Source organism: Coenobita brevimanus, chromosome 23, assembly GCF_032717465.1.
Source record: "Coenobita brevimanus isolate Jiangsu-jjx chromosome 23, ASM3271746v2, whole genome shotgun sequence".
In the NCBI taxonomy this organism is placed as follows: domain Eukaryota; kingdom Metazoa; phylum Arthropoda; class Malacostraca; order Decapoda; family Coenobitidae; genus Coenobita; species Coenobita brevimanus.
Genome location: NC_136976.1, coordinates 57,741,679 through 57,807,285, shown reverse-complemented (window position 1 = coordinate 57,807,285; position 65,607 = coordinate 57,741,679). Strand labels below are relative to the sequence as shown.

The 65,607-nt window shown below is 42.8% G+C and overlaps 8 non-coding genes across 8 annotated transcripts; 6 read left to right on the top strand and 2 right to left on the bottom strand.

Annotated features, from left to right (window-relative positions):
* Positions 1-7,796: 7,796 nt before the first annotated feature.
* Positions 7,797-7,869, bottom strand: TRNAA-AGC (transfer RNA alanine (anticodon AGC)). Its single transcript has one exon. It is a non-coding gene; the product is annotated as a tRNA-Ala (tRNA).
* Positions 7,870-9,949: 2,080 nt separating this feature from the next.
* Positions 9,950-10,022, bottom strand: TRNAA-AGC (transfer RNA alanine (anticodon AGC)). Its single transcript has one exon. It is a non-coding gene; the product is annotated as a tRNA-Ala (tRNA).
* A 2,647-nt stretch (positions 10,023-12,669) lies between these two features.
* On the top strand, positions 12,670-12,742 carry TRNAA-AGC (transfer RNA alanine (anticodon AGC)). The gene has a single exon. It is a non-coding gene; the product is annotated as a tRNA-Ala (tRNA).
* Positions 12,743-21,340: 8,598 nt separating this feature from the next.
* On the top strand, positions 21,341-21,413 carry TRNAA-AGC (transfer RNA alanine (anticodon AGC)). Its single transcript has one exon. It is a non-coding gene; the product is annotated as a tRNA-Ala (tRNA).
* A 17,095-nt stretch (positions 21,414-38,508) lies between these two features.
* On the top strand, positions 38,509-38,581 carry TRNAA-AGC (transfer RNA alanine (anticodon AGC)). The gene has a single exon. It is a non-coding gene; the product is annotated as a tRNA-Ala (tRNA).
* Positions 38,582-39,857: 1,276 nt separating this feature from the next.
* Positions 39,858-39,930, top strand: TRNAA-AGC (transfer RNA alanine (anticodon AGC)). The gene has a single exon. It is a non-coding gene; the product is annotated as a tRNA-Ala (tRNA).
* Positions 39,931-43,543: 3,613 nt separating this feature from the next.
* On the top strand, positions 43,544-43,616 carry TRNAA-AGC (transfer RNA alanine (anticodon AGC)). The gene has a single exon. It is a non-coding gene; the product is annotated as a tRNA-Ala (tRNA).
* A 19,150-nt stretch (positions 43,617-62,766) lies between these two features.
* TRNAA-AGC (transfer RNA alanine (anticodon AGC)) lies at positions 62,767-62,839 on the top strand. Its single transcript has one exon. It is a non-coding gene; the product is annotated as a tRNA-Ala (tRNA).
* Positions 62,840-65,607: the final 2,768 nt, after the last annotated feature.

Here is a 65,607-nt window from a genome sequence, read left to right as displayed (position 1 = left end):
TGGTTCATACCAGTATTTATTCTCTCCAAATACAACTATTAACCAATACTTCCATGCAAAAACACTCAGCCATATAATGTCTCATATAAATGCACAGAGAAGTAAGCAAACTCTACAAACACAGCAATAATCAGTCACTCACAGAAAATAAGACACCTATATACAGATGAACAAAAAACACACCATAACCAGTCACACTCATACACGGAACACCGTACACACACACACACACACACACACACACACACACACACACACACACACACACACACACACAGGTGCACACGAGGGAAAGTCAATCAAAAAAGTATCTGTCCACATTTTTGGAAAATACCCGCAGATTTTACCACGCATTGGAAAATTCGCTTTCATGAGGGTGCCATGTATGGTAGGCTATTCCCATGATATCTCCTAGTCAGTACTGTTGTTGTCTACATATTCAGATGACAGTAGAACAGTCTTTTGGGTACTTCACATGATGTACTGATCATTTCAGATAGCCTATCATCGGGCCCCTCTTACTCGATAATTTTTTAATTGACTGTACAGCAGCGTTCACAAGTAAGGACACACGCCTACAAGTGTTGCCTACGGTATACCCACGCTGATGGATGTGGATATATCCACCTAAATGCCTGGTGCTCTGAGCATTAGTGCACCAGGCAGTAAAGTGAAATAATTCCATATCCCATCAGCAGTGGACACCCCATTAGACAGCCCCGGCAGATGGTATACCCCTGCTTATGAATGCGGTTGTACTGTGCATATGTCCACTGTAGTTGTGTGTGTGTGTGTGTGTGTGTGTGTGTGTGTGTGTGGTCTCCACATTTATCTCTTAGTTTCACATTAAGGCCTTCATACATCCAGCCACTTTCCATCCCACAGTCAGTCACTGTTTTACGTTCTGATTACATCATTACTTCTTTTCTGTCACAGCACATTCCTATTTACGGTCGCATTCGAAGTGACTTTAGCGATTTAGTGACGCCTCTTTCTTTGCAGTTTTCTCTGAACATTACATCTTAATATCCTCTGGTATGTTAATGATGCAAACTACTATATTGTTAAAACTATGTACAGCACTGTAATTAGCATACAGCTTTACAAGACAATGTTAAGATGAAATATGCGAGATAAATCGCTTAGAAAGATATACTACGAAGCCTACAACGCCATTAAAATGCCACTTTTAAACTCCCTTACCGTGTCACTTCTCTCCATTCACCAGCACGTCACACTGAATGTCACCTTCCTTCTCAAAGCCATCATTTACTCTTATCTACATGTACTCTCAAAACATGGCCCCCACAGACATCCATCAAACGTTATATGAGCGGGAGTGGAGCCGCTTGGCTATATCGGTGCCACCACTTGAAGGCCTCTCTCTCCAGCTCCATTTATCAGACTGAACGGATTAAGCACTTCGCTCCGATGATACTATTTTTTCATCTTCAGACAATTCATTTCAACTTCAGAGATACCTAGAAGTGGAGGGGTCAGATGTAGCCTTAACCAATGTCTTCCATAACAGAATTTAACAAGAAGCGGTACCAAGGCACAGCAAACCCGTCTCCGGCAGTCATTTTAGTGCTGACGTGTAAACACAACATGATATCTAGTCAAAGATATCACATACCAAATATGGAGTAAATCGGGCGGAAATTGACGATTTTATGCCCATTTGAAATTTTAGGCCCGATCCACCTGACACTGACCCCCCCTACCGCTAACTGGGTGGTGACCCCCCTGATGTAATGAGTCATGTTATAGGATGCAGATTTGAAAGATGCACCTCTAGGTTTTGGTTTCATGTCGGAATGACGAATTTGAAAGGAGTTATGGACAGAAAACGATTGTTACCCGTCTGTGTTCTGTTACATCTGGGGGGCCTACAGCCTGGACCTTGGCCCAGTTTGGCCCAAAATTTAAACAGGTGATCAGAAAGTCATAGCCCATCATCCCTCTAATTCTAGTCAAAATCGCACTAGTAGTTTTCGGGTAACGTTGTTAATAGACAGTCAGAGAGACAAACAAACATACAAACAAACAGACAAACCGAGTGAAAATAATAAGGACGGGCATTGTGTAGACGGGTATTAAGTGGATATATACATATTTTTTTTTTAAATAATGATCGGCCGTTGTGCCTCTTACCGTACCATGTATGCTAAACACGAAATAAAGTGGATTTATTGTTTGATTGGAATAATAATAATAACTAATAATAATAATAATAATAATAATAATAATAATAATATTAATAATAACAATAATAGAAGTAGTAGTAGTAGTAGTAGTAGTAATAATAATAATAATAATAATAATAATAATTAATAATAATAATAATAATAATATAATAATATATTATAATAATAATAACTATTGCAGCATGAAAGTATTGTGACTAAAGTTTTTTCTGTATTCAGCTTACTTCCGACCTACCAGTTTATCTATCTACCTTTCTACTTACCAATCACCAGTTATCCCCCTACTGCCTACCGATCAACCTACCGATCGTCCTACTTATGTATATACCTTTCTACCTACTTGCCTGTGTAACTACCTATACCAGTCTGTCTACCTACTTATGTACACACGGTTAAAAAAAAAAAAAAAGTATCGCGTAGGCGGGGTAAGATGATATCCGACATGATCAACATAGCATGTGTTGTAAATGGAAATTAATTGATTATCATCTGAATATGCATCCAGTAACAATATCAACCATAAATTGTCGTACGGAACATCTCAATGACATACTTCTGTAAGCATGTTTGACAACAAGGGGGAAAAATCATCAAACACTTCTAGACTCCATCGTCCGTGGCGTCATATTGTTCGGGCCAACTGTGCATCGATACTTTTTTTATTGTGTGTACCTACCTACCTGCCTACCTACCTACCTACCTACCTACCTACCTACCTGTCTAAATATATCAGCCAGCCTCTCTACCCGTATAACTAGTTACTTACCTATCTATCTACTTATCTACTCGTATCTAACTACTTATCTAGACTTCATATTTACCTATCTTCTACCTATAAAACTATCCCTTTACAAATGCATCTAATTATCAAGTTACCTTGCAATTATCCCTATCTACAAACCTATTTATATATCCATGTCTCTCTACCTTCCTATAACATCTGTACGTGTCAACCCATCTATACCTGGGGGCATACTTACCTGAATATTTCGGAATAGATCTGTCAATTTGCCTACCTACCTACCTTTCTACCTATCTGTTTACCTATATACCTACCTAACTTCCTATCTAGCCACAGGCATATCTTTTTGGCCAGCTCCATGCTGCTTTTATTGTTAGCTGTGGTTTCTGTCTTGTACTCTTGTAGTCCTGTATTCTTATACCCTTCAGAATTAACCGATTCCGACCAAACCCGGACTCAATGACCAGCCTATAATCTAGTTGTGTTTGCAAGGGTTTGGTTGCTAGGCAACCACTCGTTGCCTGGCAACGGCAGAAAAGCCGCTTCTTCGTACTTTCCACGTTTTTAGCCGCAGACACATTATTAATGAGCGTAGAAAGCTCTGACTTCTCTAGGCGTAATTTTGACGTCCTTCACTATCGGAAGTGTTTCATCCATTTTTCCCCTCTCTCATCTAGTTTTCCAGTGGCAATCCTTCGAAGATTGGCCTCAATGTCTCTAATAGTCTTATTTGATTGTGGCAGGCACTTCTACCCTTCAGAATTAACCGATTTCGACTAAACTTTGACACAATGACCAGCCTATGACCTAGTTGTGTCTACAAGGCTTTGGTTGTTAAGCATCTACTAGTTGCCTGACAACAGCCCGCTTAGCCCTTTTGTGGCCGTGGGTCCAGAAATTGTCGGGACCCAGTGGCCTGCCCTGGCATCATTTTTTCAGATATCGAATATCAACTTTTTTTTTCTTACCAAATTGAAGTGAAACATCTGGCACACCTGGCAAAGTAATTTTAGTTTCCTAAACCCATTCTGCTTCACAATGAAACGCGAAATTTTTCTCAAAATGACCGGGTACACGCCATGAAAACATACATAGAAGAAAAAAAAAAATCACACTAAGAAATATCCATATTTCTACCTCCAAAAAAATTTCAGTGGTGCTGAAATGGTTTGAAATTACTAGATATGTGTATGACGAACAAAATCAGTACATAATATGGGAGGTTTCTATTAAAAATAGTATTTTTTTGCATTATTTGATGTTTATTGTGTTCCTGCAAGTATCGAGTTGTTTCTGTTGTCTGGGTGGTTTAGCTGTGTCCAAAGAGAGGCGAGAGATGGTATTTTTAGACTCTAACCAGATAAGGGTCCTCCTTTGTGAGTTCAGGCTGAACAGCAACAGCTCACTTAGAGCTGGCCATTGTCGCCTACCGGCTTGTCGTTCTACTTATCAACCTATTAACCTGTTTACCTTCTTTCCTAGCTACCTACCTATCTGTCTACCCACCCTCCAAACTTCATTCCCACCTATCTCTACCTACAAAGGAAATTACCTTCTTAAGTAACTGTATACCTACAATTCTACTTTCTACACACCTACCTTCCTGTGTACTTGTCTACCTACTAATCTACCTTCCTATCTACCTGCCTATCAACCTTCCTACCTACCTATCTGCATATAATCTATTTGCTTATCTACCTATCTGTCTTTCCAACTATCAGCCAAACTACATAACCACCTATCACCTGTCTCCTTATTAACCTGTTATTACCTATTTTACCTGTTTATCCATCTGCATATTTTCTCCATATCACTCTGTCTATTAATCTTCCACTTTATCTGGGGGGCGCGGTAGCACAGTGGTATATATATATATATATATATATATATATATATATATATATATATATCACAGTTCCATACACTCTAGTCCCCTTCCCCAGTACACATCCCAGTCCCCCTGTTCAAAAACAAGGCTCATATTTAAAGATTGCATATGAGGCTTCTTGCACCTCTTCCTTTCCTATTCTTATTGCATATCACATCTTAACATTGTCTTATATATATATATATATATATATATATATATATATATATATATATATATATATATATATATATATATATCACAGTTCCATATACTCTAGTCCCCTTCCCCAGTACACATCCCAGTCCACCTGTACAAAAACAAGGCTCATAGTTAAGGATGGCATAGGAGGCTTCTTGCACCTCTTCCTTTCCTATTCTTATCGCATATCACATCTTAACATTGTCTTATACTAGTACGTTATTCACATTGCTTTAACCCGCCGCATCCCAGTAACGTATGGGTACGTTGCAACTTTTTGTCACGCTTAGTCCCCACAACTTACCCATACGTTTTGCAATTGTGAGGTCCGTCATTTGCACATTTTTCAAATTTCACGCATGATTTTTGGTACGTATACGCGGGACACCTTCCTCTACCCGCCGCCTGGTGGGGAAACTGCCTTACCGGCATGACCCCTCCCCCCTCGGCAGACCATTGTCTCGGCAACTCACCTGTCAGCAGTGACCTGGCCAGTAAAAATATGTCGCGCCACGGTATGAAATTCAAGGCGAGAGTGATTCCCCAATCAATGATGATGTGAAGGACAAAGATTACATGGCACCAGAGGAGGAAATGAGCAGAAGTGATGAGGAGGTAACATCGCCAAGGAAGATGCAGTATGTTGATGTGTTCAGTGAGTGAAACAACGCTTATATTGCCTATATCATTGTGTGAAAACCAGTATATCCTTGTACTACATATAAATTCGTACCAAATGAACAAATATCTACCTAGTCTGAGTGGTTTACAACAGTTTCCGCTACCATAGAAAACGCGACACCTGCAGCACGGCTTCAGAGAACACGGTACCAGGTGTTTAAAGGGTCACCCTCATAGCCCAGTTCTAAGCTCAGGTGAGCACTTTTTCTGTGGTTTGCCATTGTTGCTCACAGTCTCACAAAAAGTGGAGGTTTGAGCCCCCCAAAAAAACCCAAAATCGGTCGGGATGGGGGGGATCATTGGTGAAAAATCGGTCAGGACGCGATGGGCATCGACGTAACATGCATCAGTGGAACAAACGGGGACACTGAGGTGCTGAATAAACTGCTATGAAAGAGGTATTACAACCTCTCCAAAGCCACTAACGGAACTACGCTCTTTACTTTGTTTGGCTTGAGTGGCACCTTGTACTGAAGGGGATTGAAATGATCTCTAATCCTGTCAGTGCGATGGAAATGTTATTCAGTCTGATCCTTTCCACAAGAGCACACCGTCTGTATTTACCCATACCTACCTCTGGACGATATGCTGTAGGTTAGTATTTAAAGTGACTTTGGGGAATTCGTAACACGCCTTTCTTAGCGATTTCCTGTGGACACTACACACCAATATATTACTGGATGTTACTGATGCAGACTACGTCGATATTAAAACAATGCAATCAAACACAAAAAACAATTGTTCCGGTTAATAATACACACTAATAGCCAAGAAGGCGCTACGTTGTCTTCCGTGCCACCTATCAATGCTTTCAGTCACGTCAGAATGAACCTCTCAGACTGAAGGCCCGAACAACCTCCACCACTTACCGTCTTCTCAGCAATGATTTTTTTCCCTGTGCATGCTACTACCAGACGATTTTATCAAGCTCAGGAAGGGCCTCATGTAATGAAGGGCTTGAGAGACACTGCTAATGGTAAGGGTGTTCAGGGAAACGTCTGGTAGTGAGGTAAAGGGACACCTCTGATGGAGAGATAGTTAACGTCTGGTAATGAGGTAGTTAAAGAGAGGCTTCTAATAGTAAGGTAGCTAAGGGAGACGTCTGGTGGTGAGATACTGTAGGTGAAGGAGACGGCTGGTAGTGAGGGAGTTAAGGGAGACTTCTGGTAGTGGGGGAATTAAAGGAAACCTATAATAGTAAGGGAACTATGGGAGTCCTCTGGTAGTGAAGGGGGTCAGCCTCTTCAGTCCGGGAACGTATTTTGCATTTTATTCTTGCCATCTACAGGAGATATTTTTTTTCCAAGTTTGTGGAGATTTTTCAAAATGCATGGGTTACTTATGCCCTTCATTAACCCTCCAGTGCAAGATGTCTTTTCTATGCTGAATAAAATTATCTGGAGATAAGAAAAGGATATAAAAAAGTATGCCATCGTGGTGAAGGGGACATCGCCAACTCCCTGCTGCCAGCAGATTTGCCCCTAAGTTTTGTAAACCCTAGCCACACGTGTGGTGTGATAGTTTGCATTAGTACCGACAATACAAACTGGTGTGCACGTACGTGCGTGTGTGTGTGAGTGTGTGTGTGTGTGTGTGTGTGTGTGTGTGTGTGTGTGTGTGTGTGTGTGTTTTACTTTCCTTTGCCAATGAGTGGTGTGTTACTGCTAGGTCCTTACAATGCAAGCTATTTCTCAGTAACCTGGACAAGTACCAAGGAATGCACTCTGAGCGTCACAGAGTTAATTATAAACAAGGCCGAATACTAAATACTGAATCAGTAATACATCTTTGGCGCATAATATATCAGAAATGACGAGGTGAAGATATTAGAGAACTAAATGGGCCAAAGAAATCCTATTACATTTCATGCTGGGATGGAACACGCTAGCAACAATGTTACCGGTGTGGAGATGGCTACAAGAGGCTTTCTAGCTGAATGTCTTTTAATTATTTCTGCGTCTGAAACACCTTGGCGTTAAATTCTACTGTCATGTTAATGTTTACTTTCAAACGTCCATCGCCAGAGGTCATGCAGGATTGCTGCAACAAAAATGCCTTCAAAATTGTATGCTACATCCCACATCTTCAACTAAACGTTTGGAGATGCGGGGTATCGATCCCCGTACCTCTCGCATGCTAAGCGAGCGCTCTACCATTTGAGCTACATCCCCGTGTTCATTAATTACACTGTAAGTGAAAGTGACCCCGAGGTTCACTACCACAGATCCGTTTTCTACCAGGCGGAGTGGAACTGTTGTAGATAGTGCAAGTATGCTTATGTGCTATGTATGTCTGTGCTATTTTTTTTTTTTTCCAGGTCGTGTCTTGCTTGCTAACTGCATAACTGTACCCAGCATGATAACTCTTGCCCCGTGTGTGCGTCAGTTTACTTTGCTCTCATGTTTAGTATACCCTTCCTGGTTGGCCTTCAGCTACAACTTTCCCCAGTGTTGGGGCTTGTACTGAATGGTAAATAAAGAATCTGCATGAAAAGAACATGGTCTATGAGACATTTTCACCCTCCTTCCCTATTCCTCAGCTCTCTCTCTCTCTCTCTCTCTCTCTCTCTCTCTCTCTCTCTCTCTCTCTCTCTCTCACACACACACACACACACACACACACACACACACACACACACACTTTACTGTATTCATGCTCCCTATGTAAGGCCTAGTCCTGTTGTTATTCTGTTTTGTTCACTGTTTTTGGTGAAACTGCAGGAGAACTCCCATGCATAAAACTTACAATTGTACAGTTTTCTCAATAAACCATATCGTAATTATCATTGTCTTAGCTTTAAGAAGTTGCAGAAATAGGCCTGGTCCCCTACCCACGGCACCTGTCTTATGCACAGGTAAGATATATTCACCTCTTACTGTGTGTGTGTGTGTGTGTGTGTGTGTGTGTGTGTGTGTGTGTGTGTGTGTGTGTGTGTTTCGGGCAGGTAGGGATGAAGGACAGGTGTAGCTTTGTTATCATCATCATCATCATCATTATTACCATCATAAGTATCGTCATTTTTTTTCATTAAACATTAACATCGCCTTCAGAATCATCATCATCATCATCATCATTACCATCTTTATCACCATATTTCCCACTAATAAATGAGATGGATAAGATCCTGAAATACGATAAGTAAATCAGAGAAGCAGGAGAATTATCAATAGTGTCTCGTGAAGGGAACCATTCATCCATTTCACTCAAAATACTCCAGCAGGTCAAAGTAGAGGTATAACTGCAAATAATAATAGTAATAATAATATGATGATGATGATCTACCTTGGCGTCACCCCTCCACATCTATCCCTCGCCGCTTCCCCATTGGCGGTATTCTTGTGTCCTTAGGAGGTCTGTGGTATCAGTCTTAGCGATTTTATTTTTACGGTTACTTAAACACTTTTAGTAAGGTGTAGTATTTTTCATTTTAATCTATCTCCAGACGATTTTATTCATTTCAGGAAACACCACATTTATATAAGGAGTTAATTAATGCTATATCTAGCCCCTCAGATTCGGAAACTCTCCCCTAAAGTCGGTGAATATGCCTAAAGGTAGCTGGCATTATGAATAAAATTTGTCGTAGCATTGATGGGGTTATGATCAACTGGATGTTATATATTTCCTTCCATTTCAATGCGATGACGTTTTTTACAGGTTCTTGATGCCACCATAAGACGGGTTTATTCAGCTGTACAGAGACGTATTGTAGTTTTTAAAAAAATGGATCTTGTTTCTAACTCATTCACTAACACACACACACGTCTTGTGGCCAGAACAAGGTAAGAGGCATCGTCCTGTTGAAAGGATCTGTATCGGCACAGCATGAATATAGAGTACGGTATTAGTGTACCATATTCAGACACAAACTTGTAAGGATGATGTATGTGGCAGAAGGGTCTACATTTCATAATATCGTGAACAGTTCAAATGGTATTAACTGCACTAACATACCGAAATCGTGTTTATTGCTAGGATACAACAGTTTCGGCCCAACTTAGACCCTCTTCGGTGATGATGTCGGGCTGAAACTGCTGCATCCTCACAATAAAACATAAAACACAACCTTTGTATTAGGGTATAATGCCTACCCTGCGGAAGAACACCAGGGTATACGGACATCATTAGATCTCCCTTCCCTCCCCCCCCCCCATTCTGTGCTTTGTTGGGTCTGTAACCGCTGCTACAGCAGGCTACATATTCTACACTAAAACGAGACACTTCCTGTTTCCAGGTAAACATCTGGAGATGTGGAGATGCGGGGTATCGATCCCCGTACCTCTCGCATGCTAAGCGAGCGCTCTACCATTTGAGCTACATCCCCTCCACAGAAAGGTGCCCACGCTGGTGAAAGTCTACCCACGGCAAGATTCACGTCGAAGCTAGATAAGCTTAAAACGTATCCATATTGATTAAGAATATGTCTCAAACCGTTTTGTTTTTCGTGTATTACACATCAGTATATTCACTGTAGCTTGGCTGTGAAGTGCACGAGTGAAGAGAAAAATATAAACAATCACTCTTATATACAGCTTAAGTTCAAGACACGTTGTAAATACAGAACCTGAATCCTACCTTTTCTGTGACCGGTTCAGTATCACACACACACACACACACACACACACACACACACACACAAAATCAGTTAACGCTCATTTTGCACAAAGTAAATCTTTCTCGGTTGTCAAGTTATTTTAGGATAGTCTGTGGCAGTTCACGCCCTGCTAGATTCATTTGAGTCCATGTACAGTAGGTTCAATCAGCTCATACTGATCGATTAAGCCCCTGTACTTCAACTTTCCATCTGGGCAGTGTCAGTTCAGGGCCATTCAGATTCCCTTAGGTCCATTCGGGTCCAGTAAGGATTATTCAAAACTTTCACATCCTGTTGGCCAGTCACCTCAGTTACGAGCCAGACTCATCCATTAAGGTTGGTTTTAATTTACTCTATGCATTTAATTCATTACAGCTCTATTCAGATTTAGGGAGATGCAAACACTGAATGCACGCACGCACGCATGAGCACACACGCACAGAGAGAGAGAGAGAGAGAGAGAGAGAGAGAGAGAGAAATGATAGCCAGGGACCATCTACCATCTAGACAGGAGGGGAACGCAGATTACTTAACAACACACAGTAACACCATACACACTTGTCATCATAAATTCAATTAACCATTCCCACCCAGACCAGCAAAAACCAGGATACTGCAACATCAACTTTCCACAACTTGCACATTCCAGCAGATACAAACAACAGATCAACACCTGCATCACCAGCCATGGCAAGACTCCAAAGGTCAGACAGGGTGAATATACTCTTTGTTAAGACTACTCTGTTGAAACCACCCATCTCTACCGGTAAGCAAGATAACGCAGACTAAGTAACTCTACAAACGATCCACATATAAAGAATGTTGCTGCAGCCCGCACTACACAACACAATGTCTCACCGTCCAACACTCAGACAGCTAAGGCAACAGTACAACCTCTCAAGCGCGCTGCAGCTGTGTTTCGTCCCGCTGGAGTGTAGTCAGTGGATTTCCTCCGTGAATAATGTATATACGCAGCCAGACAGGATCATGAAGTTATTCAGCAACAACCTCCTCCTCGTCAGTGAAACTTTTTTTTGTTTTCCTATTCTTTCTGCAGTAGACGTGCTTTGCTTAGGGTAAACCTGATGTGCGAGGTGGTTAAGTCGTGCAGTATGATGGTCTTTTTTTCTGCTTGCTACCGCCGGACAATTTTATTCAAGTTTGGACAGCCAATTAAAACTTGAAGGATTATATTCAGCCTTCACGAACCATTTCTGTACTATGGGGTTTCCTTGAGCTGAATAAAAGCGTTTGGTGATGGCAGCAGTGATCTAATAAAGACGTCATCGACCTCGGAGGTACAAGAATATACTCTTATCACAATGAATACCCGCCTCCTCGCCTTGGATCTCTCTCCCTCTCTTGTCACCCTTAATTAGCCGAAACCTTTATCAGCTCCCGGACTCGTTCTAATTAACAGTTTTAATCCTGCGCCATGAAGCCCCTGACGAGCCGCTATTAATGCATGCAAATTGGGTATCATAAAGGAGAGGATGAGGTTACGTTGTGGAGGAGGCGGGAGATAAAGCAGGGTCATGTAAGGGAGAAGTGGCCAAGTGTACATGGGTGGGGGACTGGGGACTGTTCGGAGCACTGACGCGGGAGTGGGGTGCGTATGGGGGATAAGGTGTGTACGGGAGACTGGAGAGTGTACGGGGGAAGTGGGGTGTGTACCGGGGACAGGGGTGTGTACCGGGAACAGGGGTGTGTACAGGAATGTGTAAAGGGGGACCGAGATGTGTACGGAGGTACTGGGATGTGTATGTGGGGACTGGAGTGTGTACCGGGAAGCTGGAATGTGTAACCAAAGGGGGGAATAGGAAAATGGGACAGTTTCTTGGGGACTGAGGCTTGTAATCAATGGGGGAACTGGAGTTTAAACGGGGGACTGAGGGGAGTCTAGCCAATGAGGGCTCAGACAGTATTGAGTGGTCGATGTAGCTTAAGAGACTTTAAAAACATTTATTTTCATTACGCAGCATTCATTTCAACCCCTAACACTCTGGGAACGATGCTGCTGAAGGTCATTCACAGAACGGTACAAAACCATGGAAAGGAGAAATACCGTTGGTCGAATGTCATTATGAGTAACAAGCAGTAAGTGGCTGATATCCAGGTGAGAACATCCTCAAAATAAGTGAATGAATTATAAAATATTGATAATGTGTAAACTATCATGTAAGAGGCTATGAGCTGGCAATAAACGACGACCGGGTAGAAAAGTGGGTGACAGGTAGGACGCGTAGGCGTGTGACTGAACTTTCAAATCGTGGAGGGTCTTTCTGATCTACTGCAGTCATCCTTCCTCCCGGTAGAGAACGGGACTCTGATGGTGAGCCTCAAATAAACATTGACCAGCATGGTTCCATTAGACTATGGGGATGTAGCTCAAATGGTAGAGCGCTCGCTTAGCATGCGAGAGGTACGGGGATCGATACCCCGCATCTCCAAATGTTTAGTCGAAATGGAAGTTGTGACACAGTACAAACGAAAGTAAACAGCAATAGCCCTGTTGTTCCTTTCCTGGCTGTTTGGTGATCCTTTTGCAAACGTTTTTGTTGCAGCTACCCTGGGTGAACTCGAGTATGACGTCGGACAATAAACAGACAAAACACAGCAGAGGCGGGCGTCAAAGTAGTTCAGAGGTAGAAGCTTTTAACAGTACGGGGTACTGGCTTTCTCCACACTGACTTTCTAATTGTTAACATAATTCAGTCGGAGGAAAATATTCGAATATCTTTTCCATTTAGTTCTCAAATAACGCTCATACTACACTGTTTCATTCTAGTCTTTTACTTTGATACGTTACTCTTCCACTTTTATGTGCTCTGCGAAAAACGTGGCCTACCAACACCATTTCTATCATTACTGGGGTATGATATGTGTCTTCCAATAAATACACCTGTCATTTACCGCACCCACGACACACATGTAAGGGAGTTATCGTTAATCCTTGCGTTCCTTAAATTGGTGCGTCAACACACTGCGAATGCTAACGCTAGATTATCCTTTTCGCAGACAGTTAGGAACTGACAGACAGAAAACTGTTGCGTTACATCCCGCACCCTCCAGAGCAGGATGGTATCATTGTCGGCACATCGTCCGATACCGTTGAGCGAGAGTCAACCTGTCAGTGTGTGTGTGTGTGTGTGTGTGTGTGTGTGTCCTGGTGAAATGGTCTGGTCATAGGGTCTTCCACTATAATCAATTTTCCAACCATGATTTTTGGGGAAATCAGTCCCTCTCACCAAATTAAAATATTTCAGAAGTAGTAAAAGGCAGGCAAATATGGCTTTGATATCTTAGTACAAGTTGTACAATGGACTCTCATCCGTAATGCGATATTTGGCGAGGGTCATCTCCTAAATGATTTTGGGGGGTCACGCCCACCCAAAAATGAAAATGATCAGAAACAGGAGACAGATTTGAATGAAACTTCCCAGGTTAATCAGTCTGGTTATTCCGAAGATCTTCCACTACAGACAATTTTCTAATTATGATTTTTTAGGGAAAGTCAACCCTTCCTCACCAAAAAAATAAATAAATAAATAAAAATAATTAATTTAAAAAATTAAAAAAAGTCTCAGAAACAATGACAGGAGGGCAGATATCGTAGTACATGTGATAGAAAGGACTCTCATTCGTAATGCGATGTTCGAGTAGCGAGGAACGTGACCCCCGAAGTGATTCTTGGAGGGGATCAGCCTCCCTCGCAAATAAATACTAACGGAAATAAGGGAAAGTAAGCACATGGTTTTCAAAGAAGTCGGCATACATATCGCAGGATTGGGTATGCAGTTTCACTGTTTTCTCTAAATGCACAGGAAGAAACTATATTATTAAATACAGTTGGCTTAAAGAGCGAGAGTTTAGTATCGTATACACATTCGTTACGCCAGTAATGTTAGAACTGTGTCGTTATCAACTAATAGAGAGGTAACAAAGTAGTAAAAGCACCCAACAAAATGTTGTAATACTTGCCACCAAGTCGAAAGGAAGGGAGGGAGAGAGAGGAAAGAATGAATGGTTGGAGGTGAATTCAGGAGAAGGAACAAGTGTCCAGATTTAACTGTGGTCGGTAAATATTTCGTGTGTATAAGACAATCACCAGCAAATAAAACCGTAACGAGCAAAGAAAATACACATGACACAATTCCTCAGACTACAACACACCATTCCAGCTGCGAACAAGCTGGGGTAAAGATGCGCCGCCTAAAGACGTATAGGTTAATATGCCCTTATGAATGCTTACACTGCACAGCTGTCCTGAAAAATAGTTTCGAGTGTGAGGACAAACAGAGATGCACATAAAATTATAAAAATGCAAGCGTGCGTTGATGTATAGACGTCAAAAAAAAAAAAAAAACATAACTGCACACTTGAATAGTTCAGAAACAAGGACAGAGACCATTAATTGTAAGTACCGTAAGTTACACATGCACCACTCACTCATCAAGCCATGCAAATTTAACTCAGACACAAGGGAATCTTAACCCCTGACGTTGTTAATATTTCTACATACACACACACATACACACACACACACACACACACACACACACAGAACAGTGGTCACGTACGCACACAAGTTTGTTTTGCTGGCACGAATCCACAACTATCACAATGCACGTGTGACTCGGGTTTAAAAAACGTTCGGGGAGAATTCGTTGGCGGAACAGCCTTAGCGATTAGCCCTGTAAAGCACACCTTGAACGAGAGTAGACCAAAGCCGCCCGACCTTGTTACGCGAATACTGGCTGGCCGATGTAGATTTTTCATTCATTACAGCTTACTGTTGTTGCTTCAGCCATATATTTTTTTCCAATTTTGGAGAGTTATCGCGGTAAAAAGGTTAAAATCAATTGCTATAATATAAATCACGGCCATTATTCACACTAAATTCTGTCTGGGTAAGGTGGGGGAACTGGAGTGTGTATGGGTTGATTGGGGTGTGTATTGGAGGGACTTGGGTGTGTATGGGGGACTTGGGTGTGTACGGGGGACTAGGGTGTGTATGGGAAACCGGGATGTGTACAAGACACTAGGGTGTGTACGAGGCACCTGGGTGTGAACGAGGCACCTGGGTGTGAACGAGGCACCTGGGTGTGTACAAGGCACTGGGGTGTGCACGGGGGACTGATTGATTGATTGACTGAAAGTAATTAAAATCTGACGGCGCAACTGCCAGGGTCATATGCCGCCGTGCACGGGGTACTGGGATGTGTGTTGAAGACTGGGATGTGTAAGGGGTTACTGGGGTGTGCATAAGGCACTGGGGTGTGTACAAGGCACCTGGGTGTGTACGAGGCACCTGGGTGTGTACAGGGGACTGGGATGTGTATGGGGGGACCCGGGACTCGTGTGTGTACAGGGGGACTGGGGTTTGCACCGGAGGGGGGGATGCGTACCGGGGGACTTGGGTGTCTAAGGAGGGAGGGGATCTGAATTATGTACGGAATATGGGTGTGTACGGGGGGGACATGTATGTTTACCGCGGTCTGGGAGTGTGTAAGGAGAGGCAGGTACAGAGATGGATGTGTACGGAGAGACTGAGATGTGTACAGAGAATGGATGTGTACGGGGGACTGGGATGTGTACAAAAGACGGACGTGTACTGGAAGACTAAGATGTGTACGGGAGACGGGTGTGTACGGGGAGAGTGAGATGTGCACGGGAGACGGGTGTGTACTGAGATGTGTACAGGAGACGGGTGTGTACTGAAAGACTGAGATGTGTACAGGAGACGGGTGTGTACTGGAAGACTGAGATGTGTACAGGAGACGGGTGTGTACTAGACTGAGATGTGTACAGGAGACGGGTGTGTACTGGAAGTCTGAGATGCGTACACGAGACGGGTGTGTACTGGAAGACTGAGATGCGTACAGGAGACGGGTGTGTATTGGAAGACTGAGATGTGTACAGGAGACGGGTGTGTACTGGAAGACTGAGATGTGTACAGGAGACGGGTGTGTACTGGAAGACTGAGATGCGTACAGGAGACGGGTGTGTACTGGAAGACTGAGATGTGTACAGAAGACTGGTGAATACGGGGAGACTGAGATGTGTACAAGAGACGGGTACGTACGGGAGGACTGGAGTGCGTATGAGCGTACTGGGGTGTTTCCTGGGGGATTGGGGTGTGTACTGCGAACTGAGGTGTGCACGGGGGGACTGGGGCGTGTACAGGGGACTGAGATGATTGGGATGTGTACTGGGAGACTGGGAAGTATACGGGGGAACAAAAAGATACCTAGTGAGCGTCGAGCAGAGTGTTATGGAGTGGACGACGGCAGCATAGGGGGATACACTGGTCTTTTAGTTACTACCGTGATCAGGCTCCAGCATTCTAGGGACAATGGTGCTGAAGGATATTCACGACTCACAACATGCGGATTAATCTATGAATGAAAACAAAAAGCTAGCCATAGGGATTTACATAGTCCACGACTTAGAAAATTGTTGAAGAGTGAATACATCCCTAAACAAGTGTAAGAATGATATGGTATTGGTACAGTCTTATTATATAATAACCAGAGAGCCCAGAGTGAGCGATAACAGAGCTGATAAGGATAAGGTTGAAGAGTGGGTAAGAGGTAAGGGTATGACAGAGCAAGTAAGGCGTGGAAGGTCTTTCTCCTCCGCTTGGTAATGAACGGGGTGCTGAACCCCAAACGAATTTTTACCAGCATGATTTCCTGTACCGCGAGGATGTAGCTCAAATGGTAGAGCGCTCGCTTGGCATGCCAAAGGTACGGGGATCGATACCCAGCATCTCCAAATATTTGGACGAAAGAGGCTTGAAGTCGTTCCTCTCGCAACATATATAAATTCTCTCGTCAGGCATTCTGGTGAAGTTTGCAACATGACGCCTGACAATAATTGAATGCTTATAGTGTCGTTTTTTTTTTTCCCCGAACATTTTGGCCGAACCTTTGTATGAGATTCGGACGCTTGAAAACTGTTCTGGCAGTGGAAGCCCCTGGGCCCTGCATGTGTGCATTGTGTAGTCGTAGTCGTGGATGGAATGTGGACAGTTCTGCTGGGTGTGGCAAAGGATACGACGCTGTCACACAGTTGCTTTTATGCATCAGTTCAAGGTAAGTGATGCATTAATTTGAATATACACGCGTTGAGAAGGATCGCAGAGCTTCTCATTCTCACTGTTGATGCCAGGTGTGGTTGCATGACTTAAACCCGTGATGTTATTCGCACACAGTGAAGTAGATGCAGTGCCTATGTATTTAAGTTCGTCTCATCTATACGCAGTCATAATGGGTAAAATGGAATATGAAAAGCAAATTAAATTGTTATATGTACTAAATCGGGAAACCAGGTGTGGTAAGGCTTTTCTCCAAGTGCAAGTTGTGTTGGTAATGTAATTTAAGAGTCTCCAAAACATGCATCAAGACATGTGGCAGACCGTGTGGGCGTGAGTAGATTTATTGTGAAAATGTTCGTAATGTCTCATAAATTAGGTATACCACAATGACTAAATAATTGCTAGAGAAAATGTGTGAATTTGAGCTTTGAACGTGACACTTTTATAAACTAAAACACTTCCTTTGTAGAAACGAAACAGGACTGACATACTGTCTATTGATCATACATGATCAGTATGATAGTCGCTGGAACACAGTCTCTGCTGGCATTTCATTAAAGTTAAGACATCCAGCTTCATCGTTTGCATTATATTCTTAACGACGTCGGTCGTAGATAAAACTGTACAGCAAATTGTAGTAAACTAAGATATCCGATATCTTTAAATGATCCAAGCAAAGCAAAACCCAGCTGAAAAGGTTACCCTTACTAAATTCATTATAACTGATAAAAATGCAAAACACGAACTGAGAAACCTGATGCAAATTTCAAAGCACCGGATACAGAGCCAGTAAGTCAGGAAAAAATTAACATCAAATCCCATATTACCTCCTTGAAGGTGCAGGAGCCAGAGGTAAGGCTACCACAGTCTGCACATTAAGGATAGATGATCAAATAACCCTTGATGGTTCTTCATGACTGATAATCGTTCAGTCACCTCTTAAGAATAGCTGTGTTGCATCAGTAAGACATTAATACCATTTCAGGTTTACGTACTAAAGTTTAACGTAGGGTAAGTGGTATAAGTTTCCTTTTGTCGTTTTTCGCTAATCCCTGCTAGTTATTAACCGTTGCTCTGGCAATACCCCATTTCGGAAGGGAAGCATCTCATAAATGAAGCATTGAAAAGTCTCAGATACCTTGTTTGTTGGTAACTAAGTTAAGTTAGTTATTCTGAACACAGTTGTCAGCGCTTGCCAGGAATCATGGAAACAGGATAAAAAATATGTTTCAGATTGCTTTTGTCAGTGTCAGTGACCATGTATCTATCACCTACACTACAGTATAATAACCATATATTCATCGTGTAAACTATCACACAATGACCATGTATCCATCGAGTACACTGCAGTACTGGAACCAAATATTCATTATATAGAGTTAGACTATCACGCAGTGGCGATGTATCCATCGTATACAGTACACTATTACACAGCGACCATATATTCATGGTATACACTGTTAGCCTACTACAAATCACTAACATTCTGGTATCCATTCTTAGGTCTGTGCACTGCATCATCTCACACCACTTCCCATAACGCGAATCACTTCCATAACCCCTGATTTTCACTCACTCGTCCCAACCACTGAACTCTCTCCTCGCTTTGAATCACATACTCGCATTCAAAAACTTTCGCACGCTTAATTTCTCATGATCCTATTCCGACTCACTCTGACATCCCTACACAGATTACTCTCAGACACATTCACATAAAAGTCAGTGTCATCCTCACACTCATTCGCTCTATTCTTCAGGCAACAGGGCCCCGTGGTTTAATGGTTGCTTCGTTCAGATTCATCTCCCCAGCCTCCAGGTGTATTTCAGTTTACTGTGTCTATATATGCCTTTTGCATCTATCAGTTTATCTACATCAAATATATATACCGTACATACTGAGGTGCGTGTATGTATGGGTGTCTGATACACACAGTACACCAAATGAAAAATGTTATGACGGCCAGTGCACCCTTTAAACGGATCTCCCAGCACCACACACTTCTGCACTTAACCCCATCTTTTATTCTCTCTCTCTCTCTCTCTCTCTCTCTCTCTCTCTCTCTCTCTCTCTCTCTCTCTCCAGCTTATCTTTCCCTTTGCTTACCTGCGTTTTTTGTTTGATGTATAGGTAGCCCTTCACTGACCACAAAATGCGTTAACTGGGGATCTGACTAAAATATTGAACGTTCTGACCGCACGTACTGTACCTTTATAACGTTGTAAAAGCTCACGCGCGCGCGCGCGCGTGTGCGTGTGTGTGTGTGTGTGTGTGTGTGTGTGTGTGTGTGTGTGTGTGTGTGTGTGTGTGTGTGTGTGTGTGTGTGTGTGTGTGTATACAAAGCAACGCAAAGAGTTTTGAACCGATTTTATCCCAGTCTTGGTAGAAGAAGTGAGGGTCAGCCCAATTTTAGAAGGCCTTGGTCAGCCTCAGCCTATTGTTTTTTTATGACATTGGGTCAAAGTCACATAGCTAAGTCAAAGTTTGACCCAGTAAGGTCATCTTTAGCAGTTTTCATCCAGTTCAGACTAAACCTGGTGGAAGAGTTGAGGGAACCGAGTTTGGAGACAATGGGGGAAAGGTCAAAATCACACAAGATCAAATTTTGACCCTTGTGTTGGGGGGGTGAACAAAATACCTTAAACAGATATGATCTAATGAACTTAACTTAGCGGAATGGCCGAGGATCAATCCAGGGCTTGACCTTTTGTTTTTTAGAATAGGTCATAGGTCAATGTCACATGGCAAGGTCAACTTAAACAATTTTTATCCGGCTTAAACCGAACTTGATGGATGTATTCAGGGTTAGGCAAGGAGGAAGGGACTAGATTTTAAGAGCATTCAAAGGTCGAGGTCACAGGGCTAGGACAAAAGTCAGCATCACATGGCAATGTGAACTTGAACATTTTTTATCCGGTTTGGACCAAGAGTGGTGGAAGGACTGATGGTAATGGAACTGGAATAATTCAACTTTGAGATCAGTCGGTGGAATACGTGGAAGATCAAGGTCACGGGGCAAAGTTAATGTTCAAATGTTGGGCCATTTGGCTGGTTGTTGGTCGTTGGTGTTGCACTCCATGATTGCACCTGCTTGTATTGTTATTTGTCCTTGTTTGAGACCCAACACACTGAGAAATTTTGTCAGTGAAGGTCATTTAATGATGGATAATAATACAAGTAAACAGAATAGTCAGAGATATAACGATGTGCAAGGCACAGTCTGTAATGAAGAACGTATTATTGATGAAAATAAATGAATACAAGGAAATCGGGATATATGGCATGCGAGGAACAAACATGTAATATGCAGTAAGAAGGAAATAATTATGAGCAAAGAAAGAAAGTGCTTACATCCAGCGCCTGCCTCCAACTGCAAGCATAAAATGTCACCAGGACCAAACAAAGGTGTGAGATGGCAGAGCCCAGTGTATATAGCATGCGAATATAAAATAACCAGAACCTGTCTATTACTACTACTACTACTTCTACTACTACTACTACTGAAGTATGTCCCCAACACACACACCACAAAGCCAGCCAGGAGACATGACGTGTGTGCAGGGCAATCGCCAGGCGCTGTCTTCCCCCCTTACTGTTTTTGTGTGTGTGTGTGTGTGTGTGTGTGTGTGTGTGTGTAATCAGCCCATACCTCACTGACCGGGCTAATGTATGGCCCGGCCTGCACTATTGGTGCAGGGAATCTTCAAACGAACGAACACACACACACACACACACACACACACACACACACACACAGATTAACCATTAAACCATTACAGTACTCTGAACACTAACAATATATTTCGTGAGAGAGAGAGAGAGAGAGAGAGAGAGAGAGAGAGAGAGAGAGAGATGTACGAGTACAGTAGTTTCCCCTCCACTTAGTAGAGAACGGACCTCTATTGGCTGGATTCCTAAGAAACTTTCACCAACATGGACCTCAGAAGCCGTGGGGATGTAGCTCAAATGGTAGAGCGCTCGCTTAGCATGCGAGAGGTACGGGGATCGATACCCCGCATCTCCATGATAGTTACGTTTTCGAACAGAGATGAGTTTCATTAAAGTTCCATCAAACAATACAATTTATACATGCAAGTACGTGACTGTGCTGACGTATGGTACCATGTTTAAATGCGAGGCTGTGGTTATGTTGCTCTGCTTAAGTAAAGTATTAAATCTGTAGGATATTTTTTTTTACCTAAGAATCAGACGACCACGGCCACTGGCATCAAAGACACTCGCACCAGTATCGCCAGGGGGCCATCTGGTACGTTTCTTACACCTATTAAGTAACCCTTACGATCTTATTCTCCTCATTCAGCACTTGCTCCTGTGACCCACCCTCTGGTAACAATACTGTCGCGCGACAGCTAATAAGAAGATACTAGAGCTGTCCCGATCACGAGAGAGTTAACGGTGACAATATTAACTCGGTATCGTGTGACTCGTTCTCAGCTAAATCAATTCGCCTGGTGCTAGCAAAAATAAAGTATCCAAGTTGTTACGACCATGAGTGATAAAGAGGCTTCCTGTCACCCCTAACAAGCATAAATCTTGACACGTAAGGTGCCGCTGTAATCCTTTCACGTAAACTTGGCCTAAATTTTCGTCTTTTTGTAGCTACCCGTCGCTTAGTGGCAGAACATGGCAATACTTAGGCTGGACTTCCTTTCCATAGCAGTTCTTCGTGACTAGCACCATCTTCTGGTGTTAAGATACTGTCACAGCTGAATTCGAGATGACGAGATGGCAGTTTTAACATAGAGAAAATATAATAACACGGTATTTGGAAGTGGTATACATCCTTCACTAAGATTATATTAATTACTTCACCCATGCTACCCCGGACGAGTTTATTCCGTTCTAGACACACTTCGTGTTTTGAAGGGTTAATGAAGGCTACATCAAACCCCTCCAATTCGATAATTCTCCTAAGCTGAATGAATCGTCTGGAGGTACAGTACTTACTCCTGATTAGGTCATTGTTATCTTACCATCACGTAGCCTTATCAATCTTATATCTGCAAGGCACTCTGCTTCCTGTGCTATTAACCCCTTCAGCTCCAGGACATAATCATCTTCTTTAATTTTATTCATGCTACTTACTGTCACTTACAGACAGCTTTTTAGAGGAAACGTCTGGGAGGGAAGGCGTTAATGAAGCCTGTATTTCATGCCCCCAGCTCGGAAAGTCTGTCCCAAGCTGAACAAAATGGAATGGAAATAACAAGAATACAGTATGTAATACCCACCGTCTTGAAGTACAGTAGTTAATCCATTTACCACGAGAGGAAAATCGTCAGGTAGCAGCAAAAAAAAAAAAACACACTAATAAATAGGTTTGTGCATGGAGATTTTCTCCTCTCTCTCCCTCTCTCTCTCTCTCTCTCTCTCTCTCTCTCTCTGTCATGAAAATAAATCGTATGGCGAGGATGTAACCAAAAATTCAATGATAAATCATTGAATGATTAAGCCTGTCATGCGTTATATCATCATTAGCATCGTCAACATTATTCCCTACACATAACTGCTAAGCACTACATCATCATCATCATCATCATCATTCACCACACCTAATTGTTGAGCCCCGTACATAATCATCATCATCATCATTCCCCACACAATTGTTGAGAACCAACAATCATCATCATCATCATCATCATTACCCCCACATTCAAGCAACAAACAGAACAGACAATTGACACAGTGCTGATGATCGAAATTTTAACCCTTTCAGTCCTTCCAGCTTATATTTGCTACCTTTGGACTATTTCATTCAGATTAGGGAGACATCAGGCTGTGGAGGGATAGATGGAGACTGTTTCTAATCTCGTCACTGCAAACAAATGATCTCACTAAAGCCTAACAAAACCGTCTGTATGTGGGATAAATGTACAGATGATTCCTGAGCTTAACCCCATCAGGCCTATGTACAGTATTTCGTTCTTGCTACACTCAGGCGATTTTGTTTAGTTCCTGACACATACCGACTAAAAAGGGGGATCAGATATGCCTTACACTGCCCCTTCACTGTAAAAGGCCTCCATTAACATGAAGTAAATCGTGTGTAAGAAAGAGTAAACAGATGCTGTGCGTCAGTCCATCCAACGAGTTAAGCAATCAACTGCCGTGACACTTTTACCCATTCACTACAATGAAGTTTATCCCTGCTAATTCTTGCTACCATCAGACAAATGCATTATGTTTGGAATGCATATAGTTACAAATTTACAATAAAAGTAAGTTGGCTTTGGTGAGGTTAGATTTGTTTAGTCTAGAATCAGTCATGTTAGTTTAAGTTAGTTCATTGCCTACTAACGTCGAGCTATGGTGGACGTACTAACAAACTTTTTCTTTTTTTGGGGGGTGGGGGCTCATTACGTGGGGGCTCATTACGAAGTGAGTATGTTTTGCACCTCAGTTTAGAGACAGAAGCCCTAGTCAGCAACTGGAAACATCAGCGGGTAGTAGTTACATCATATCTGATTTTATATGCTGCTAGTTGTCTCATGGTAGTGAATAGACTTCGCCCTTAAACATTAGCTTAACCTAGATTTATTGTATATACTCTTACATCTATGCTAGGTTAGTTTTGTAATATAATTCAAAATATTATCATAGAATACTTTTATTATTTATATTTACACTGATAGTAATAGAAAAGTAAATATATGACAACTATTAAAAATGTTCTTAATTCTATATGCCGCGAGAGAGAGAGAGAGAGAGAGAGAGAGAGAGAGAGAGAGAGAGAGGGAGAGAGAGAGAGAGATTAAAAGAAATGTATGCAGTATATATATGAATACACATATACATATACATGTACATATGCATATTCACACATGTACAAACATGTGCATATACATAAACACACCTACATATACATACTGTACGTCACCTACTTGTACACATATACAATATTGTAGTGCTACTATTTAAGTAAAGAAATGGTTAGTGCATATGTAGAATGGTAGGGCTTGACTAGATATATTTGAAAGTTGACTACCCCATGTCCTTTATATATATATATATATATATATATATATATATATATATATATATATATATATATATATATATATACCGCAGTTCTGAGTGTGCACTCAAGCCATCCCCAGCATCCTTGTGTACCTCAGTCTATCTGTTAGTGTACTCAGGTATATATATGTAAGTGAAGACAGAACCCACAGAGTCAGCATGTTCACAGTGATGTTTCTGATATGCTCTACATACTTGCATAGGAATACACATATTCCCGCGTACACACACCCATCCACTTAGTTGCGGCAGCGACCAAAAACGGTGGAGATGTATAGATATTTTATTACCCACAACCCACAAGCCATCGTAGATAACAAAGCCAAGGAAATCATGTAAAACATCCTCAGTTATTCCCATTTCCACAGCTTCTGCATATATCGTAGAAGCTAAATTAACCTTCCATTTATGCCTCCACCATGTACCGTACTTCTGAAGCTTCACAGACTTCAGTACTTAACATGATAGACTGCGTCTCATAGGGAGTATACATACCTTACACTCAGGGATGGCCAGACCAGGGGGGGGAGGGGGTACCCCAATGTTTGTTTCTGAATTGATCAAATGGAGAGTACAGTTTTTTTTTTTTTTACATAAAATTTTAGGAGAGATCTCCGAGAGGACAAAATATTATTTTACATAAATTTATCTTTTTATATATATATTCAGAAGACAAAATATAAAATACCCTAGTTTTCCTCCTGTCAGGAGAATAGTCTCAGCCCAAATCAAGTACTATATTAATTAAGGTGCCTTGACCTGGACCCCCTTCACGCACGGAATGGCGACAAGCGTGTGATGGGGTGGGGGGGTCGGGGCAAATTTGTATGCACTCCTGCTACTGGTCTGGTCATAAATAACTCCAAATTTCATGACTGGGTGAATTAGTTTAATCAGACTACTGAATAATTTACACGGTGTCTATTTTTTGTCAACAATAATTCAGGCTTGGGTCCAAGTTCAGGTGGCTTTAAGTACAAGTACAAGCAGGGATGGCCGGACCAGGGGGGGGGGAGTCACCCCCCTAGTACTTGGCTTAGAGTTGGTCAGACGTTCACAAAGTTAAGAAAAAAAAAAAGAAAAAAAAAGACAGGCCGCTTTTCCAACAAATGGAGTAGAGTATATTGTAAAGTGCAATGAATATTCACAATTATATCATCAGGGTGTATATATATATATATATATATTGTGTGTGTGTGTGTGTGTGTGTGTTCCTAGGGCTATTTTTTAATTCTTAAAATAGTAGAAGTGCAATATCTAATTTTTCGGTCAATATGTTCGAGTTTGTCAAATATGGGGGGAGTTGGTCAAGTAAGGGGTGTGTTGGGCAAATAAGTTGGGAGTTGGTCAAATAAGGGGCGAGTTGATGAAATAATCGGCGAGTTGGCCATAACTAAGGTTACCCCCCCAACACAAACTCTTCGGGCCATTCCTGCTTAAAATGAATTGCTTCACGTGAGAGGCGTACACCCTCTAGTGCAGTCTAACAAATATACCTGGATCCAAGGCGAATACGTGCTGTTACAAGATCAAAGTCTTGTTTAAAATGTGTACTTTCCGCAGTGTACTTTATTCACAGCCACAATGGCATAGTACAGAACTGACTGACTACTGTACGAACCGGAGAACCCCAGCCCCCTCCTGACGAAGTGCTAAGCGAGGCATTTCCCCTATAAAAGTAATTGAGACGACCCCTGAATTTGGTAAGACAATGTAAAAAGGGCAAAGGAAAAAGAAAGAAAGGAGAAAGAGAGTATGTGTTCAAGACTGCAAATTTACCGGGTACCATTTTTCCTTTTTTTTTTTTCTTTTTTACCCATAGATGACACTCGTGTTTTGAAAATGTAAATTATTAATTTACAACATGTGCATTAAGTATTTTACACCCAGTGTGCACTCCATCAACAGCCATTTTTTCGTGATCAGTGTCAAACAAGCATCGTTGTTATCATTAATTCTGTATTCTTGTCCGTCAACACCATCATCGACGTCATCACCATCAGCAGCGAGAGCGGTAGCAGCATTGCTTTCATCATCGTCACCCTGGACCTTTGCTACTTATAAGGGGGTGACGTATGATCTTGAAACAAAAACAGAAACCATGAAGGTGGGAGAACCATTAACAGCATGCAAGGAAAAAAAAAAAAGTAATATATGGAAATGGTTGGTCAGGAATCTCAAACCCCACGCCCTGGATCCACCGTTGCTACAAAATACAGGGAAATATAAGAATGGAGACAGGCGAACGGCGCCGGATATTGGTTGTGAGAATTGACTCTTCCACACCAATTATAGTATATCTTTTATTCTGCATTCTTGTTGCTGCCAGACAGTTTTAGGCAACTCATCTTAGAAGCGCACCCTTGGAGTGAAGGAGTTCATGAAGACTATAACTCTATATTTGAAAGTCCCCCCTGAGCTGATTACATTCGTCCAAAGATAGCAGAAATATAATGAGATGTCATTGTATCGAAGGGGTTCAGTAAGTTCGGCCGCGGACACACGTGCTTCAAACGAGTGTTCGTAACATCGAGAAATTGTTGGGAACATATTCACTTACATATCAGTATACCATTGTCTCGAATATGCGTGTAAATATTACTACTAACTTTTTCGTAGCACTCGCTGGTGTGGACGTTCTTCTGCAGCGAATGTAAATCTCTTGAAGCTGCTCAGGTTAATTTTTCGCTTCAGACCATACTCAACGTGGAGATAAATCTACGATTTTTTCCATGTTTAAATGTCATTCCTTCAGTTCTACCGACGGAAATGACCAATTTTTGATACATGCCCTGCCCCCAAAATGGATGGATTACAAGCCACTGTAGGCCTTAGTCTAGGCCTACTCTCGCTCCTCAAACTAACTTAGATCCCTATCAGTTCAGTCAAAAAGTTTTTGAAAGCAGCCGATGATTCCGGAAAATATAGTGCCATGGTCCATTCTGCAGCTTCCGGATGCAAAAAAAAGGCACAGGAATTCATTGAAGTGAGATGACATTACATTTCGCAAGTAAGAAATATAGCTTGTTACTAATTCTGTAAGATTACCGCCCGCTGGGGAGGGGCGGTAAGATTCTTCCCCAGTATCCCTGCATGAATGAGGCGACTAAAAGGGGCCCATTTATCTCCAGTCTTTCTCTCCATGTCTTCGTCTCTTATGTTCATACTCTCTTGTAGATATTTCCATGCTTCTTCCGACCTTTATCATTTTGACATTCGGTTTCATGGTGTGGATAGTCTAAGGACTTCCCACACCATTTCAACATCATTACTTCGACGTAAACAGCTTCAACATCACTTTCCTTTCTGTCAATACTTTTCTCTGCCAAAGTGCCCCAGTGGTAAGCTGCACTGCACCAACCTATGGCGTTGTTTCATACTCATTGGCTAAATATACCCCATATAATTCGTTGAACTAGGCAGATAAAAAAAAGTAATCCGTATATATTTTTGCATTATAAGCCACGAGTGCGAGTGTTTCAATATGGTGACCATAGTCACACGCTGGCCACTTCATACTATAGAGTTCAGTGGTGTGAGCGATAAATGCGTGCCTCTTAGATATACCTGTCGCAAGTTAGAAACGGAAGATTTAATCGCAAAACGATGTTCTAAGTGCTTTTTAAACCCCCAAACTGGCTTTGTTGGTTGATAGTCGCTTGTAAATACCATAAAATAAAATAATACTGCGTCTGACGTCACAATTGTAAATAAAATGTATATAATTTGTTTAAAATGGGATGAATAATGATGGTAATGTATCAAGTAAAAATCCATGCGTTAAAATTCACGAGTTAGTGTCTGAGGACGTGGCACTTTCCAGTGGGAAAAAGGGAAGAGGTCCAAGAACGGTGAAAATGGTAGTAATATTCACAAAAAACTAAAGTAATCTCGTGAAGCTTTGTGTATGTTTTTAATTTCATGAATCAATTAATCATGGATATGAATCAGTAAATGATTAAAATAGTAAGTGGCAACTCTGACGACTGTGATCCGCCGCCATTTCTATTCACTGTCTGTGGTAAGCATATTGTACCAACTCGTAACGCCGGACGGTATTCAGCCAAACGTGATCCTTCTTGGCACGATCCCGAGTTAGCCAATCGTCGTTCTAGGGACCCACTTCCTAGAGGTACGTCATTTCTTTATTTATTGCCCGGTATATAGCAGTGAACTAGAATCGGGAGTGGCTGAGAAAGGTAGGATCAACCTGTCAAAAATTACTGCATCCATATGAAATAACAGGTTATGTTAAGAATCGCCAAACTTCAGGTACTGAAAAGTTATTGCCCCGGTCGGTCCACACGTGATAGTTCGCTTCACCAATAGCTGGTCCGATTTTGTAAGTAAAGCCTCGCAGCAAGTCCCAGACATCCTTCCACACACATCTACTCATATGCAGGCGAAAGTCCAGCATCATCATTACCTTGATCTCTCTCTCTCTCTCTGCCCGGTTTTTGTTGATCAACCCCCGTCTGTCTGTCCGAGCAGACCCATCGACCTCCGGTAAGCAACCGCCATTGCAGGGCCGTCCCGTGCAGTGGACCTATGTTCCCTTACGGCTGGCAGCGCTGCGCTGTAAGTAGGCGCAGGGATTAATGTGAAGGTTTGGTTCAAGCCAGTTAACAAGAGCGCCATAGCAGGCATTACCTCACCCCGTGAAGTGGTGCTTGCAACACATTTTTTCCTACTCATCTTCTTTTCGGCACAACGCAGTACCCGAGTGCTCAATATAAATAATCTTTAACTGCTGCAGTGTTGGTATCATGTCATCCTCTTGCGGCTTAACAGTAACTGGCACGCGCTGCCCACTGTACTTGTTTGAACATCACCGGCCTCAGCAACACTGAGTTGGTCAACATGACGTGCAGTGCGTGCAGCACGAGACCTAGTGTGGACGGGCTTTATTCAGGTAATACCACTGTATTAGTTTTAATTTGCTACCATAATGTCACTTATGGTGGCAGCAGAAACAAGTACGGTGACACTCTACCCCTGTGCCAGAGGCCTTGTACCTTGCGGCATTCTGGTGCACCTGACGTCAGGGATGGGGGTTGAAGACTCGCTTCGGGGGGATGGAGGGCCTGATCTGCACAAAACTGCTCCAGCCTCCTTCCCCCCTCCCCCCACACACACACTCCTTCAAATCTTGGTTCACCACGGTTGCATTTTTTTTTTTTTCATTTAGTAAGTTAATAACGTTAGAATGAATATTGTGGGTAAGCTTGATTACATATTAAATAATAAGGTATAATGGTAGGTGGGGGCTTCCATCATCCACCCACTTAGTGTAACGGTATTCTCATATTCTGTTTACGATACCTCTGCACTGAGTGCCGAGCCAAATGATTTCCTGTAAACCAGGAAATCATTTACAACGCTTGGTGGTAACCATATAACCAATCAGCACTTGCTCCCTACGTGACAGCAAGTGGGTTGGTGGTGTGTTAGTGCCCCTTCCCGGAAAACAGCTGACTAAAAATACGAACACGAAGTCTCAGACCAGGACTGACCAACAGGTGATGACTAAGGGCCGAACAAAGAAAAAGGTACGGATTGCTACAGAGAATGTAAGGGCTGTGAATGATGAGGTGAAAGAGAGAAATTGTCCAGGCGTGTGAGGGTGCAAAAGTGGATGTACAGTATGTGTAAGGTGACCAGATTTTATTAGAGCTAAAAGCGGGACATTGTCACGTGTGTGTGTGTGTGTGTGTGTGTGTGTGTGTGTGTGTCTATATATATATATATATATATATATATATATATATATATATATATATATATATATATATATATATATATATATATATATATTAGTGACTTATGCGAGTGACAGCGACTGCTGCTGCGCATCACCTCACCCTGAGGCTGCTAATCAAACACTAACGTCTCAATTAAACTAATTCCAAATTTCCAGTATACAGTACGGTACGGTGAATGGGTTGACTAAAGTTACCAGTTAGTATTACAGATCATTATATTAACAAGTCTTTATTTCATTTGGTTTGGATTATGCATAATTTTACTAATCATCATTTCATAAAAGAAGGTCATGTTATAGTTAATGTAATAGTATTTTTCTAAAAGCGGGACATTTTAGATAATTTGCTCATAAAGGGGGACATTTCAGCCACAATTAAAAAAGCGGGACAGATGTCAAAAAAGCGGGACTCTGGTCACCTTATGTATGTGGAATAACAGAGACAAAAGAACAAAGTACGGATAGCTACAGAGAATGTAAGGGGTGTGAATGATGAGGTGAAAGACAGAGAAATTGTCCAGGTGTATGAAGGTGCAAAAGTGGATGTATGTGGAATAACAGACAAAATGGAGAGGTGAGACTAGAGAATGGGAGTATGGATGGGGTATATATGCGGGAGTAGGTGAGAATGAGAAGGCAGATGAAGGAGTTTGTAATGTATGCAAGAGATGTAGGGAGAACATAAGAGAGTATGGATCTATTGTCCCAAGGACTGTGTGGGTAAGATTGAAAGTTGGACTACAAGTGTGGATGATTGTATGTGTATGCACCAACGCAAGATCGTGCAAGTAGAGTGAAAGAAGAGTTCTGGATAAATGTGGAAACATGGAAAAGTTTGAAAGGAATGAGAGAGAGTTTTTGATTGGAGATATGAATGGAAAAGAAGGGAATGTGAAGGTGGATGGAGTAGTTGGAGATTGGGATGTGCCTGCGGAAATGGATGAGAATGGCAGTGCTCTAGTAGACATTTGTGCAGGGAAGGGGTTAGTGGTTGCCAGTACCCTCTTTAGACACAAAATGATCCACAGGTATACGTGACGAGTGTGGTGATTGGTGAACTGAATGAACAGAAGGCAGTGATTGATTATGTGTGTGTGGATGATAGAATGGGAAGGCATGTAATGGATGCAAGAGCATACAGAGTTCGGGGGAGTGGACTGTCTGATCACCACATGGTGGTGGTGAAAATCAAGGTTCAAATGAAATGGAGGAGTAGGAGAAGGGAAGGACAGGAGGAAGCAGTCCACACAAAGAGGGTAGAAAGGTTGCAAGAGGATGGAAAAAAGGTAGAATATAAGCAAGAAATAGAGGAGCAGTTGGGTAAATATGATTTGGAGGAGGTGGGGGACGTCGAAGGTGTGTGCAAGATACTCACAAAAGAAATCTGTGCAGCATGTGAGGTGGTGTGTGGGGTGAAGGGAAGACAAAAAGGGGTGCAAGGAACAGCTTGGTGGAATGAAGAGGTGAGACAGGCTGTGATGCAAAAGAAGAAAGCATATAGTGAGTGGATGAGAAACGGGCGTGGAGGAAGTTGCGAGACGAAAGAGTTATATATACAGAGGAAGAGAGAGGTGAAAAGATTAGTGCGAGAGTAAGAAGTGAGTGGATGAGGGATTTGGAAGGAATTTGAGTGTAAAGTGGAGGGATTGTAAGAATATATTCTGGAAAGAGGTAAAGAGAGACAGGGAAGAAATTGGGAGTGAAAATTTAGAATGTTAGATTGCTAGTGGAGAAGGGAGAAAAAGTGAGCAGATGGAGAGAATACTTTAAGGAATTGTTGAACATAGAGAATGAATGTAATGCAAGTATAAGTGACTGGGGAATGGCTGGGAGAAGGAGGGTGGTGAGAAGAGAGGAAGAAACCAGTAGGATGGAAGTAGTGGAAGTAATGAAGAAAGTCAAAATGGGGAAAGCCCCACGAAGTGATGGAGTGTGGTGAAATGTTGAAGCATGGGGAAGAGATAGTAGTAGAATGGATGTGCAAGATGTGCAGATTAGCCTGGGAGAAAGGCAGAGTCCCAGAGGATTGGAAGTCAGGTATAATTATTCCCCTGTACAAAGGAAAAAGGGAAAAAGAAGTGTGTGGTAATCATAGGGGCATTTCTTAATGTAACTGGAAAAGTATATGGTAGGATACTTATTTGCAGACTGAGTAAATAGTTCGAGAAGAACAGGAAGGTTTTATGAAGTGAAGAGGTTGTGTAGATCAGATATTCATTCTTAGGTCTTTAGTGGAAAAGTTTCCGGAGAAGAGAAAGAAGTTGTATATGGCCTTTATGGATCTGGAGAAAGCATATGACAGGGTGGATAGACAAGAAATGAAAGTATTAAGAATATATGGAATAAATAGGAAGTTGTGGAATGCAGTGAAGAGTATGTATGAGGGGGCTAAGGCTGCAGTGCATGTGGATAGTGAACAGAGTGATTTTTTTTCTATCTGAATGTTGGATTGAAACAGGGATGTGTCATGTCCCCTTGGTTGTTGAATCTGTATGTGGATGGGGTTATAAAAGAGATACGTACAAGGTAGGGCAGTGGATGTTCGAGCAACCCTAATGAGAGAGGGCAATGTTTGAAAACTCCCTGTACTGTTGTTTGCAGATGATACTGTATTGTCAAGTGATGATGAAGGGGAACTGCAAGGCTTGGTGAATGAGTTTCGGAGAGTGTGCAAGAAACGGAATCTAAAGGTTAATGTAGGGAAGAGTAAAGTTATGGTCTTCGAGAGAGATGAAACCCCTTGATGATGGGGAAATGGGATATGTGAGTGCATTTAAGTGCTTGGGTAGTGTGATGAGTAAGGATGGAAGTTTAGAGAGTGAAGTGCTTGAAAGGGTACAGCAGGAAAGATAGGTTGCTGGTTCTTTGACAGCAGTGATAAGGAACAGGAAAGTGGGCATGGATGTAAAAAAGTTGCTGCATGACAGTTTTGTGTTACTGACCCTAATGTATGGAAGTGAAGCTTGGACCTTGTTGGAAGGGCACAAGTCAAGAGTGAGAGCAGAAGAAATGGGTTATAACGCAGTGTGTCCAGGCATCTCGAAATGAATGGATCTATAATTTGGGTCTCTCTTGTCTTTGTTTTTCTCTTGGAGGAAACAGTATTGCGGGCTCATTGCCTTTGGTTCCTTCTTCCTTACATAAAAAAAAAAAAAAAAGAAGAAGAGCATGGGGAGTTACGTGGAGAGACAGACTGGCAAATGAAGAAGTGAAGGAGCATTGTGGTGTGGATGCGTATGTGATAAAAAGCGTTAGGAGATATAAATTGAGGTGGTTTGGCCATGTGGGGAGGATGGAGAGCGAGAGACTAACGAGGAGAGTATGCGAATGAGGTGGAGAGGGGAAGAGGGAGGGAGAGGCCGAGGATGAGATGGAGGGATGGAGTGGAGAGCTTTATGAGAGAGGGTGTGTGTAAGCTGGGAGCAGGGCAGTGAAATGGCATTGGACAGAGCGACATGGAGGCGATTGGTTCGTGGCCATCCCTTGCGGGTTTGAGGCATCTGACAATAGATAGAGGTTATAATTGAATATCGTTATATTCCAGCTTATGTCAGACGATTTTACTTAGCTAATAAAATCATCTTACGTGGTTAATACGAGTACAATCTTCTTGTGGTAGCTGGAATGAAAGGTGATTGTAAGAGGCTAATGGTCCTTGACGCTTGACACGCAGTCATTCGCTAACCAACATTTTCCTTTTCCCGCGTGTTGTCGCGTGGTTCACGGCTTTAATTATTAAACCCCGACACTGCGTGACGGCACACATGGTTTACATTAGCCCACGACGCTTTGCACAGACAGTTTAGCTTTGAGGATGCGCTGGAAGTGTGTAGTATACAGTGCTCGAAATTGGCTGTAGTAGCAGTAGTAGCAGTTGTTGTTGTTGTTCCCTAGTCAGTCTGGCAGAACAGCTCAAAGTCCCTAAGGAAGGCCACGGCCGAGACTGGGCTTTCCCACAGGCGATTGTGTGCAATGCATTCTTCCATAATGCGCTTAATAGTATGGGGTTCTGTATTGCATCTTGGACAGCCATCAGCGACGGAGTCATCCAGCCTTTTCTGATAACTCAAGAGAGCTGGGTGATGCCCACATCTCAGCCTGGCCAGGTGGACTCTGTCCTTACGAGGGAGATAGGATTCAGAAGGGTGGACATCAGGAGGCCGTGCATTTAGCTGTGTGTTGTCTGTGAGTGACTGAATTGAGCGGCGAGTGATTTGAGCATGGTTATGCTTCTGGAAGCTGGTTTGAGGCGGGCGAGGGGGGAGACACGACAATATTTGTGTATAATATCGTGTCCTGGGTGTTGTTTTGATGTTCCTTGGTGTGTGTGGATGTGCTGCCATGTATTGTAGTGGATGGTGTGGGTTTGTGGAGGCTGTGGCAAGAATTTGTGTGACTCTCATGCCTAGATGATCCTTGAATTTGAGGACTTTGGTTTCTTGGTGGAGGTGGTCTGTAGGTGTAGTAGCCGCGCAGTCTGTGATTATTTTTAGGGCCTTGTTCTGTATGGTCTGTAGACTGTTGTAGCGTGTTTTAGTGAGGTTAGAAGCCCAATTAGGGCTTGCATATTTCAACACTGAACGTATATATTGTTTGTATACTGTGGTGGTGGTTTCTTTGTTGTGTCCGTATGTTGTATGGGCAAGTGACCTTAGGTCGTTGAGTCTTGGTGTTAGTTTATTTTTAATGTTTGTGATGTGATGTTTAAATGATATTGATGTATCTTACACCAAAGATTGTGTGTGTGTGTGTGTGTGTGTGTGTGTGTGTGTGTGTGTGTGTGTGTGTGTGTGTGTGTGTGTGTGTGTGTGTGTGTGTGTGTTAGGAGGGTGTTGTGACTATGTTCTGTTGCCCAGGTTGTGAAACGAGTCACTGTAGATTTGGCTGGGGCAATTTTGAGTCCGTTTGTGGTGAACCATTCATGCAGTGTGTTGAGGTAAGGTTGGAGAATGTGTGCGGGTGTGTTTTTGCGTTTTGGTGTGTACATGTTAGTGTTGTCATCTGCACAGGAAGCTATGTGTATTTGTGATGTGTTGGGTGTGGATATGTCATGCATGTATAGGTTAAAGAGTGTAGGGGACAAAACAGATCCTTGAGGGACGCCGTTTGTGAAGTTTCTGATGTTTGATGACTGACGGCAAATGTAACATGTGCACATCTGCCTGCTAAATAGTTTACCAGCCATCTTTTTGTGTTATTGTGCATGCTTATGTTGAATATTTTGTTTGTGATTTTGTGGCAGGGGATGGCATCAAAAGCTTTGCTAATGTCTAGTGTGACTGGGAGTGTTCTGTGTGGTGGCCTAGCTGAATAGATGCCATCAAAAACTCCTTGTGTAAGGTCTGCAAGCAGAGTGCTTGTGGAGTGTAGCGTACTAAAACCATGTTGTGATGGGGCTAGGGGGATGTGAGGTGTCACTAAATGTAATACTAGTTGTTCAGCGACTTTGGACGGGGTGCAGAGGAGCTTGATGGGGTGGTGTGAGGAAGGTAACGTGGGGTCATTGTTGGGTTTGGGGATAATGATGATAGTGCCATGCTTCCAGACGTTGGGTATTATGTTGTGTGAGTAGCTGTAGTTTGATACGGTGGTGAGTGCTTGTATGCCTTGTGGTCCAAGATGTTTGAGGTCTATGTTGCTTAGGCTGTGTTGTCTGGGCCACTGGCAGATGTATGCTTAAGATTGCTAATGATGTGCTTCATCTGGTTGTAAGTGAAGGGTGTGAAGTCTGGGTCTGTGGGGAACTGTTTCTTGTGTTGTATGACACGTCGGTCGTCGCGAAGGGGGTTTAGATGGTTGACGTGTGAAAAGTGATTGATGAGAGTGTTTGCTTGTTTGTTTGAGGGTACGGTGTCTGTTGTTGTGATGGTAGCGTGTGATTGTGTAGTGTTGCTGTTGGAGAGTGTGATGCTGTTTAGTGTTTTCTACAGTTTGCTGGTGTTTGTTTTTTGATCAGGTGTTTGAAGATAATTATTCCAATTTAGTTTTTGCTGCTCTGATGTTTTATTGTTTATTTGAGTGTTGATTCCTTGTATTTGTTGTACAGTTCCTTGTGTATGGGGAGTCTTGTAGTGTCTCACATTGACTGATGAGGCCTTGAATTTCTGGTGTGAAGTTGGGATTTTCTCTTTCTGTTGCCTCAAGGGATGTGTCTTTTGTCTGCATTTTGAATAATTGTATTGAAAGTGTGCACAGAAGTGTTGATGTTTGTGATAGGTGTACTGTTTAGTGTTTCAGTGTGTTGTTCTGTTTCATTTGTGAAGGCCTCCCGGTTGGCTCTCTTATAATTAGTGTATGCGTGTCTGTGGCCAGCTGGGGTGATTCTGGTTTTTGTATTGATGATGATCGGGAGGTGGCCAGAACCAAGGGTTTTGACCACTCTCCAGGATGTTGTGGGGGCGAGGTTTGGGGAGCACAAGGTGATGTCTGTGAATGATGGGAGGAAGAGGGATCGGTGTGGGATATGGGTATGTTGATGGAGATTGTTGAGGATGAAAAGATGATCTGTTTGGGATTGTAGTACCAGCCCTCTGTCTGTGTCAGGGTTGTTGACATGCCAGGCCAACACCTTGGTGTTGGAATCACCACCCAGGATGATGTTGGGTATGTTAGTGATGTGGTGTATTTGTGGAGAGTAATCGTGTGGTACTGCGGGGGATGATTGGGGGGGGGGAGAATGTATGTATTTGGCGATTGCTATGTGTGATTTGTTGCCAGTGCGTATTTTAATTGACTGTATTTCTGTTGTGGCGTCATGCGGGGGGTGAAGTGATTTAGTGTGTGCACTAGTGTCTGGAAAATTGATGGACTGGTGTACCAGGGTGATGAGTCCACCACCGCCGCTGCCGTTGGCCCCGTCTTGTGTGATGGTGGTGAAATTATGAAAGGTGTTTTTTGTGTTCTGCGTAGTTTTCTTTCTTGTACGATGACAGTGTGTGTGTTTTGTTGTTTGATGAATTGTGAGTTCTTGTTTTTTGGTGTTTATGCCATCTGTGTTTATTTAAAGAATGTTAATGTTGTGTGTATGATGTGTGTTGGGTGCTGCAGCACGGGGGGGGGGGAGGTGTGGGGGGGGAGGGGAAGGGGTAGGAGAAAGTTGTGATAAGGATAATGGTTGGGGTGGATTAGATTGGGGTGGAATGGGAGGGGTTGGGGGATTGGATGGTGTGGGAAGGATCGATGGCTTAGGCTGAGGAGGTGTGGAGGAAGTAGGAGAGGGGCTGGTGGGGGGGTTAGAGAGTGGGTGGAAGGAGCATAAGGAGCAGGTTCAGGTGTTTGTGTAATGTTCTCTGAATGCAAGTGTTGTGGAGGTGAAATGGGTCCAATTCCTGCAGGAATTGCGCTGAACTGAACCCTTTTTCTGTCGACTCGAAGTGATGTACTTTGAGCATGTTGGACATAATTATGTATTTGTTGATGGGTCCTGGATTGCTTTCAGTGTCACTGGTTAGAAGAAGTCTTCGAGAGGTGACCGCCAGAGAATCATTTCTCGGTGTAGAAAAAAGTGTGGGTGTGTGTGTTGTGTTGCGAGATGTGGTACTTGCCCGGGCGACCGAAGCCACTCCCAGGTCACGGGGCCGGGGGAGTTTGCGGTGGTTTCGCCCCCTTGCTGTCCTCCTCCTCTTCCTCCTCGACAGCCTCTGGGGGTGGACCCACGGCGAAGACGACGCCACTCAAGGTTCAGCTGGCTGTAGTTCGTTCGTCCGGTACCGCCAGAAATTATATTCGACTAAGGAATTTTCCACACGGCTTGTCCGATGTACTGTCAAAACAATATAAGACCTTTAACCCACAGTAATTTATACAGTACCATTTGTGTGTTTGACCTTATATCCTAGTTTATGTTCGAAAAAACACTGTGTAGGGTAAATGGTATTTGATATTATGGTTGTAATATTTAGGTTCTGTATAAATTCAATGTATAAATATCTGGGCTACCTGAAATCACAACGGGCTATTCAATTCCTAATCTGGTAGTTCAGGGGACTAACTTAACTAATTTCAAACCCTGGCATAAGAGAAATATATCCAGGATTAAAAATACGTTAAGTGATGAGTGAATTTGGTAACAAAGTAAAGCTCATGGCCAAGCAGTCATGAATATAATAAAGCAAGGTGAGAGACATTGGCACATACATGATACAAAGTATCTTGTTATTTGGCAATACTGTCATGACGGAAAGTAGAAGATTAGGATAAAAAATTAAGTGCCATCGGTCGTCAGTTTCTTAGTCATCCCTGACCAGCCTAAGGCAGAAAACGGGCCAGGTAGTAGGGAACCATGACTCTCTTTCTTCCGCGCAGTGTTACTCATTGTTGTGGGGATGTAGCTCAAATGGTAGAGCGCTCGCTTAGCATGTGAGAGGTACGGGGATCGATACCCCGCATCTCCAGTAGTGGTTTTGTATTCTGCAGTAATGTGATTGGTTATACTTCAGTTGCTTGGCGAGTGAAAAAACTACCGTACCTCTACCAAATGAGTGAGATGTGAAGGGTAAATTTCATAAATGTTATCTTACTCGTGATTTTGTCTTTCATTTCTCGTGTGTGTTTTGCTCTCTCTCTCTCTTTCTCTCTTTCTCTCTGTGTACAACCTGAAGTTGGAAGATATGATCGGCCTTCATCCCCCCAGTCACACGGTGCGCATTGACAGCAACGATACAGTAAAATAAAAACATAGTCTTTCATCATCACATGCTTGGGAAAATGTAGATAAAAACCCTGGCCTTATCGATACCTTCCATCCCTCAGTTGTTAGTGTTGTTCATTTTCCTGGTGTGTTTTCCTCATATGTGTCCGTCACATTTAACAGCCTTTTATTCATCTGTCTCCCGTCACTCTTCACATAGGCTCATCGATTATTAGCTTCTGTGTGTGTGTGTGTGTGTATGTGTGTGTGTGTGTGTGTGTGTGTGTGTGTGTGCGCTCGCGCGGTTTCCATTCCAGACAGGCAAATTTACACCTTTTGTCTCTCTAGTTAGCATAGCCGGTATTCTGTCCTGTTTGTCCTTAGTATTCTCTGCCTACCTCACCCGTTCACTCCATCCATGCCTACCTCATCCTTTCACTCCATCCATGCCTGCATCACCCCTTCACTCCATCCATGCCTGCATCACCCCTTCACTCCATCCCTGCCTACCTCACCCCTTCACTCCATCCATGCCTACCTCACCCCTTCACTCCATCCATGCCTACCTCACCCCTTAATTCACTTCATCCATGCCTACCTCACCCCTTAATTCACTTCATCCATGCCTACCTCACCCCTTCACTCTTTCTTAGCCTACCTCACCCCTTCACTCCATTCCTGCCTCCCTCACCCCGTCACACCATCCCTGCCTCCCTCATGCCTTCACTCACTCTCTGCCACGATCCTCACCCTGTCACACCACCCCTGCCTCTCTCACCTTATATGTTTATTATTTACCATTCAGTACAAGTCCCAACACTCTGGGGAACGATGTTGTTGAACACTGAGCAGGAATGGGTAAATAAAACAAGTAAACATAAACTGAAGAATACGGAATGAAGTAACTAGAACGCCCTACATAGTGAACAAGAGGGGGATACTGCTCACTAGAGCAGTCTTCCTTCACCGTCCAACAGAGAACGGAACCTAACAGATGGGAAGCACCACAAGTACACTCAAATGCCAGTTCCAATACCCATGGGGATGTAGCTCAAATGGTAGAGCGCTCGCTTAGCATGCGAGAGGTACGGGGATCGATGCCCCGCATCTCCAAGGTAGTATTTTATTTTCGGTACGCCTGGTGATACGTTTAGCCACAGCGAAGTCAAGTAATGGAGTGAGTTAACTATTGGGTACAGCAGTCACTGGAGGTGCTACTACTTTAGTGTGTCTCTTGCATCTTTTCATCCATCATAAGCCTATATCCATCAGTTTTATATGGGGCGAGCAAGAGCCACGAATAGTAAGAGGAAAACACAGTGTACATTGATCAGCTGAGTCCGGTGCCTAGTAAAAACAGGCATGGATCTCCATTCATTCATTCATGAAACGTGTGTTATAAATTTTCATTTCTACAATACATGTAAACCCATTCACTCTAACCTGCTCCACTTCATCAAATGTCTCGTAGATCATTTGTGGAGTAAAAGAGCTCTGCCCGTTTCAGGAAAAAAAAAAAAAATGTTTACCCCCATTGTCAAGTGCATTTCCAAGTATCATCATCCATTCAGTCTTAACTTTCGTCACATGCGTTGCTGCCTTACCCTCCACACATCACCTTTTCACAGTCACGTACCGGTTATGAAGCCTTGGTTTTGCCCTGCCATCCATATTTTTGTCTTCAAACACACACCATACTTTGTCCACCCTCCTTAACCATATCCATTTTCTCGCCCTCCAAGTGTGGCCTTACCGTTTAAGCACACTCAGCGTACGTACCAACAGACATCCTTGATCTTTATCTCTCATATATCTATTTTTTTATCTTGTCCTTTCTAAGTAACCCACATTCACTCCATAAACCCGTTTTCACAGCTCCCATTGTAAACTTTGCACCTCCATTCCATACCAATGTGTTCCACACAGTATGTTGATGTGATCACTGATATACCTTGTTGCCGCCGTTCTTTGTAGACTCGTGTTCTGTATCAATGTACAGTATTCATATCGCCAGCCACCTTCCTTCTCGCTAACTTATATTTCACTTCCCAGGCACATTCTCCTCTTCTCTTTCACGGCAGTAAGAACTTAAAACCTTCCTTCACTTCAAATCTCCGTGCACCAGCATATGACGTTGTGAATCGCTTCAGATCTCGCCTCTCACAAATATTCCGACAAACTTTGTGCCATTCTGGAAAGAGCCAAGAACAGTTAGCAGGCAGCACAGCGTCAGATGCAAGCATCGGACATGAAATATATGAACTCCATTTTTCGTCAGTGCTCATCGTCTTCACCCCAGTTACCCCTATTCTTGTTTGAACACCACTAATAACCCCATCCACCTGTACAGTGAACGTACTCTGAGATATCACACACCCTTGTCTTACTCCAGCATCAAAACTGAACCGCTCACTACGCATTCAAATATTGGTAATTTGTTTATGGGTCTTTCAGGTAGATTCAAGCCCATTAATTCAGTCAGATGATTTTAGACGTGGTCATATCTATGAGCCATGTATAAGGAGTGCCTAGTCTTTTTTTTTTCCTCCGAACGGGGGAGGGGTTGAATGTAGGAGTGATGAGAATGGGTACATTAGGATGGTGTGGGAGCAGAAGAATGGGCAGAACAAACTTGGATGGTGGTAGATGGTGGGGCGAGGCAGAGGAAGTTCGCCCTGTGAATGTTAGCATAGTATGGTGGGTGGTACCGGGTATGAGTAGGATGATGAGTAGGGGAATGCGGTGATGGTTCAGACGGTGGGATGGCCTTAGACAATGGCGTTCTTGGAAGGCGAATGGGTACTATGCTTATGATGTTTTGCGCCAACGTGCAAGAGTTGCACTCCATAGAGCTGACAGAACTGGACGGCAGTGACGGTAATACTTACTGATGGAGCTCAGAATTTTTTTTTTTCCATGTAATTTTTCAGCCGATTATCGTAAAGTATTCAATCATGAATATATGTGGACTTGCAACAGTAATATATTTTGTGGAATACCGATACTAGGAGATATGACCGTAGTATTATGATGTCAGACATTTGTGACATTAAAATATCCACAGAAATCATTATATACTTTTGGACCACAAGACGAAGGGGATGGGTCGTCAGTGGCCTAACCATCCTTCTCATGGTGGAAGATGTTTGTCTATTCATATATTTGTATAATATACATATATCATTAAGATATTGTAGATATGAAACTAGAGAGAGAGAGAAAGAATGCCTATGAGTGTGAGAGGGAGTGAATGTCTGTGGGGGGGGGTCAGAGAGAGCGATTGTGTGTGTGTGTGTGTGTGTGTGTGTGTGTGTGTGTGTGTGTGTGTGTGTGTGTGTATTTCATTCATAGATTATTTACCGTTTTTTTTTTTTTTTTTTCAATTTACGAAATGAATTCATTCCAAGAAATTATGAATACCTGATATAGTATATGGAACAGTTCTGTGTTAAACACAGTGAAATAGGTTTGCTTTGATCAGTTCATGCATAGTAATTAATCTCTGTATTATATGATTTGGACAAGTGTATATATGGCCGAATCATCCCACTATTGTGACAGAGAGGGATGGTTAGAACATTTTAAATGCCTCTTTTTTTATATAATCAAAAAGTTAGAGCTAAAACTTTGAGTATTACACATTTATTAACCAAAGGATTGGATAACGTTTTTGCACACCTATTTTTTGACAAATATTTTTCTAAAAAGTGGCCGAAGCATCACAGCTCTCCCCTAAATCGATCAGCTTCAAGCAGAAAAACAGCAGTGAGGTAAATACACGCTACTGTCATGTATCTGGCCTCCTAAGACGTAGATACTGTACGTGCTGTAGTGGGACGCCTTCACGAGATGACACCGATATACCCGGGCGGTGGAGCTGCCTTATTATGCCAACGTCCCTCTACTCCCTCCCTATCCGGGAAAGGAACAAGGACTGAAGAGTGTGGCAGCTTCATCCTGTAGTTCGTTGAGTTAACGTTCAAATGATCCTGTTGATTACAACTGCAGTACTACGGCTGCTACTTGCGACATGGATAAAAACTGAAGGCAACTAAAGTGCTCCCTAAACGGGAGAGAACCAGATCAGAGCTTGATCTTTGACTCATGACTCGTGACTTTTACATTCGAACGCGACCTACATATGGTGGATAATTGCCAGTTTAAAGAAAACTGACCTTGTATATCAAGGCCTTAAAAAATCCGACCAATACATACAAACGGACAGACACAAAAAAAAGAAGAAAAAAAAAGAAGCAAACAAACTAACTACGCTAAGCGGGTGGTAAAGCACACAGGCTCTGATCTGTTTTTCAGGCCTTATCAACATTCTTATGGTTGGGATATCTCTTATTTAATCCAGTTGATGCCAGACTATTTTATTAATCCGAGTGAATATATCTGTAGCATGAGTGATAAAATTCAGCCATATGCCACTACACGTAGCTCACTTGTTCCTACTTGACGTATATTCCCAACCCCTTTCGGCTCAGCTATTGGCGAAGTGCAGTCATACTGGAGGCTTGATTTGACTAGTAACAGGGAGACTCATTCTGGACTCGTAAATAAAGTTCCTCGAATTTCATGTAATCAAGTTTTGGGGGGAGTGACGAAGTTCCGTCAGGTGAAACCAAAACTATAGCCCAGTTCCCTTTGAGGGTGTGAGAAAATGGGAGCGGCAGGCTGGAAGCTGGAGTGTCTCTTGCAGTGGTGAGTCTTCTTGTAGGATGGGGATGTAGCTCAAATGGTAGAGCGCTCGCTTAGCATGCGAGAGGTACGGGGATCGATGCCCCGCATCTCCACAACTGTTTTGTCTTAACAGGTTGTCAGTACGAGGTGCTGATGCGCGACGAAGGAGCTGTACATGCGGACTGAAGGAAGTTATTTTCCCTCGTAATTTACTTGATGGGCGGAAAACGAAGATAAATTTTCATTCATGCTGCCTATATTCTGTTACCTATCCCGTCCCCTTCCCCAAAAATAAAGAAGTGAGTGTAAATATAAGTCAGTAAAGCGTTTGAATATCGAGATAAAATCATCATCAACCTGACTGTATTTCTCACTAAAAATTGAGATGGACGAGATCCAGAAACACGAAAAGGAAGGGGAAAAACTAGAATCTGTGTCTTGTGGAAAAGTCGTCAGCAAGCATAACTGTCAGAACAAGAGTCAAAGTGGTCTACTGTTTTCCTGCCTGGTCAGATTAGTAAAAAATAGTCTAATGGCACTTTTAGTTACTTCAAGGGTCATATTTATAAGCGAGCCTAACCTATTTACAAGATAAACTTCAGAATTGTTAACTCTTATCACAAATCAAGGTTGGTGACTAATATTCACTAATTTAAATGTGAAGTGTTTGGTAGCTATATGAGTGAATAAAGTCTATAAACTGTGCAAGCAATCTTGTACACAAATTAAGTTTAGGGGTCTGACTGGATCCGTCCAGTCCCTTCACATCTGTCTTGCCTCCATCAGGTCAGTTACGTTCCTCTCAAGTCACTTCAGGTGCTCTTACGTCTTTTGTTTTAGGTCAGCTCAGCCATGTTTATCCTCTTTCAGAGCAAGTCAGGTCATATCTGTCGTTTCATGTCCAGGAAGGTGAATTTTATACAGCACGATCAGTCCAGGGTAAGCCGGATCTGTAGGTTCTTTCTGGTCCAAGCAGATCGGATCAGGCCACTTAGGGTTCCTTCTGGCCTCTCACATCCAGGCCCTTCCAGTGCAGTATGTTGAAATCAGGTTTATTTAGACCAAATATCTCCATTTGGGATGATTCAAGTCACGTTAGGCTCATCCAGGTCCTTTACGGTCATTTTGGCCTCATTTCAGATTATCTTCAAGCTGTTCAGATCCAGTAAACCCATTTATATATTTCACATCCAATCGGACCAGTCACACCAGTTCATGTCCAAGTCATTTCAAATGCAGGTGTATCAGATTAGCTTCAGTTAGGTCCATTCAGGAAAGTTCAGGTCCATTTAGGTCTATTCACGTAGATTCTGATCAGTTTAGGGTAACCCATTCTAACCGTTCCAGTTATCTTCAGACACATCCAGGCAGATCAGATCAGGCACTGTGTACATTTCAGTCAATCTTGGCTCTTTTTAGACCATTCCAGGTTACTTCAGATCCATTAGTTCATTTCAAATCATGCCTTTCAAGACATGCACTGTACCAGAAGTCAGCTCAATCGGTTTCTGAGGCATTGTACGTGTTGTGGATTCAGGTCGTTCAGGATTGTGTGGGAGAGGTGGAAATGAAAGGGCGAGATGGGTTGGGAGGATGATGGGTGATGGGCCGCGACTTTGAAAGTATGCCTTGTGAATATGGTTGTCGTAGCTCGGGTGGAAGTCGAGGCAGTTGTTAGTTTATGACGTTTACCACAATAAAAGTGGATGAGACCGGTGAAGAGGAGTGATCGGGATGGTAGTGGATGCTAAAGCATACTAACTTAACCATACGCAGTGAAGAACGGTGGTGTAGGTACTAGGTAGGCCAGTGAGGTGCAAGTTAAAAGTAAGGAAAAAAAAAAAGTGGTGTGAGCGAGAAGGAGATGGTGGGATGAGCTGCAACGGTGGATGGTGGCGGGTAGAGGTAGGACGAGTGCACCTGCAAAATGGGCATTGTATGTGGGACAGTGCCGGCAGTAAGAAGGTGTAGTGTAAGTCAGAGATTTCCCTCGAAAGTTTAGTATAAGGTGGGGTAGGGGGAAGATACAAAATTGGTAGGGTGAACGAGTAGGAGTGGGTGGAATGAATCTGGATGGTGGTGGGAAATAGCGGGAAAAATATATTCTGGGCGGTCTATTGTAGGTTGACCATTATGGGTGTGGCGAGGGTCTAATGCAAAGTTTTCTACTGGAACAAGAACGGTAACAAGAAATGAGCAAGAACCTAGCAACTGTCGTTCTCATGCCAGGCGTCTGAGGCCGTTGGTAAATTGAGGCCACACCTCAGGGTCACCAAGTGTCACCAGTTAGACTGGTCTGACCAGGATCTTGGTCTAGGTTGCCTCGCCTCACACCAGGCACACTCCCATGTAGCACTTACAGTACCCCCCTCCACCCAGCATGACCACACATACCTTGCCTACATACACCATCTGTACCTGGAGATGTATGACACACAGAAGGACTACTGGGCCTAAGGAAACGGACTAGTCTGTGCCCAGAGTCGGAAATGTAAATATTCCCACTTAAAACACTATAGCACAACTTTCTCATACATTACAATCGTATTTCACTTGTTTCTCGGCAAAACTACCCTTCAGGTGACCTGTTGTATTTCTGCTAACTTATTTCATACCGTGGCCTCGCATCCCTGTAAACACTGTATGTAACTCTATAAATATACCTGTCATTATTCTTCTACACTATGCACGCGAAAAAAAACAAATGTAAAAAATAGGTGACAGGAAGCCTCATAATACCACGAGAATATGGCCTTGGATTCTAGCCTGGGTATAGGCCTTCTTGTCAGCCACCACAGATTACTACTTCAGGTGGGGCTCTTCAGCGCAGCCCCAGTGACGAAGGAGGGAACTGGACACAGCATCAACGACTGATGTGAGGCACTGAGAGACTGCAGGAGGACTGATGATGAAAACAGCAGAGGGTGCTGTAAGACGGATTGACGCCTTGATATTTTTTTTTAATGCAAGGAAGAAGGAACCACAGGCTAGAAACCCGCAGATTGTTCCCCCCAAGAAAAAATAAAAAGATGATAGAGAGCCATATTCAAGATCCGTTCATTTCGAGATGCCTGGACACACTGCGTTTAAAAGACTGAGGGTCATAGGTAGTAGGAAATACAGAAAGAGGAGGACGGTTCCAGAGTTGATCTGTTACATCAAGGACTGGGAATAATGGTTAACTCTTGCATTAGAGAGTTGGACAGAAAAGGGATGTTTTTTTTTCTTTTTTCAAAGAAGGAACCAAAGGCTAGGAGCCTCCAAATTGTTCCCTCCAAGAAAAAACAACAAAATAAGAGAACCAGATTCAAAATCCGTTCATTTCAAGATTCCTGGACTATGAAAGACTGGAGATCATAGGCAGTAGGAAATGCAGACAGAGGGAGACAGTTCCCGAGTTGACCTGTTGCATACATGAAGGACTGGGAGTAACGGATAACTCTTGCATTAGAGAGTTGGACAGCAAAGGGATGAGAGTTGCTAAACATGTGCTACACACCCACCATAGTGGTGGAGGGATGCGAGTAGACAGTTCAGAGGAGCAGTGACCATTGAAGTTGCGACAGAAAAGGATAAAGAGGCAACAGTATGGCGAAGAGACAGAGGTCGAAGGGAGCCAGAAAGAGGAGTAGAATTAATAAGACGAAAAGCCTTTGACTCAACCTTGTTATGAAGAGCTGTCTGTAGGGAGCCTCCCCACACATGAGAGTTTTACTCTGCACAGGGGCGAATAATACCCGTGTATAAAGTCAACAACTGTGCACGGGTAAAGAAGGCACGGAGTCGGCTTAGCACACCTAATCTCTTGGAAGCAAATTTTACAAGAGAGGTGGTATGATCTTTTCAAGATAAATCACGAGAGAATGAAATCTCAAGGATGTTCAGAGATGATGCAGGATTGGGTTGGGTATTTTCAGAATTAGAGGGTATTCCTGTGGTAGATTTTGACTGGTCAAAAGGTGTAAGAACTGAGTTTTTGATGCATTAAAAACAACGAGATTACATTAATCCTAGTCAGAGATATGAGCCAAGTCAGACATTAAGTGTGCCATAGGCTCATCCCTTGATTGTTGAAGTAACTGCTGAGATGGACGCTACGGGAAGCGGATGGAATGGTGAAGAGTGGAGTCATCAGCATATGAGTGACTAGGGTTAGATGAACAGTGTAGGTTGTTGATGAATAGAAGCTAGAGAATCGGTGATAGGACAGAGCCCTTCGGAACACCACTATTGATTGCCCTTCGAGAAGAACGTTGGCCACCTACAACATTAGCTATAGAATGACCAGAAAGGAAGCTAGAGATGAAGGCACAGATAGAGGGATAGAAACCTTATGAGGACAGTTTGGAAATTAAAGATTTATGCCAGACTCGATCGAAAGCATTTGAGATGTCAAGTGCAATGGCAAAGCTTTCGCCAAAGTCCCGAAAGGAGGATGACCAGGAGTCTGAAAGGAAGATGAGAAGATTGTCAGTGGAGCGTCCCTGACAGAGGCCATACTGATGATCGGAAAGTAGGTTAAGACTGGAAAAGTGGTGTAAAAAATTTTTAAGAATAAATTCAAAAACAGACGAATCAGACGATAATTCGAGGGTTGGGTATGGTCATCCTTCTTTGAGACAGGCTAAATGAGTGCAAATTTCCAGCTAGAAGGAAAGGTACAAGTTTACAAAGGCAAAAGAGTACCTAGGCCGGGAGTAAGCACAGAAACACAGAGGCACAGAAGCACAGGGACAACAGGAGGGACCCCAACAGACCCATATGCCTTGTTAGTATTGAGGCCAGTGATGGCAGATAACACAACAGTTGAAGAAATTTTAATGTTAGCCGTGAGGAAGTCCGAGAGGGGAAGCGATGGAGGTTCAGCACAGGAATCATCTAAGGTGGAGTTGGGGGAGAAAGATTGAGTGAAGAGTTCTGCTTTACCAGTGAAAGAAACAGCTCTAGAGTCATCAGAGCAGAAAGGAGGAGGGAAGGGTGATGAAGTAAAATCGTTAGAAAGATTTTTAACAAGGTGCCAGAAAGAGCGGGAAGAATTTGAGTTGGAGAGTCCTGAGCATTTAGTACGAATGAAATTGTTTTTAGTAGAGCAAAGGACAGACTTAGCACGATTTCAGGCAGAAACATGAAAGAGATGAGATTCGGGGGTGGGTTGCCTCTGGTACCTTTTGAAGGCCCTCCTTGTGGTGGGCAGCATTAGAACATGCATTATTAAACCATTTTTTTTTTCTTTAGTCTCAGGATAAGAGAAAGGAGTGTATGCTTCAATGCACGAGAGTATAACCTCCGTAATGTGCAAGGCACACTCTGATGGCTCCCGGCCATGAAAGCAACAATCATTCTTGTGAAAATCAAAAAAGTACTGACTGAAGGCCTACCAGTCAGTAGCTCCAAAGTGCCACAGCTGCCAGTTTTTGGGAGGGTCCACAGGCCTTACTAGAGCGATGGGACATGTTATATATGGTAATAAGGTTGTCATCGGAGGAGCCGAGCTGAGAGATTAACAGCATAAGCATAGGGATCAGTTGTAAGAAAAGGTCAAGTGTGCTTGAACTCTTTCGAAGACGGTCAGGGTTACGGGTATGGTGCTGTACAAGCTCTTCCAGGTCGTTAAGGAAGAAATGTAGGTTTTGTGAGACGAAACTTGCCCTACGTGTTCAGGTCGGCCTTCTATACTGCTGCTGGGGTCCCCATTGTCCTTAGATGATGATAATTCGACCGGAATGTCATTCTGGGAATGTGAGTCGAAACCAAAGTTATAAAGTTATTTTAGTCAAACCAAGACTTGAGTGGACGTAGGATGGTGTGAAACCACGTCGGCTACCCTTGTCTCGTCAGTGCTTTTGTCTTGACTTCAGCGAAAACGGACTCTGCTGAGCCTCGCTGTGGAAAGCTGGCTGTGATAGGTCCGGGAGTTTCAAGGTTCCTCTCTGACTTTGGCTTTGTCCCTGGGATGGTATGGAACGGTTGTTTCCTTTTGCACCGTCATAGTATTTACGAATAGTACGTAGATCTTTAACGTAAATAATATACAAGAGAATAATGAGGGGTACCTGTAAAACAGCCCCAAGAATGGTTCTAGAAACACTTTAAGTCCACGAGAATATAGCCTCATGTCTCACTCAGGGTACATATTTACACTGGTCCACCCACCTATTTATACTGGTCCCGCTACCCATTTACACTACTCCACCCACCCGTTTATAGGGGTCCACTCACCCGTTTACCTTAGTCCACACACCCATGTACATCGATCTACCACAAATTTACATTGGCCCACCAACACAGCTACACTGGTCCAACCAACATTTACATAGATCTACCCACACATTTGCACTGGTCCGTCCACCATTTAGAAAGATCTACCCATCTATTTACGTGGGTCCGTCCGCCATATACATAAGTCAACCCTCCCAAAAACACCAGTCCGTCTGTAATCATTCTGGTCTACCCAGCCATTACACACGCCTATTCACTCATATACACCAGTCCATCCATCCCTCTCGACTCCATGCTAGATGGCTGTCAACTTGTACGACGTAGCTAGGTATTCTTGGTGACATGGAAAGTTTAACTCCATTCACCGTGAGGAAGACTATATTACTCAATCGTGCCGTCTCCAAATCATTTCATATAAGTAAGTAAAATGCAGCTTTTGTTAACTCTTGCATTACGAGGGAGGTCTCCAGATAAGCAAAATCGTCTGGCGGTTGTAAGATTAATTATAAAAAGTTGTAATTAGGCTGAAGGGATTAAAGTCCGCTCTCTCTCCGTGGGTTTTCTCTGGGTAAATAAAATGGTCTGGTGTTGTCTGGAATATTACACAAATTTTTTAATGTCTGCCAATATGTTCAGCTCTTTTTTTTTTTTTTTTTTTTTTTTTCGTACTCCGAGCCGAACGTAATCGTCTGGCGCTCCTGGGGTGAAATACTAGGTTTGCAGATAATTAAGCCCTTCCATACCGTGATGTCTTTTTTTTTTTTACCTGTGTGTGTGTGTGTGTGTGTGTGTGTGTGTGTGTGTGTGTGTGTGTGTGTGTGTGTGTGTGTGTGTAGCTACCTGTCTGTTTGTCATCGAAATCTATAGCTAAAACAGTGTTTATCAGATTTCAGTCAAACTTGTTGGGAAGGTTGAGAGATAACCAGTAAGTAAGCTTGTTGTTTACAGAACAATAGGTCAAAGTTCAGGGTCACAGGGCTGTCACACTTTGACCTAGCAAAATCAACTGGAACAGTTTTTATCCAGTTTTAATCAAACTTGGAGGAAAGGTTGAGAATCAAAGGTCAAGGACATATGGCAAGGTCAGAGTTCGACCGGTGAGTGTGTGTTTAACAGAATTACTCAAACAGTTTTGATCCGAATTTTGCCAAACTTGGTGTATGAGTTGAGTATTAATTAAGAAGTAAACATATTTGTTAAGGAAAATGTTAAAGGTCAAGAGCACAGGATAACGTCAGCTTAAACATTTTTATCCGGTGTAGACTAAACTGTGGACAGGCAAGGAAAAAGAGATTGGATTTTGCAAGGCATCAGCTGAAGGTCAGAGTTACAGGAACAGGTCAAAGGTCAAGGTAATAAGACAATATGAAACTCACTGTTCATCTGATCTGAACCAAAGTTGGTGGAAGAGTTAAGGGTTAGGCAAGAACGAGGAAGTTTCATTTTGAGCTGTCTGTCGAAGGTCAAGGTCACAGGGCAGAATCAGACTGGTAAGGGTGGGTGTAGCATTCTGAGTGTTTGTTTGTTTTGTTATTATTTCATTCTCATCAGGCTTCCACCAGAAATTTTTTGCACAATAAAAATCGATCTCAGGTTGTCAGGAGGCTAACGAAGGCTTCACGTGTTCCCTCAGGTATGAAAAGTCCCTCCTAAGGTGAATGAAGTCGTCTGGAGAGGCAGGGATTAGCTAAACATCATAGTGGAAGGGTTAAACAAAAAAATGGTAAGAACTTGGTAATAGTCATTAGCTTCAACGTTTGCTTGTTGGATGTAGTCGAGAGTTTGTCTTAATGAATGAATGGCTGTGTAGTTCATTTCGCTGGATACTCTGTTGACTCTTGCTTCGCCCTGCTTTTCTATTCTTAATTATGGGTCCTACCCGTCCCATGTATTAGGATGAAATAGGATGATGATGATGATCCTCAACGACGACAACGTTGAACTTATTTCCAGTGGACGAGTGACATTTAAAAATTAACTGATAAACCTTTCTTTTCACTACAAGAAAGGCTTTCTTAACTGAAAAAATATAGCGTCTGATGGTGATCAGAATAAACCCGAAACCTGTAGTGGTACCGTATAGGGTTTTGTTCCTAACCCATTCACTGCTAGGTTTTGCCTAAGCCGAATGTAATCGTCCAAGAATAAAACATGAAAGACGCCACCGTAGTGAAGATGTTAAGTGTCAGACGCCTTATCCTAGAGCTGATCCAGGGTGGCCGCGACAAAGCAGTTCCCAAGCCCTGGTCTCACTTCTGCCAGTCAAGCCACCCTCCCTCATGTACCTGTTCAGCACCAGAGCTCTTTCACTCTCTCTTCGCTGTCCCTCCCTTTTTCTCCTTTTTCTCCTTTTTTTTTTTTTTTTTTTTTTTTTTTTTTTTTTTTTTTTACATCCTCACTAGGTTATGCCTCTTCTCCCTGTCTCTCTTCTACTACCCACACTCCCTCATTCTCCCTCCCTTCACTCAGTCCTTTTCTCTACCTCCATTCCCTTCACCCTCCCATCCCTCACCCTTCCCTCTCTTCTTTTTCCTCCTCTCTTCCCCCTCCTCCCTTGCCCCTATTGTTCAACCTTTGCTACTTTATAGGGTGGTCTAATTTCCTTGATTGTATCAGAAAGATGATTTTTTATTCCTGTTTCCTCCAAACGTTATTGTTGAAAAGAAAGACCCCTCATATTGAACTGGTTAATTGGGTGTGTTTTCAAATATTCAGCTTCCTCCTTCTGTGCTGAATGAAATAATCAGGCGGTAGCTAGAATAAAATAAAAATGCATAAGACAAGTCGCAGTGATAGGGTATGACCTTGTTTAGTCAGTATCCCGTTTGGTGGGAGTCACTTGTCAAAGGTCAAGTGTAGCAGTCAGAACAAGCTTTTTGAAAATGCTGGCGTGTTTAACCTTTGCAGTTAGAACAGGAAAAGAAATGGGAATAAAAAATTACTTAAATTCAAAAGAAAGCTGTTTGCCAAACATCCGTCGGCCAAAAGAATGTTGGAGCAAACGTCGATTCGGCTAATTATTGTGGCGAACTGTCCGTGCAGCCTCAAGGTTTGGGGAGTAAGTCATGCAGCAGTGATTAACAAACCTTTCCTAGCGTTGATTTGGTGTAGTCGCAGTCTGTGGAAATAGTCTTTGTAGCAATCATAATCAATCTTCAGCCAGCGTTGTCGTATTTCGTTGTGTTGCGCAGAAATCAACTTAATTGGAACACTCAGAGCCGATCCTTTCTTGAGTGTTGACGTAACCTATGTAACCCCTGCACTACGATGGTGTCTTTATTTTCATTTTAAATCGGCTAACAGCAGACGACAGGATTCAACTTAAGAAGAATATCAGTGGCGAAAGGGTTAACAGAGATCATAGCCAAACCCAACAATTCGAAAAGTTCTCCTAAACTGATAACATTAGTCATTCCGTGCAAAAAAAAAAAAAAGTAAATAATAAGAGGAAAAAGGCGTCATTACGGAAACGGTTTATTAACGCTCTTTGGAAATCAAATCAATGTCTCAATTTTATATTCAATCCTTCGGTATCCTGTCGAAGTGTTCCACCTTGCAAATCAGTACAATATTCACAAGTTGTATGTCAGCACTGACTTATTGATTTCCTGTGATTCATGGAAAATATACCGTACAGTAGCTATAGCTCTTGGAGAACCCCATTTTCTTTGTTAATGTAAATTAATTACGTTCTTGCTATTTTGTCACCAAACACTTCAGCACCGGCCATTCCATACAGCTCTTTTTCACAGGATGAGCTACCTCGCCATACCCCACCACACACCAACAACCCCAGGCCGTCCCACACACTTACTTATCGATATCCAACGTTTGATTTGACTATCTTTTCCCTCTTTATCGAATTTGTGCAATATTATTGTATTGGAATATTGCGTGGTAGGTGGGGTGCCTACCATCCACTCGCTTGATACAGTGCTACCATCCAGTGACTACATTGAGTAGCCATCCGATTGGTTTCCTGTAAAGCAGGAACTATGTACTGCGCTGTTACGCTGATTGGTGACTTATAACCACATAGGCACCTGATTGTGTAGTGGGTTACGGCGTTCCAACTGGATGGGGCTCATAAGGGTTTCCAGCCGAGGGTTGGTTATGGTTTATTGCCCGTATAGTGTCAGGGGCGAGTACGGCTAGTCACCCACGCCTCAAATATTTGGACTGCGAACCTAGCCCGAGGCTTTACGTTCCTTATGGAGCACAAAAGGACTGGATGGTAGTTAGACAAATATTACCACCGCTATCATCACCCCCACATACTACACTCGTTTGCTCCCTCCCACACTTTCAGCATCCATCAGCAGGCCAACCCATCCCGCCCAGCCATCCCTTCCCACCCTCATCCTCCCCCATCGACCCTGATCGGGGAAACTGGGGGGATGCACCTTCACTCTGACATTGTGCTGGCACCCTTCACACCGTGCCACCCGCCACCACATATGTTCTCTTGACGGAATGAGATGATGGCATTTACTGATGTGAATTATGTATAGATGGCACCAGTATACCTTGGAGGAAACTAGAAGATGCTCCTGACTCTTTCAGTGGCCAATATACTTCCAGGATGGGGATGTAGCTCAAATGGTAGAGCTTAGCATGCGAGAGGTACGGGGATCGATACCCCGCATCTCCAGCACGGTTTTGGATTTTGCTTTCCTTCAGGGCGTTAAGACAATGTGTTTCAGCACAACGGAAGAACGGGAATGACGGTGTAGTAGAACTGAGCTGTATTTTCTCCAGTATTACACCACCAACACAACCAGTGACAAAGTGCGAAGGCAGTCACATCAGTTATCACAGCGTTTTATTATCTACCGTTATCAATGTTTGAGAATCTTGTCTCTTAGAAGACCCTTTTTTCGGTTGGCGTTTAACTCTTTCGGCTTCTGCTCTGTGTGTGATCCAGAGTTGTTGGGTGAGAAACACGGATTTGTTATATTGTCCCAGAAGTGCTAACGTATAAACTATGGATACTCCGTTCCTTATCATCATCATCATCATCATCGTCATCATCATCATCATCATCATCGCCATCTCGGCTCTTTTTCCACCCACCCCCACCCATAGGTGAGGTGAGGTGGAAAACAAAGGGAAAAAACATGACAGTGTAAGAACCATTCAACTATACAACAACATACCCAATGAATGGGCCACATTCTTACACACTCACGGTTCAACCCTCTGGAATCTTAACTCTGACTCTACCTCATAGCAGTGTGGTGTCGAACTTTGTGAAAGTCTCTTAGATAAAGTCTATTACTTTTTCATGGCCTTTCAAGCGATGTGTGTTGATCCACTGTAGCTTTAATAGTGTCCGAGAACATTGGATACAGACTTTTTCCTGGGAACTTCAGTTTCAGGAGGAAGAGTAGAACGAACGTCGACACCAACAGCATCTTCGTTTCGACATCTCAGGGTATCATCAGTAGTCTAGAATTAATGAAAATAAAGTATTTTAAAAAAATAAAAGAAAATGAAGTATGTTAAAAAAATATATTATCTTTACTGTATTTACGGGACTGCAGACGTTAAGTTATTTAACCGGGCAAGTAACTTTATATACAGTGAGCAAGCACTCGAATTGGTCTATCTATCTATCTATTGCCAGACGCCTCAGTCCCGTTTGGGGTGGCCATAAACAAATCGCCTCCACGTCGTCCTGTCCCCCGCCATTTCACTGCCCTGCTCCCAACTCACACACCCCTCTCTCATATACCTCTCCACCCCATCCCTCCATCTCATCCTCGGCCTCCCCCTCCCTCTTCCCCCCTCCACCTCACTCACATACACTCTCTTCGTCAGTCTTTCACCCTCCATCCTCTCCACATGGCCAAACCACCTCAGTGTGTTCCTCATAACACTTCCTATCACATCCATATCCACACCACAATGCTCCTTTATATTCTTATTCGTCAGCCTGTCTCTCCATGTGACTCCGCAGGCTCCTCTTAAATAACTCATTTCCACTGCTTTCACTCTTGACTTGTGTCCTTCCAACAATGCCCAAGCTTCACTTCCATACGTTAGAGTTGGTGTCACAATACTGTCATGTAGTAACTTTTTCACTTCCATGCTAACTTCCCTGTTTCTTATCACTGCTTTCAAAGTACCAGCAACCTTTCTTCCCTGCTGTACCCTATCAAGCACTTCACCCTCCAAACCTCCATCCTTACTCATCACACTACCCAAGTACTTAAACGTACTCACATTTTCCAATTCCTCACCATCCAACCTCGTTGTACATTCACTGACTTCACCTCTCTCAAAGACCATCACTTTACTCTTCCCTACATTCGCCTTTAGATTCCGTTTCTTGCACACTCTCCCAAACTCGTCCACCAAGCCTTGCAGCTCCCCTTCGTCTTCACTCAACAACACAGTATCATCTGCAAACAACAGTACAGGGAGTTTCCAGACACTATCCTCTCTCACCAGGGCCACTCCAACATCCACTACCCTACCTTGTACCTCTTTTATTACCCCATCCATGAACAGATTGAACAACCATGGAGACATGACACATCCCTGTTTCAACCCAACTTCCAAAGAGAAAAATTCACTTAGTTCACCATCCACACGCACTGCAGCCTTAGCACCATTATACATACTCGCAGCATTTAACAACTTTCCATCTACTCCATATATTCTTATTACTTTCCACAATCCTTGTCTATCCACCCTGCCATATGCTTTCTCCAAATCCATGAAAGCCGCATACAACTTCTTTCCCTTCTCTAGAAACTTTTCCACTAAAGATCTAAGAATGAATACCTGATCTACACAACCTCTTCCCTTCCTAAAGCCTCCCTGTTCTTCTCCAACTAATTCCTCTATTCTTTCTCTAACTCTGTCAATAAGTATCCTACCATACACTTTTCCTATTATACGAAGAAGACAAATGCCCCTATGATTACCACACACTTCTTTTTCCCCTTTTCCTTTGTACAAGGGAATAATTATACCTGACTTCCAATCCTACGTGACTCTATCTTCCTCCCAGGCCAATCTGCACGTCTTCCACATCCATTCTACTACTATCTCTCCCCCATGCTTCAGCATTTCACCACACACTCCATCAATTCCTGGGGCTTTCCCCAATTTAACTTTCTTCATTGCATCCACAACTTCTATCCTACTGATTTCTTCCTGTCTTCTCACCTCCCTCCTTCTCCCAGCCATTCCCCAGCCACTTATACTCGCATTCCTTCCATCCTGTATGTTCAACAATTCCTTAAAGTGTTCTCTCCATCTGCTCACTTTTTCTCCCTTCTCCACTAGTAATCTACCATTTTTATCTTTCACTCCCCTGCTAACCTCACTTCCACCCTGTCTTACTCTTTTCACCTCTTTCCAGAACATCTTCTTACAGTCCCTCCACTTTACACTCAAATTCCTTCCAAATTCCTCATCCACTCTCTTCTTACTCTCTCTTAATAATCTTTTCACCTCTCTCTTTCTTTCTACATACAACTCTCTCTTCCGCCTCTCAACTTCTTCCACGCCCCTATTTCTCATCCATTCATTGTATGCTTTCTTCTTTTGTGCCACAGCCTGTCTCACCTCTTCAGTCCACCACGCTGTTCCACACACCACACCACATTACATGCTGCACATATTTCTTCTGTAAATATCCTGCACACTCCTTCCACGTCCCCCATCTGCTCCAATTCATATTTGCCCGATCGTTCCTCCACTTCTCTCTTATACTCTGCCTTTTTCTCATCCTCTTGTAACCTTTCCACTCTCCTTGCAACTACTCCTTCCTCTCGTCTTTCCCTTCTTCTATTCCTCCATCTTACTTGTATCCTAATTCTGGCCACCACCAAGTAGTGGTCAGAAAGTGCACTCCCCCAACCTCTATACGCTCTTGCATCCATTACACATCTTCGCATCCTTTCATCCACACATACATAATCAATCATTTCCTTCCTTTCATTCAGTTTACCACCCACGCTTCTCATCACTCGCCATGTATACCTGTGGATCATTTTATGCCTGAAGAGGGTATTGGCTATCACCAACCCCCTCCCAGCACAAATGTCCACTAACGCACTTCCATTCTCATCTATCGCAGCAGGCACATCCCACTCACCAACTATTCCATCCACCTTCACATTCCCTACTTTACCATTCAAATCACCGATCAAAAACACTCTCTCATTCCTTCCAAACTTTTCCATGCACACCTCCACATTTGTCCAGAACTCTTCCCTCACACTGCTAGCACGATCTTGCGTTGGTGCATACACACACACAATCTCCCACATTTGTATTCCAACTTTCAACTTTACCCACACAATCCTTGACTCGAATTGGTACAACCATCAATTACTTAAAAGTTTTCTGTCTTAAGGAGGACACCACAAACCTCTGAGTGGTCTCATTGTCACAGCTGAGTGAGCAGGATTGTGACATGGGTGCCCCGTCTCATGTTCGACTGACCCTTGTGCTCATCCACTCGAACCTTCCGATGTCCGATGTACCTAACCTGACAACTGGGGTACGTGGATTTGTAAACAATGGATGAGTGCAGGTCAGGGGGCAGGAGGCCCTTAAAGTTAAAAACTGAGCTACTTCTAAAATTATTAACAGGAATAAACAACAACTGGGAGGTAAAACTTCACTGTGTTTTGTGAGTGATGGCTGAATTTTGGTTGTGATATGATCAAGGTAGGGGAGTTGCACATAAACTGTCTCTTTATTAACTGTAGGGGACCAAACACATGGTCCTTACAGTTAACATGGAGACAGTTTGTAAAACTCCGTTGGAGGTGCTGCTTGACGAAATTCAACCCCAGTGCCCATTCATCGAGATTTAGACAGATATATAGACGGTATAGATAAGACAGACAGATAAATAGACTTAAATCGATAGAGATAGACAGACAGACAGACAGACAGAGGGAAGGAGGGAAGAGTCGATAAATACACACGAGCAACCGGCCAAACTGGCTAAACCACAACCCATTCGCGATAAACACGACATCAACACTCACCCACCCAATCTACCGCTTGACCACAAGACTGGCAACTTTCATGATCAAGACAATTCTACTGTTTTATTCAAGACCACGTTAGATAATGTTATTCCGCTATGGGTGAGCTATAAGAGCCTGAGTATGTGAATACTGCCACTTTTAACTGTCTCATAGTTGGGACAACTCTAGTTGTGTAATCCATCAAACGCCAGAATAATTTATTCAACTGAGAGTAAATCATGGGAGCCTACGAGCTAACACCAACGAACTCGCTAGGTAATCATGTCATTATAGCTCAGTTAGCTAACTCAGCACTGATGGACAAGAACAGAAAAATGTCCTTTGATGTTAATGTATGACTGTGATCTGGACCCGAGACAGCGGGGTGTTGGTGGTATTCACCAAACACCAGGGCCCGGACCCAAGAGAGTCCCAGAACGCCAACCAAAATTTTACTTATAAGCAGTAAATTTCTTGAGATGAATTAGTTCTGGTTAAGTTGATAATTTTATCAGACGCAATAAGTTTGTATATATCGTCAAGAATAACATTAGAAGTGACTGAGGTGAAGGGGGCGACTGTAGTGCCAGTACGGCCTGAGAAGAGCCAGGATATATTACGTCCTTATAGTGGTGGGGCCCCAGGGTGTGTTTCCTGGTCCTGACTATGAGAAGCAGCCGAGAATTTGACGAAATTACTGACAGATGAATTTATGTTGCAGTTCGGTCCATTTCTCTTGCTACTGTTTTGATAGATGTCCTGTTTGTGCAGCTAATTTGAATAAAACTGCCTGAAGACAGAAAGAACAAACCAGTAAAATACGTCAGAGAGAAAGAAGAGGTTAAGATATGGATTATTCCCAGGTGCCAACGGTGCTTGTTGGTGCAATGATAGGACAATCTCATTGGCAAAGGAGATTTCGTTGTACCATTTCCTTAGCGATTTATTTTTCCCATTACAACTTAGACTTCTCAGCTCCCCGGACATACGAGTAAAACCATATTCTCGTTGACGTAGGAACGCCTCTTCGTCAGCGATCTATTTTGCGTGTTACGCTTAACCCCTTCGATACTATGACGCCTTACATTTCATTATTTTTATTCAGCTTCGCACAGTGACTCCTCAAGTTAATTTGTATCTTTCCAAAACTGAATAAATTTGTCTAAAGACAACAGGAATCTCTATTATAAAACTTATCCTCATTTACGGTACTGATGTCAATTATGTCGATAGGTGCTGACGAGGAGCCTACACGTGGTGGCGCTGTGCGCCGTGAGTGAAGCAGCTGCGGCGTCTATCAGGGTGCCAAACTTCATTTTTTTCTGCATCTCTTCGTCCATGGTCCGACCGTGGTGAGGCGCCGTCCACTAGGAGGAGGCGCGGATACGTTCAGCACATGGTAAATGCACTGTACTGTGCCTGTAGGATGGACCCACAGAAAGTGGCTTATCTGCGGTCGACGGGTCTGCTCATCCGGACTGTCCGGGGCTTAGCAACAACATCCATATCGATGTTCAGACGATTTAAATAGTATCCATCCATTAACATCCAATCCATATATGTCTTCAGTATGTCTAACATTAAAGGTAGTGTCGCTGTGCGATAAAAAAAAAAAAAAAAAAAAAGTAGTATCGTAAAGTCTCCCTTGCCAGCGGGAATGCGACTGGTAGATGGAGCTAACAGAGAGATCCACCGTGGTCGCTAGACTTGCCATCTAAACTTGGTAGCAAAAACGTTAAGCTAAAGATCTCCGAAAACCCCTAATATTACTAAGACCTGATTCAACATTCGTAAAAACCAATTATGAATGGAAATAAATATCGCTAGATCAAGAACTCATTTCCAGATATGGTGAGCTTCGGGCTCCGGGATAATATTCAAAATATCACCTCCTTCTTGTAACTTTTATTGTTATTATTATAATTATTATTATTATTATTATTTCATGTACACAGGGAAACCATTTACTTCGCTGGGTGATAACCATACAACCAAATTTTGACGCCTGGTGGTTTAGTGGGGAATTACAGCGCTCCTATCGAATTGAGCCGGTGAAGGTTTATATCCAAGGGATGGTTGAGGTTTATTGCTCACGTAATGCCACTCAGGGATGAGTGAGGTTGGTCACTCATGTTAAATGTCAGGACCAACTTGCCTAGCCCCGGACTCCTACGCTTCTCATGGGGCAACGTAGGATTGGATGATGATGATTATTATAATCATTATTATTATTGTTGTTGTTATTGGTAGTAGTGGTGGTGGTAATAGTAGTAGTGTTTATTAATATTATTATTTATTATTATTATTAATACTATTAGTTTAAGGGAGGACTTGGAAGGCACAGCGCACCAAGTTGCCTTGGTTTTCCGGGAAAAATAATCGAAGTTGCGTGAGACACGAGATGGCACTTTTGATAATTGATTGCATGTTTGGGAATTGACCGCATGTTTGGGTATTGATTACTGGATTGGGATCTAATCGTAAGTTTTTGCAATTTTATCGCAAGTTTGGGAATTTATCGCAAGTTTGGCAATTGACTCCACATTTGGGAAATTATTACAAGTTTGGGAAATAATCACAAGTATGGGAAACGAACGCAAGGCCGGAAGAAACATGGAAATATCTACAAGAGAATGTGAACAGAAGAGAAGAGGACATGGAGAGAGAGACTGGTGATAAATGAGCGCCTTTTAGTCGCCTCATTCATGCAGGGATACTGGGCAAGAATCTTCCCACCTCACCCCAGGGGACCGTAACCTTATAGAGTTAGCAACAAGATACACTTTTTGTGAAATGTAATGCCATCTCTCTTCGATGAATCCCTGTGCCCATTTTTGCATCTGTAAGCTGCACAGTGGACCATGGCACTATATTTTCCGGAATCATCGGCTGCTTTCAAAAACCCACAGAGCAGCTCAGTACAAAAAACGCGGGCATCAGGCAGGGTGTAACATGGCTGCCTCTACACCAGCGCCGCCCTGGCGACGGACACACAAATTACGAGGTGCAACCCATGAGAAAGCCTCCATAAGCTCAGTGGGACAGACAGTGATGGTAAAGCAAGCCAAGACATCTGCCTTTACTGTTCATACAGGGAGTGAAGTTCTGTATTCACGATCTGCATAGCTGGATGTAGAGGAGTTCAGGGTAAGTGACTGTGGAATGAGTGAGCAGTTTAGAATAAAACGGGGGACTGGCCTGTGCTGCACATGCGTGACTTGTGTGGGCAAAATGTTGAAGATCAGTATTTACTCAACATTACGTTTAAGCCAACATAGAGATTGAATGAGTCAAGATACCCACTAGGCTCAATTTGCAGTCTGATCCAAGTATAAGCTATATTAAGAATCTCACTTCCACTACACGTATAGTAGAAGTGTAATACTACAGGACTAGCGAAATGGAAGGGTTGCCCTCAATGAATATTTCACTTCCATATATGGTAAATAAAACAATTCATGCCACGTTATAACTACGGTTTCTATTTGTATATTATGATATATGACATTATTGTGATTCAGTTTCATACAGATATTTAACCAAGAGAAATAGGCTTTTTAAACAGCGCGAGAATGTGTGAAACTAGAGTCCGCAGTGCCTTCTATCGGATACTAGATTTGACAGTACCCCATTGAGGAAAGAGGAATGGAAGGAAATATAGAAAAGGGAGACAGCCGAGAGGAAATATCTGCAGGGGGAAATAACCAAGGTAGGAAATGAAAAAGGGAGATAATATACAAGGAAGGAAAAGGAAATGAGAGAAAACGAGGCTGGTTCAAAGGTACGGAAGTTTCCCCTGGTTGTGTTAGAGAGAACGAGCGCGGGCAGGCGAGTGTAGTATCTAAGGAGGCAGCAAGACGTTAACATTCAGACACACACGATGGCTCCACTCTTTTACCGAGGATTTATTTTTGAGGGAAGAACAAGAGGCAGGAGAAGACTACATTCATTTTTCCATGTCGCTCCTACAGAAACAAATGTTAAGGAACTAACCATAAGTTTGATTGTGAAAGTCAAGTCCTTCAATAGAGGATAGCTTTTAGAGAGTGGGGATGTAGCTCAAATGGTAGAGCGCTCGCTTAGCATGCGAGAGGTACGGGGATCGATGCCCCGCATCTCCAGTAGAAATTTTATTCTTTAGAATTTCTAGTCGCTTCACATGCCATAACAGGGTAGTAACGTGTTATGATCATCTCCGGGGCTGCATCATATTCTCACAGAAGAATTAAAGAAAATATGGTGTAATATGTGAAAGAAAACGCTAAGGAGATACTACGAAATCACTTGTGCAAATGAGAATGGCCTTTTCCTATATATACGTAATTTGTTGCAGTTTTAAGGTTAATTTCTTTGGTCCCGCCGAATGACAGAGTTTGAAGGCAAAAGTTTGAGGCCGTTTATGAATTCGTCTGTGCACAAAGGGTCGGATTCAAGGTAACATAGGAGGCCTCGTTGTACCTCTTCCTTGGCGATGAATTTTTCATTATAGTACCTTAACATTTTCCTTTGTTACTTATGCGTTCTTATATTGACATACTTTGCTTAAATAACGTACACGAGGATATTAAGGTGTAACGTGCACAATAAATCGTTATCCAGAGCCACTTATAATACGACCCTACAACCCACCCCACCAGCCCAGCCCCAGTGTAGGTACAGTATATACTGTATTGGAATACACACTCAGGAAATGTTTACTATCTGATGGCAATTCCACCGTGAATAACCAGTCCTACCCATTTTTGGTAGGCTGTAAGGTTAGGAGGAAGAGGAAGAGGAGGAGGAAGACGACAACGACGATGATGATGATGATGACTGATGATGCGCCATAGCAAGGACCCAGACTCACTACCAGACTTTCAACCAACTCCCCCTCGCAGCTCATATATATCTTTGCAGGAAAAAACCATGGACGGAGGCAACCGGCACATGAGCTCCTCCTCCTCCTCCTGCAGAATAAATGAGTTCGAAGAGAGAGTTCAGCGTAGGTTTGTTCTTGATCACCATATTTCTAGTTGACCAGAGATTTCGTAACAGCTCTTTCTCGGCGATTTACTCTGGACATTACTATCTAACAGCCTGCTTGTATGTGACTTGTGCCAACGGTGGTGATATTAAACAGAGATACATAACATACCAAAGAATATAAAGAGTGAAACTGAAAATTAATCTCTGTGGAAGAGGCATTACGGTCTTCTTCACAAACTTGGCTACAACGAGTTGTATGTGGAGGCCTGAGTGGTTTGCAATGACGGGGCAAATTATCTGGGTCATGGGATTAAACACTGAGCATTAAAAAAAAAAAAAAATTATTACCGACCCAGTACCAGCCACTGCAAGGTGAAGGGTTCCGTGGCAAAACTTCCGTGGTCCAGTACATTTTTATCTCCTTGGAGCAGGTGACGATGATTCTGAGTTCATTCTTGCATCCCATTGTAATCTTTTAATCAGCTTACCAAATAGTGAAGGGATAGTGAAAGCTGTAACTAATCTAAGCAGTATCTCCGAAACTGGGTGTTGTTGCCTGGATAGAGCAAAAATATAACTAAAAAGCACGACATTGGAGTGAAGGGTAGGTGTATCGATCACCCCATTTCCCGTGATGGCATCTTCGGGGCTCGCTTCCACAAATGTTTTCCCCTAAACATCATTTCAAATCCAGCTATTACATATATATATATATATATATATATATATATATATATATATATATATATATATATATATATATATTTTAGATGGAGGACACATCTTATCTGCTGTAGGATTTTTTAATATATTTAATTTGCTTTTACTTTTTCTGTTCATCTTGTGTAAAAAATACGCAGGGATCAAGCCTATGCACATGGCTATAGTAATTTATTCCGACGGTGCAGTTTAACACTTGGACACAAATTTAATTCAGTCACTACAAAAGATGCTTCCTAACTTTCTGGAAAATTTAAAACATCTTCGGGTAACTAGTTTCATCATCATCATCATCATCATCATCATCATCACCATCATCATCATCATCTGTCCCAGGCCCATTTCCCACTGATCAAAATGGAGAGGGGGGAACACGAGAACATAAAGAGATCTACCTCACAGTGCCTGGTGCAATAGGCCGTACGTTCGTTCACTCATTCATTATTCAGTCCTTTGAAAAATTCGGCCGTATCTCACAGGACTAACGACTCACACACACACACACACACACACACACACACACACACACACACACACACACACACACACACACCATTGATACATAGATGTCGCATTTCTCCATCTGCTCGAAATTCGCATCACCCACGTCAGCCACGGTGTTCTTTATGTATTATTGTCCTTAACCTTGGCTCAGTCCCTTTAGCACGAGGACGTTTTAGCGTAATGACGTCTGATTTCGCACCTCCCAAATGTCCAGCGTGGGACAAACTTCTTCATAAGGAGTATTACTGTATCTCCACTCCAAACTCCTTCCGCACAATGTCCACTTGTGTTTGATTCGTGTTACCGCCAGACCATTTTAGACATGAAAAAAAGAAACTTGTATCGGTGAACGGGTTAAATACGCCTCCTTTTATCAGTAATTACCAAACTGCTCGTGTATGGAGGTTGGGGTGAGAGTAGGGGGAGAGGACTCTTGTAAAACGTGTTATTATAATTCCGTGTACACATTCCATTAGCTTTAGTGTGATATTGGTGAGGGAGAGAGCCAGCTGCGGTACACACACACACACACACACACACACACACACACACACACACACACACACACACACACACACACACACACACACACACACACACACACACACTCCGCCGCCACCGCTGTTACCACTACCACCACCACTACTACAGGTACCATTACCATTTACTACCACCTCTGCCAGTATCACAATCTCCA